At 38.1% G+C, this 63,613-nt stretch overlaps 6 protein-coding genes across 14 annotated transcripts; 2 read left to right on the forward strand and 4 right to left on the reverse strand.

The window, feature by feature from the left end:
* The first annotated feature begins 5,889 nt into the window (after positions 1-5,889).
* On the forward strand, positions 5,890-6,931 carry LOC113334868 (mitochondrial pyruvate carrier 1-like). Of its 2 annotated transcripts, none has more exons than XM_026581096.1 (5): positions 5,890-6,006; positions 6,087-6,210; positions 6,295-6,349; positions 6,430-6,565; positions 6,675-6,929. In XM_026581096.1, exons 2-5 carry the CDS (start codon positions 6,112-6,114, stop codon positions 6,742-6,744), a joined length of 360 nt encoding a protein of 119 aa, XP_026436881.1. In that variant the 5' UTR covers positions 5,890-6,006; positions 6,087-6,111; the 3' UTR covers positions 6,745-6,929. The 2 variants fall into 2 exon arrangements, with proteins under 2 accessions (XP_026436881.1, XP_026436884.1); XM_026581099.1 differs by having other exon boundaries at positions 5,947-6,006; positions 6,092-6,210; positions 6,675-6,931.
* A 174-nt stretch (positions 6,932-7,105) lies between these two features.
* LOC113311280 (serine/threonine-protein kinase PEPKR2-like) lies at positions 7,106-11,036 on the reverse strand. The gene is made up of 4 exons (XM_026560122.1): positions 10,823-11,036; positions 9,718-10,676; positions 7,942-8,238; positions 7,106-7,844 (listed from the first exon to the last, which is right to left on the reverse strand). Exons 2-4 carry the CDS (start codon positions 10,502-10,504, stop codon positions 7,462-7,464), a joined length of 1,467 nt encoding a protein of 488 aa, XP_026415907.1. The 5' UTR covers positions 10,505-10,676; positions 10,823-11,036; the 3' UTR covers positions 7,106-7,461.
* A 7,332-nt stretch (positions 11,037-18,368) lies between these two features.
* On the forward strand, positions 18,369-20,143 carry LOC113357109 (protein NRT1/ PTR FAMILY 5.10-like). Its single transcript, XM_026600394.1, has 2 exons — positions 18,369-18,752; positions 18,927-20,143. The coding sequence occupies exons 1-2, from the start codon at positions 18,369-18,371 to the stop codon at positions 20,118-20,120; spliced, it is 1,578 nt and encodes a 525-aa protein (XP_026456179.1). The 3' UTR covers positions 20,121-20,143.
* Positions 20,144-20,211: 68 nt separating this feature from the next.
* On the reverse strand, positions 20,212-23,837 carry LOC113311289 (probable serine/threonine-protein kinase PBL7). 7 transcript variants are annotated; one of them, XM_026560146.1, is made up of 7 exons: positions 22,768-23,837; positions 22,588-22,621; positions 22,359-22,463; positions 21,558-21,656; positions 21,226-21,448; positions 20,752-21,128; positions 20,212-20,633 (listed from the first exon to the last, which is right to left on the reverse strand). In XM_026560146.1, the coding sequence occupies exons 5-7, from the start codon at positions 21,365-21,367 to the stop codon at positions 20,337-20,339; spliced, it is 816 nt and encodes a 271-aa protein (XP_026415931.1). In that variant the 5' UTR covers positions 21,368-21,448; positions 21,558-21,656; positions 22,359-22,463; positions 22,588-22,621; positions 22,768-23,837; the 3' UTR covers positions 20,212-20,336. The 7 variants fall into 7 exon arrangements, with proteins under 7 accessions (XP_026415931.1, XP_026415949.1, XP_026415937.1 ...); XM_026560164.1 differs by lacking the exon at positions 22,588-22,621; XM_026560152.1 differs by having other exon boundaries at positions 21,558-21,637; positions 22,359-22,621.
* Positions 22,350-25,602, reverse strand: LOC113357113 (receptor-like cytoplasmic kinase 185). The gene is made up of 5 exons (XM_026600396.1): positions 25,352-25,602; positions 25,191-25,260; positions 24,794-25,077; positions 22,461-22,530; positions 22,350-22,373 (listed from the first exon to the last, which is right to left on the reverse strand). Exons 1-5 carry the CDS (start codon positions 25,600-25,602, stop codon positions 22,350-22,352), a joined length of 699 nt encoding a protein of 232 aa, XP_026456181.1.
* On the reverse strand, positions 24,585-28,191 carry LOC113311331. Of its 2 annotated transcripts, XM_026560175.1 has the most exons (5): positions 27,698-28,191; positions 25,992-26,096; positions 25,672-25,898; positions 25,191-25,580; positions 24,585-25,077 (listed from the first exon to the last, which is right to left on the reverse strand). In XM_026560175.1, the coding sequence occupies exons 1-3, from the start codon at positions 28,145-28,147 to the stop codon at positions 25,737-25,739; spliced, it is 717 nt and encodes a 238-aa protein (XP_026415960.1). In that variant the 5' UTR covers positions 28,148-28,191; the 3' UTR covers positions 24,585-25,077; positions 25,191-25,580; positions 25,672-25,736. The 2 variants fall into 2 exon arrangements, with proteins under 2 accessions (XP_026415960.1, XP_026415955.1); XM_026560170.1 differs by having other exon boundaries at positions 25,992-28,191.
* Between the last annotated feature and the right edge of the window lie 35,422 nt (positions 28,192-63,613).

The following is a 63,613-nucleotide window of genomic DNA, read 5'->3' on the forward strand; positions in this document are numbered from 1 at the left end:
GTATCTTGTTGTCCTTGGGACTTTATGATGCAAACTGGATAGTTGACTCAGAGGAGTCTAAGTCTACGAGTGGATATGGTTTCACTCTAACATGTGGGTTTGTTGTTGGAAGATTTCCAAACAAACATATCGCTCAATTCATTATGGAATCTGAGAGTATTGCGTTAGATAAAGCATGAGAGGGGGCCGAGTGCCTAAGATGATTTTTATAAGACATTCCTCTTTGGCATAGGCCTGTGCCAGCTATATCTATACATTGTGTTAGCCAATCTATAATAGTTAAAGCTAAGAAATAACTAATCTCAATCGGCGTTATTTACATTGATTGGATAAAGTCCAAGGAGAATATCGCGCAATCTTTGACGAAAGGTTTGTACAAAGAGATAGTTAAAAATGCATCGAGGGGGTTGGGGCTTAAGCTCATATATTAAACTTGCCATGAAGGATACTCAACCTTGCTGACTGGAGATCCCATGATCAAGGTTTCGAATGAGACAACTAATTTGTGATGGGTAAAGGTAAACACTATCAGAGATTTTCATTCTCTGTCCCTTCCCTATGGTGTAGACGTGATAGTGTGACTGCATGTGGAGGATGACTTTTTAATAAGTCTTAATGAGTTCTATAGTTTCAATTTAAGATTGAAGTGGGGTGTAGCAGTAACACTCTTTATGGAAACTCACCTATCTGAATGAGGAAGTGGGTCGCTTCCTGTGAGAATATGAGCTGATTCTCTAGAGCATTCTGAGAAACAGGATACGTCCAGGGCCAAAACGGACAAAACGGCACGAGCATTCTGAGAAACGGAAAAACGATTAATAAAAAAATAATTTTTTAAAGTTTTAATAAAAAATTATAATTTATTGTTTTATTTTGTGAATGAGACTTTTTAGTCCCACATCGTGGAGTTTCCAATTTTTAGTAGTTTTAAGAAACTATATAAACCTTTTAGTCCCACATCGGGGAGTTTTTCTTCTTAAGTTGTATTTGTCAATTATATAAAGAAATTCACTACTTTTGTAAAATCTATGGGAAAGGGGTTGCTCTATATTTTAGAGGGACCCCTAAGGGAAAATATTTTATAGCGGTTTTTAAGCATTCGCGATTTTCCTTAACGGTTTTTTCGGAGTTGCCAAGCTCAAGTTGAGCATCTACTACATATGCTAGTAGTAGGTGTATTAGGGTGTTTTATCCTGGAGATATCCGTCCTGTGAGGGCTATAGCATCACTCTTGAGTGTAGCCGGGCGCTAATGTCTTAAGGACAGCGTGTTGAACACGTGACTCACTCTATTTTCCAAAGTTTTGCCTTGTTGCTGTTGCGGAGATACGGGGAGCTTGTTCGTTTCGTCAAAGCAATCACTTCCGTTATAAAGGAGCTAAGTATCAATAACTTTTGCTTATTTGATTTTTCTTTGTTTTTGATTATTGCACCCAACATATGATATGCTGGCACCTTATACTGGTTGTTGGTAGGCTACAAATTTGCATCCTTGGTGACTGAGAGTTTTAAGTCACGTACCATGTTCAGTCGATTTTCAAGTTTTGACGTGAAATACTAACTTGGAACATATAAATGTCAAGGTTTTGTATTGTTACATATGGAAATATCTTGATTAATTCCCTTGCTGGTCTGTGGTGCACAACTATAAGTGTAGCAATCATCTTACTCAAATTGTTTATTTGAAGTTAGTCTGATTTGCATCGAGTTGGTCATGCCCTGGGTATGGCATCCAAGTCTTTTGTCCTACGTGACCCAAGGGTGGTTAGAAAGTTGTCAAAATCTGGAGCATTGATCATGGGCAAGGCCAGCCATAGCGAGTGGTCCAATTCCTATGGTACGGGTGTTCCTTTGGGATGGCGTGGAAAAGGTGAACATGGCACGGTAAGTTAATTTGAAGTCCTTTCTCATCTAATTTTATTAATTATGAGTTTATGGTTATGTAAACTAAGTGTTCTTGGTAGATCATTTAGTCCTAACACCTTTGTGCCGCAGTTCATGAAGATGGTTCACACTAGAGTAACCGTTCTTCGTGAATCACTCTTTCATTTACTGACTGTTTTAGATTGTAACTTTAAGTACCTTCCATATTCTATCTACATATTTATCTCCATACATAGAAGGAATTTTGGTGTGCAGATGTAGTACCTGTTGGCTTTGAATTTCAAGATCAAACAGTATCCAACCTGTATGATGGAGAGGTAAAAAATGTTGACACGCATCTTCGGTATATCTATTTATTATGATTCTTGAACTTATTATGAAGCTGTCGAAGCAAGAACAATTATGTATTTTTTCTTTTTACTAATAGTTTGTATATGCCAACCATCAACTTGGTTTTTTGTACTACCAACCTATTTGTTGCCCCTGAATCCCTGATTTCAGCTCTTTTTGTACACTGATGATTCTCTTTTTGTACACAGGTGATACTGTCATTCGAGGTAAGGATACATGAATGGCATAAAGGAGAAGAAGAGGAGTGTTAGTTATGGTCCCACAACCGTGAAACTAAACAACAAAGTAAATTGTTGTCAACAAAAGGAAAAAAGACACCAGTTATCCAGGAAGGACGAAAGACGACGATGTAACTAAGTTTCTGTTTTATGGCATTCAACAATTTCATGAGTGCCAACGACAATACCATAGATGCTCATAATGCCAAATTATTTGGTAACGCAGTAACTGAATTTTTTGTTGTTGGTGATGAATGTGATCCTTTTATTTGTTGTCAGTTAATTTTTGAACTTCTTAGAGCCTTTTTGTTTTTGTTAAAATTGTTTTTTCTTTCTCTTTCTGTGTAATTGACTAAAAATACGACATACGTAGAAACATATCTTTTGCATTCAGTGAAATTATTTCTTTTGCTTATGTTTTCTGCATTTTAAAGAATGAGTCTGCTTAAAGTTACTTTTGATTCTATAGTAAAAAAAAATGCATCGGGGCGAGGCGTAGCCGAGCCACACCAAATCAAAAATCCTAAGCATGCATAGGACGGGTCGAGGCGAAGCCAAGTCATACCAAATCAAAACCTAAGCATGCATTGGGATGCGTCAAATCAAAAATACTAAGCATGCATCAAGACGGATCGAGGCGAAGCCGAGCCACACCAAATAAAAGATGCATTGCGACGGGGAGATCCTATCAAATCAAAAATGCATGACGGGACGAGGCGAAACCGCGTCACACCAAACCAAAAATATGATTAAAAGAAGAAAAAAAATGATGGTGCATGGTTTTCGAGTCCGCCCGATGCGTAGTACGGACAAAAAATCTAGTACGTAAGAGAATTTGAATCAAAAGATCACTGTAATTAACTACTAAAGATGTGGATGATGAGGTGTCAATATTATTACCCGAAACCGCTTCTTTGTTTGTGGTTTAGATTTAGGGTTTGAGAAGATGAAACTTTCATTATTTGTAGAGATGTTAAAACGGCCTGAGCTAGGGCCTGGTATACTTTACTATGGTTCGGGCCAGGCTTTAACCTTCTTATACATACCGGGCTGGATCAGGCCCCGGCCAGCCTGGCCTATTTGACACCTTTAGTAACTTTTTTTTTTATTTGAAGCACATACCTCTAGTAATTTACTACTTGTTCAAACACTCCACTTTGAAACAGTAGATGTCTGTTTATTTCTTCATACATGGCTAGAAAGTACATTAAGCAAAATTGCAATGGAGTTAATTCATTATTGTATAAGTAGTGTTACATTTTGGCACCTCTAGATAAAGCTCACCACAAAATGAAGCAGCGCAAGATTAGTAACTAAGGCCTAGTTGAAGACCAAGTGCAGCGTGTATAAAAAATAGGGCCATGATCCCTCTTCCTAATTTCGCATGAACATTCCTTAATTCTGAAATGGCACCCTGCAAAAAAAATAAAATAAAATAAAAGTGCAAGTATTTAATTAATGCCAGCATTTCATCATTCAAATTACTCGTTTTAAATTCAAAGACACATACATAGTTTGAGATCGCATGAATCGTGACTTTATCAGTTAATTACCTCATCAAATTCATTTCCCTTGGTAGTTTCAGACCCTGGATCGAGTGTGCCAGTTCTTCACTGGGCATGCATGCAGTTGGGGTCCAATTGTGCTAATACTTTCAATAGATTAGCAAATTAATTTCGTTGCTCAATTACTCAATGGGAGGTGTAATTGTTGGCAGGTAAAGGTTAGGTTCAATGAGGTAGGTTTATGTGTCAGGTAGGATACATGATTCCACATCCCTTTATAGGGTTCAGTTATGCTGTTTCAGCAGCGTACATAGAGAAAGTAAGTGCCCTAGAAATATACTATATTACTATTTAAGGTTTATGCAGAAATTTCTTGGAAGTATCATCAGTCTCGGTCTCAACACCAAAGTAGCATGATACAAGTAGTGCCCATGCGAACTACACCATTTCTAGTAACATTAAGAACCGAAGTAAACCTATTCTGAGAAGGTGGTAGTCAATATCATGTAATCCTCAACATTAACAGCGATGAAACTTTAATTGAAATTCGGGTTAAATGCGAAATGAGACTGAAATGAAATTTGTTATGCTTTCTCTCTATAGCTCTCGTAAAAAAAGTTCAAGAACAAAGATGATGAATAACAACGCCAATTATCTTCTCAACAATTACAACACATATATCAGCGGCATTAGCAAAGTCGGCATGTTGTTAGGATTTCTCGGCTTGTTCCACTTGTGTCTCTCGTATGGTTTTGATCTTCTCCGGCCAAATCCTTTAGGCATAATTTCAGATTCATCTTGTGTTCCAGGTTCAGAAGCTGTTGTTGAATTGAAATATTTCCATTTTATCTCGATCTGTGGATCATTCTTAGCAGGATTATTAGCCAAAGCAGCAAGATTCAACTTCCAAAGTCATCATGACATTGTTCTCCGTTTTTGGGTGTTGCTTTGTGAAGCTATTCTGGCAATCAGTTACCTGTTCTTCTATAAAGCAATTGTTGGTAGTCTGCAGTTGATATTAGGTTCTGTTTATTGTGCAACAGACTCACACAGCTCTGATCTTGCTGTAATGCTTGGAGTCATCTTTTCTGTGGTATTCATGATCGTCTTCATCATTCGTTTTTTTTCTCCTCCCCTCCGTTAGAATTCCTTGCAGGAGCATACAGTTACGCCGTGTTTATTCCATATTTGGCTCTACTTTATAGTTCACACTTTGTTTAGAATCTGTTCTACATTCTCTGGTTTACTGGATCGATTTTTGTTTTAAGAACTTCTAGCTACTAGCTTGGTAATTATGTATGGGATGGTGATTGATGATGTGCTTCTTGTTTTAATAGAATGTGAATGAAGATATCGTTGTTTCATCGCAAAACCTTCTTCTTTTTTGTTCATACAAATTCCTATCTGCTGTAATTTATGGGTATGAACTTGCAATATTAGATATGGCAAACTAGTTTCGGTTCACAGAGAGATGAACGTGATTTCTCCCATGACTCCACCGGACTGTTAAGAATCGGGTCCGATTTTAATAACTAGTTTCAGTTCTGATGCAGTTTTTGGACTTGTTCCGTTCCAATCTGATCCGAAACGAAGACACTACCAAGTGTTTCATCGACTTGTGCAAGTGAGATTCCAACCCATGACCTTTTTGTACAACAAAAACTACCAAGTGTTTCCTCGACTCAATTGTTGCACTCTTACAACTGGCACCATGACAAGTTTAATAGGCTCAATTGGTTTGTCTTGTTAGGTCAACTCTAGTCAAAGGATAGAGATGTTGACTGTAAGACACATATGATATGACAACATGGGATATGATAAAGGATGAATAGTCGCCAAAATATGTCTCTATCTCTACAGCAGCCTTAGATTAAAAATGTGTCTATAAAGTTTTTTTGGTCTCTATCCCTCCCTCTTCCGTAAATCAACCAAACTCCTCCAAGTATCCACTATCTTCACTCTTTCTTTTGTCAATATAATCTCTTCTCCTCTGCAACTAAAACATAAATATAGAGCATTTCTACTTCATACATCTCAACTTTGCAAGAGGTATGAATTTGCTAACTCTCTTCACTTATTTTGAAGTTTCAGGATTTCTCATTCAAATTTGTCTTCTTTTTTGAGTCCAGTACAGTGGTGAACTTGAACGATTCAATGGCAGCAGCAAAGTTTCGAGCATTCGTGAACAGTCCAATGGGACCTAAAACAACTCACTTTTGGGGTCCTGTTTCAAACATCGGTTTGCTTGCTTCTGTATGTACTTGAAACTATTCTTTCTATGGTTTCATAATGATTTTGTTTGTTGAATTTTCTATTTTAACTACTTGGTGTCTACAGGCAGTGGCTGATATACAGAAGACCCCAGACATGATATCTGGGAACATGACCGTTGGTAAGATTCAACCGTCCATTTGGAGGAGTTGGATTAATCCTACAATATGCTTACTGCATTTATTTGTACTCGATGTGCAGCATTGTTTGGGTATTCCTGTTCGTTCATGAGATTCGCGTGGATGGTACGACCACGCAACTATATGCTCTTAGCATGTCATACCTGTAATGCACCAATACAGTTTTATCAGCTCTCTCGTTGGGCTAAACATCACGGGTAAGTTTCAAGGTTTCATAATTTCATATGCATCTATAACTGATTTAACGAGTTAGTTTTTGTCTATATGGTATCCTAATTCCTGAAGTACTTAAATTCAATATTGCAGGTACTTAGAGCTCAAAAAGGAAGAAAAAGAAGAAGATCAAGTTGCATTGAAAACCTTGAAAGTTGTATAACATGTTTTTTTTTTTTTGTTTCCTTTTCTTTGAGGTCAGGCCCAGCCCCCCTCTTTTCTGTTTTCTCTTCAAATTCTCCCGGTGAGTTTCGCCGGATATTTAATAAATTCTCCCGGTGAGTTCTGCCGTAATAAGAAAGAAAGCATAATATGATGAACTAACTGGTAATGTGTAAACATCGTGTCTTGGGACCATGGATACTTTTAGTTAAGTATTTCCACCTTGTTTTTAAATCATTCTAATTTAGTCATAATGTCACTTGTTGACGACATTTCCAATCAATTTTTGTTTTGTTAAACGACATTTATAGTAAGGATGACTCTATTCTATAAATTAATATGAAGTTTCTCTGAAATATGTATTGGCTCAACCAAATTTTCCCTCCATACGAATCACTGCTCAAGAGCTTTACAGTTTTTAAGTTTGGTAAAATAAAATCAACTTACAAAAACAGGACTAGAAAATCAGCAGTATCCTTTATTCTCTATTTTTAATTAAACTGTTCTATTTACACATGTACATCTATCAAAATAAGCTTAGGTTGAAACCAAAAACACTGCGTAAAGAAGAACTAAGAGTTCCTAAGAAAAACAGAACCTGATCAAGCTAACCACTTTCTTCAAGTCATTTTGCTGTCAGTGTTATGTTGAAGGCTGTCTGAGAGGTTATGAATAATATTAACAGGAGTTGGTTGGTGAAGAAATCAGCTGCTACATATCAGAATGCTTTACAGAGATTGTTAGACTGCATGTTAGAAGAGCACTCCTGCTTCATTATAGGATGATTAGGTCCACAGAGTCTGCTTCGTTTTGGTTCAGATAAACTCACACGTGAGATTGCCACTGCAAGTGCATCGACCAAACCACACTCATCCTGTTCTTCTGACTTCTGGTCTGAACTACTATCTACTGATGCTGATGAAACATGATGACGGGTATTTGAGTCACTGTTGAGACACACTGCATTGATTGTAAGCCTAGCTCTCTCTAATGAATCTTGTGGTTCAATGACTCCATTAGAGGGTTTACCAGCTCTCAATTTTGATTTGATTGATAGTGTCTTCAAAGTCCGCTCTGTATAGAATAGAATCCATGGATGTCCTAAAACAACGAACAATGGACGGTTAACTCAACTAAAGCAGAAAAATAATAGAATTATGAGACGGAAAGAGACTGCAAAAGAATATCGAGGGCTTACTTAAAACTTGGTCTGCAGTTAACCTAGCTTCGACATCCCTTGTGAGCATTCGTCCAATTAAATCGCGAGCTGGTCGAGATATAGACTCCCATACTCCGGTTTCAAAATCGAGTTCCACTTTCTTGATTGCCTCAAACACTTTTTCCAGTGACTCACCCTTGAACGGAAGAACGCCAATCAAAAGGGCGTGAAGAAGTACACCAGCACTCCAGATATCCACCTTTTCAGAATAATTCCCAACCAAAACTTCAGGAGCAACATAGGCTGGACTACCTACCACACCAGACAATGTCTGGCCTGCAAAAAGAATAACCAGAAAATCATACTTATGATCCAAGTTCCAACAGAAAATGTCAAGTAATAGCCAATACTGGAAACAAGTAAACAAAACATAACCCTGTTCTGTATATGCTAAAAAAGCATCTTATCTTCCATACTGGACAGACCATAAATAAAGCAATTAAAACAAGGGTATAAGGTCGTCAGCATTAAAATTTGTTTCAGTAAAGACACGTAGAAATGCTACATAAACTACTTTGTGCATGATCTAGCGAACATAGAGACAGTTAGGTATAAATAGATAAGAATCTTAAAGATGGTTTAGTAGAGAAATTATACATCTAAGTTCATCTGTTACTCAAAAAATTCAGGTCCAGTCAAAAAATTTCAGGTCCACACAGGATCGGAGTGCATGGGATAGAAGGCTATAGGAAAGAATCAGATCAGTGTGCTTGCTCTTGAAAGAAGTTAATAAACACATCCTTGATAGGAGAGAAATCAGCAAACTCATACATGTTCTTGAGTGGAAGACCACAGAAACATCCAAAATAACAGAACCTCTATAGACGCTAACAATGTAAAAAACCTCATTTTTCTGCCGATGAAGCAAATGAGCTATAAACAACCAAACATGACTCTTACTGCACACGACTCAATCTCAGTTAAAGAATGGTACGTTAATTGGACAAACCATCACAACAAGAATCAACCTTTTCTGACAGAATAATACCAGTTAGATACACATACAGACATACATACCGACATCTGACTCGACCAGCGTCTACATTGCGAGGAACTCATGCTGATAACTTCCTCTTACACAGTTAAGACTGGTTAGTATCGACTCCTCATGCGAATTAATGTGCCAAATGCTGATGATCCCAATACAAATGCGAGATGCATTTTATTCCTAAATGACAACAGGGAGAAAAAATCTTAATGACACAGAAACTCAAAAGAGAATATCTCACAACCACAAATGGCTGACAAGACAATTAAAATGATTGAGTAGAGGTACATTGCTAATTGGAACTGTAGACATCCATAGCACATGCTGGTTACATGCAATTCCCCTGGATCTTTAAGACAAAGAAAAACACAACGTTTCAGCATGCTTAGTGGCATATTTAAGGACTTTCCGGACTAGCCAGCGGCTAAATTCATGGCCAAATATTGGAACACAAAAGCAGCAAGTATCTTTTTTGAAATAATGACCACTGCTTCCTTTTTAGTTGGTCCGTCAGTCCTAGGATATTGATCTGGTAGTATAGTGTCAAAAATGCAGGGGGGGAGTACTTATATTAACATTGGTCATAATATCGGCAGCGAGTTTTCTTTTCTATTTTGTTACAGGGATCAAGTTTTCAACACACAAATGTTAACATATTAGATGGTTTTGGTCATTCAATCCCAAATGGAGCGATGTTCAATGTTCTAGCTATAGTCATGGTACTAATATGATAAAGTGACCTGCATAGCAGAAGTTTGAGTCATTACCATGTGAAACCCTCATGGCTAATCCAAAATCCGCAAGCTTCATCTTCCCTGCTGCCGTGAGGAGTATATTCTCAGGCTTTATATCTCGATGAACCACACCCATTTCATGACAATACTTGATCACCAACATCAACTCTTTCAGCACATTAGCAACCCGCTGCTCCGAATACTGCCTTTCTCTGACCATCTGATCGAGCAACCTCCCACCAGAACACAATTCCATCAAAAGATGAAACGACTCGGTATCCTCGTACACAGCTGTCAATGCCACAACACCAGGATGCCCTGACAGATGCTGCATTATCTCAACCTCTCTATGTACAGTCTCCTCCCCTTTTTTCAAAGTCTTACAAGCAAAATCCCCTCCGTCAATCTTGCTCTTACACAATCTCACACACCCATATTTACCTAACCCAATCTCCTTCCCCAATACATACTCCTGCTCAATCTTCTTCTTCCTCCTCAACTTCATCCCACTCTCTATACACCCAATCTTCCTCTTATGCCCCCTCCCATGCGAATCCGAAATCGAACTCCCACTCGCAGGTGCAGTAGCCACCCCAGGCAATCTACTCTTCTTACCTTCCCCACCGACATCCGCCCTTGTCGTCTCCAATCCTTCCTTATACTTCTTCTTACTCCTAGAACAATCTTCCAACGAAAAATGAGATCCAGCAATTGACAACGAAGCCGGCGATTTACGGGTCCTACTCAAAATCTCGGGTATATCAAATGAGGATTCATCACGCGGTTCTATCCCTTTCCTCTTCTTCGTTAACATCTCCATCCAGCACTCAATCCAATCCAATCCAATACAACACACAATCAAAAACAAATATCCCTCCCACAACCTAGATCCCTCTTTATTAACTCAATCCCCTATCTAATCAAATCAAATCAAATCAACAGTTTACAATCTCCAAAAAAAAAAAAACCTAATTTCCTCCTCAGATTAAACCCTGAAATTCAAAAAAAAAAACAAAACAAAAAAAACAAAACAAAAAAGATTCAACAAATAAATCAATTGAAAAGATCTAATCAATATATACATTCAGATTCAAACAGCAGGAACAAAAGATTGAAGAATAGTGGTTTCCCAAATTACCTTTTTCGCCCTTGTTCTTCTTCTTCTTCTTCTGAAATTGGAGATCTGAGAAAAGCTTGTCAGAGATATTTATAGGTTTAGAAATCAGTGTTAGAGTGGGATTGGGAAATCTGGAAGAGAAGAGAAAAAAAAAAGGGATTATTAGGGTTAGAGAATTTTAGGTTAGAAACGTAGAAAAGAGGGGATTCTTATGATGATATCTCTTCTGGTTATCTGTGTTTTGTTGTCCCGTCAAGTGAAATTATATATGTTGGGAGGAGGACTCGTGTGGAGAGAGAAAACGAGAGGTTTTGTTTTGTTTTGTTTTGTTGTGGTGGTGTGTGATATGTTATCTGATGTTTGGATAGGTGACGTGCTGACGTGTGGGTGGTGGGTTCTTATTTAGCGTTGGATATTGCGGGAAGATGCGGCGTGATGAATGGTAGTTGTGTTGGGTCTCTGTGTAGTCAACCAAAGGGACTACTAGCCGACCAGCCACGTCTAAAGTCTCAGTGCGCCTGCCTACTTTGTATTCAAGTATAGGGTTCGAAGAAAGGAATCGTCTGACTGGGATAGGTGTCAGTCAGATAACTGACTGCAGATCTGATTCGGTTCATACATGATTAGACTTACATAATTATTTATTTTTTTTTGATGCAAAAAAAACATAATTTAGACTTACATAATTATTATTTTTTTTGATGCAAAAGAAAAATTATTATTGATTAAGCATCAAATTATCTGACAGCAAATGATCTTCAATGACACTCGGTGGACTTTGTAACCAAATACTAGTAACTCTAGACCTCTTGCTGAATTTAGCAAGTTTATCATCAACTTTATTACATTTCCTTGGGACAAAACAACACTCCCAGGTTTGAATACTTTGTAAACTCTCAAGAGCATCAAGCAAAATGGTTTCATTCTCTCATGCTATTGTTGGCGTCTTGTTGTTGATGTTGCTTTCAATCCCTTGAAGGTCTGTTTCCAAGATGACTTTTGCTAGTTGCAACTCCAAACTCCAAGTAACAACATCTCTGAATGTTATACATTCTGCTTGCTCTGAGTTTGCTATTCTCCATTTTCCTGCATGATCACGTAAAACAAGAGCAATCCCAGTTAGACCAGTATTTGGATCATAAGAGGCATCACAATTTAATTTTAGAAATGGAAAAACTGGTGGTATCCATTGTGTATTATAATGAGTTGTAATAGTTTTCGCAGCTCTACATTCTAGCTACTTAGTATTAAGATTTTCCCAGTAGCTGGTAAAACTTAACACTTTTCTTGCAACCCCTTCTGGAGCTGCTTTGATATTCTGACACTGAACCTCACATCTTGTATTCCATAAAGTCCAACAAACTGCCATTGCAGTATGAAGCCAACTTGTATGGCCTATTTGTTGTTGATGCATTTGCCACCAACTTTCAAACATAGTCTCTATAGTGATGTAATTTCCTATAAGAACTGTAGAACCCCCTGGCACAAGTAGCCACACTGTTCTTGAGAAAGGGCACGTGAATAAGACATGCATCAAATCCTCATCAAACTGGTTACATAAAGGGCACTGCTGATTGATGTAACTGCAGACCCATGCAGATCTTTCCTTGGTAGGTAGAATATCCAAAAAAACATTTCTAGAAAAAATGTTTTATTCTTGGTCAAACTTGAATATTCCAAAACTCTTTCCAACTTATCTTAGTGCCAGCGATAAGATTTGAAGTCTGTAGATTAACTCTGCTGATATCAAACAACCTGTTGTAGGAAGATTTCAAAGAGAAATTGCCATTTTTTGTGAGTTTCCAGATAAGTTTATCTTCAGCTGATGCAGGGATGTTCATTTTCAATATCAGATTTGTAGTTGAAGTATCAAACAGATGCTGTACTAAGGGAATATTCCACTGTCTGGTACTATGAATTATGAGTTCCTTTGCCCATATGAAGTTCTCAGAATCTGTCACATCTTCTCTTGGTACTGGAGGGTTTTCCAACCCCATAACCCATACATCCAGCCAAATTTTTATGTTATTCCCTTTACCAACTCTTCAACAGCTGTGTTGCTTGATAAAAGTAATTTGGTTTTGTATACCATTCCAAGACCATGAACAATTACTCTTAATAGTAGCATGAATTAAACTGGTGCCTGAGAAATACTTTGCCTGCATTGCCTTTACCCATTGAGCATCTTCATTTGTACATATCCTCCATGTTGCTCTGACTAAGAGAGCTTGGTTTAAAACCTTCAAATCTCTGAAACCTTGACCACCTTGAGTTTTATGCAGACTCAAGTTTTTCCATGAAGTATAGTACGTACCTCTTTTTTCTTCATAGACCCACCAAAAATCCCTTTGTACTGCATCAATTTTCTTAATGATGTCAACTGGGATTTGAAGAAAACTCATAAAATAGGAAGGAATCGTATTTATGGATGTCTTTATCATTAAAGATTTACTACATTGAGACATAGTCTTACCATTCCAGGCTGAGAGCCTATTCTTAACTCTGTCATACAGATGAGTGAAGCATGAGATTTTATTTTTTCCAATAATAAAAGGTATACCTAAATACCTCTCATTGGAGTTCATTCTAGGCACCTTCAATCTTCTCGTTAACAATCTGCAGAAACGCTGTGGTACATTTGAACTGAAGTGCACACTTGACTTAGTGAAATTCACCATATGCCCTGAAGCACTTCCAAAATCTTAAATTATTTTTAGTGCATTGTTAACATTATGAAGATCTGCATTGAAAAAGAGTAAGCAATCGGCGGCGAAAAACAAATGTGATATAGAAAGAGCACAGTTTCCAATTTTAATACCCTCAATCTGCTTCAGCTGTTCTGCATGGTAAAGTTGGCGTGAGAATGCTTCCATAACAGTAATGAATAGATAGGGTGAAATTGGATCACCCTGTCACACTCCCCTTGTAGGCTGATATGATTCACATGGAGCTCCATTTAGAACAATCGATATTCTTGTGGTGTTGATGCACTGCAATATTAGGTTGCGGAAAGCTGCACAGAAGCCCATCTGTTCCATGACATCCATGAGAAAAGACCACTCAAGTCGATCGAAGGCCTTTGACATGTCCAACTTTAGGGCTAGATGCTTAGAATCTTCTTTTTCATTTTTCATAGAATGAACTATCTTCTGAGCCAGCTGGATGTTGTCTGAAATTTGACGTCCTGGTACGTATGCTGCTTGAAGAGGTGATATAATTTTCCCCATTAAATTTTTTCATCCTGATGGATAAAATTTTAGAAATGAGTTTATAACTTGTATTGCATAAGGCAATGGGCCGCAGATCAAAGGGAGATTGCTTATTCTTCGTTTTTGGGACAAGAGTAATGTTTGTAGCATTCAAACATTTTAGAATGAACCTTTGTACGAAAGAGTTGTTGGACTATGTTAGCTAAATCTTGGCCAACTACATCCCAATGATTTTTGAAAAAAACCTTGTGGAAATCCGTCAGGACCAAGTGCCTTCCATGACTTCATTCCTTTTAATGCTTTATGAATTTCAACTTCATCTGGTATCCTCAACAGTTCTTCATTATCTAGATCCGATATAACACTGGGTATACATTGAAGTATTTGTTCATTTCTTACTGGAAACTGGTAGTATGAAGCAATTTATAATGATTTGTGAGCAGTTTCTCCAAATCAGTTCTTGTTGTGCACCAATTCCCATTTCCGTCCTTTAGAGCAACAATATTATTTTTTGATCTTCTTTTATTTGCATTAGCATAATGGTATTTGGTGTTGCCATCCATTTCTAAGTAATACTCATCTCTTGATTTTTGAACCCAAAAATCATTTTGTATTTGATGCCAATTCTCAATCTGATTCTCCAACTGTTGTACCTGGCTTGTAGTATCATTACCATGAACTCCTCCTTGCAGTGCTTCCATCTGTTGGTGAAGAAGAAAAATGTTACTTTGGATATTTCCAAATTTTTCTTTATTCCATTTTGAAACTAATTTCCTTGCTTCAATGAGTCTTCTTGAAAATTTGTAAGCATCTGATCCATTGAATTGATGGTTCCAGGCTGAGATGGTTTCATTTTTTAGTGTCTCATCTTTTTCATAGCATTGAAAGTACTTCCAGTTACGTCTTCTATCTCCATTTAAGGCAGTATTATCCAACATGATTGGACAATGATCAGATCCCATTTGTGGTGGATGTAATAATTTTGAATCTGGGAAATGAATGATGAAGTCTTCATTTTTTATGGCTCTATCAAGTCTCGACCTTCTAACACCAGTATCGTGTACATTTGAAGACCAAGTAAAAGATCTTCCTGTGTAGCCCAAATCTTCTAGTCCAGCTTCATGCATTAGCTCGGTGATGTAAGAATACCTTGAAGAAGTATTAGAATAAGAACTATGAGAAGAAGTACTGCTACTCGAATATCTGCTTTCATTTGGGAATACCATATTCAAATCCCCAATAATAACCCATGGTTGTTTAATATTTTGACTTAAATCCTTGATATAAGTCCATTGCCTCTCCTTTTGATTCGGATATGGGGACCCATACATACATGTGAGGATCCATTCAGGTTTGCTTGGGTCATCCTGCACGCTATACAATTTATTATCCATGATCCTGAATTGACAATGTTAAAATGAAAGCCATCCTTACACATAAGTATTAAACCTCCAACAATACCTCTAGAAGGTATGAGTTTATGATTTGGGAACTTCTAGGTTCTAATAAACCTAGTCATTTTATCTATCCCTACTTTGGCTTCAGAGATAAATATAATGTCAGGGTCATATCTGTGCATTAGGTGATGATCTCTAGTTTTTTTCTTAGCAAAACCTTGGCAGTTCCATGCTAAAACTCTCATGGTTATACAGGGATAATAAGGATGCAGAATTGTAAACAAATGGATATATCTTAAACCTATCAAAGGAGAAAATTGAAATGTAAAACTAAAGTGATGATGATAATAAAGAGAGATTATAAAAGTTATTACCGTAATAGCATGGTCCTCCTGTTCTTGCATGACATTTGGCTATGTGTTTGAGTTATTGGACTTGTGTGTGCCACTATCCATAGCATCCATGTGATCAGCTTTGGTGCTTGAAGAAGCACCATTGTTGTTATTCCCTCCATGAGTAACCAGAATAGGGCCAACTATAGATGGGTTTGAACCATTAGTATGAACAGGTTGGTTTCTAGCTCTTTGGTATGCCTAGAATTTTCAGCTTCCATTTCTTGCTCATTTTCAACATGGGCATAATAATTATCCAAATCATCTGCTTCAGTTTTAGTTGCCTTCCCCTTAGTTTTATTCTTTGCAGCATAATGTTCCTCATATTCTTCTTGGGTCATAGCTCGTTCTTGTAAATACTCAGCAACTGCTTCACAAGTGGTATCATCATGATCAATTACATAACACTGATCACAGATATTATGGGGTTGTTTAACCCAATGATATCTAATCCATTTTGGCTCTCCTGAATTGGTGTTCCACCATTCACCTCTTTTTAATGGCTTTTTGAGGTCCATCTCGATACGAGCAGTGATCATGTTACTACCTCTAGGTCTGCAGTTTTTCGGTTCAGTCGAGATTTTCTTCCCCAGATCTGCAATTGCTTCATCTACCACTGCAACATGATGATGTTCAAAGAGTAAACTTTTTGAATTGAACGTTCCAGGCTTGGGTTCAGAACTCATAGTCCTTATACGCAACAACAGTTGAGTATTCTTACAAGGATAACAAGCTTTTCATAACATTCTAAGGAGATTTCTTAATGACCTCTTTCATTTCCCTTTCCGTGTTAAACTTGAAGAAATATAGGTATTTTCCCACAACATTCATTTCTCTTTTTCTGTACTTCTTCCAAAGTATATCAAGTTCATCTTTGATCTGTGAAGTTTCAATCTCGTCATCCTTAACATCTTCCTTCTTCACCAGTAGCTTCCCTATTAAACTATTAGACCAGGCTTCAGTAGCTTCATTCAGGGTTTTCATCGACCCAATAGCACCCTTCTCTCTTCTTATGGACGTAGCCTCCATTCTTTCAGTGAGTTGATTAGCTGTTTTTGCATTGAATAGCTTTTGATTATTGTTATTGTTTGCGCTATTGGTATTATTAGTCTCCAGTGAATAGCTGCACCTCACAAGGATCTTTGGGTTTAGGGTTTCAGAGGTATGAAGATGATTAAAGAAGATTTTTGTTTTATCTCCAAGGTGTTTTAGGGTTTTTATTCTGTAGTTTTTGATATCCAGAATATTTTGTTTCCTAAAGAAATGCCGAGAATAATTTAGAATTAACCGCAACATTATTTTGCTTAGCTGTTTTTGCATGGGATCATATTGATTTGCTGACTAAGTAAATCACGGTGCTTTCTAGGGGGAAAGTTTGAATGTTTTGAATTTTCTGAATTTGGATCGGAAGGGAAACTAGGGAACTCACCTGGTTACTCATGGTAATCAATATTTGATGGGAATAACGATTGTAGATCTCATACTGAGAGAACTTAATAGCTGATACTTTTGCCTTTGCAATACTGCTGGATTAGGATAATCTGTTTCAGATAATACCACCACAGTTGGTAAAATTATCAAAACACTAATACAAGACCAAATCACAAAGATCCAATATAGGATATGATCCATGACTGAACAGGAGAGACCTGCACAAAATTAACAACCCATTAAACTGAAGACAAGAAGAATAAGAGGGGAATTAAAACATAGAGAAACGGAGAATAATATGAACAAATTTACGGATCACAAAACCTAAAAAACAAAATTAATAGAAATCGAGAAAAGAGAAAATCTGATGCATAAAACAGGAACAATAAAGCAATCATAAAGCTAAAGTTAAGAAAATAATCATGGATAGTACTATGATGAATCAACAAATCGATGAAATGGGGATAAAATCAAATTTAAGATTTTTACTGAGTCGACTCATAATATTCGCCCGATTTGCAGAGCTCTTGTTGTATGACTTACATAATTATTTTGATTCCAGTCAAATCTTTGCCAACAAGGTAGATACAAAATGGTGTCCGATTCTAATAGTTCCCAACAAGATGTACGAGCCGAGTCAGACTTCAAGTCAGACATATATTTATTTATTTTTTAAAGGCACTCGTACATTAAAAAACAAAACAAAAAAACAAAGTATGATAAATGTCAAATTCAGATTTCGAGTCAGACCCAAACAAATACGGCGCTAGTCAGTCGTTAATTCAAAAATACAACCCAAGCAACACACTTAAGGAGGAATTAATCAATGTGTTTTGAGGTGAATTTGATCACAAGGAGTTGTTTCCGTAGGATTCACATTTCTCATTAGGAAGAGATAATCTCTAAATTATGTTGATCCCTTAATAAACAAACTATATTTTTTAATGTACTCTTTGGTATTCAATAATGCCCGCGCCACCAACTAGGCAACTATGCATTATTTAGAGAATATGTCTTAATCATGGTCCTGCACTATCTGCAGAATTGATATTTAAAAACCTTATAATGCATCATAATATTTTTTTTCTGCTAGCTACTTCTCATTCTAAACTCTATAGAGAGAAAGAAATAGACATTAATGGAGGTTACAGGAGGAGTTGATGGTGTCTATAGCCATGAAGAACCTTTGTTGCAAAACATTATAACTGATAAATATATTCAAGGTATGGTGAATTACAAAGGAGAGAAATTTACAATGAATAATGGTGAATTTGGTGGATGGAAATCAGCTTCTCGAGTGCTAGTAATCGATTGTGTCGACGCGTTTGTATTTTTCGGAATTCTATCCAACTTGATTAGTTATCTCACTAATCAGTTTGGTCAATCTACAGCCACAGCTGCTCAAAATGTTAATATCTGGGTTGGTGTCGTGTTTATGCTTCCGTTACTTATTGGTTTCGTAGCTGATTCTTATCTTGGACGATTTCGTATCGTTTTAGTCTCTTCTTGCTTCTGCATATTGGTAATTTTATTATTTCCCTCAACTCTCTGTAAGCTTTTGTTCATGTTTCCGATTTACTTTGCTGATTGTTGATTTTAACTGTGTGTAGGGGCTTGGGTTGTTAACTTTATCGACTTTGAATGGTTCTGTGAAGTCGACAGATTGTGTTAATAACGCAAAGGATGATATCTCCTGCGCTTCGCCTTCTTCTTCTTTTCGTTGTATTTGGTGGCAATTGGTGCTGCTGGATTTGCAACATGTGCACCAGCTTTTGGTGCAGACCAGTTTGATGGACAAAACCCGAACGAAATCAAATCCAAGAGTTCATTTTTCAACTGGTGGCAAATTGGAATATCTGTTGGAGGCACTGCTGCTAACACAATATTGAACTACATTCAAGATAATTTGGGTTGGGGTCTCGGATTTGGTATTTTGTGCATTTCAACAGCAGTGGCACTAATTGTTTTCTTATCTGGAATCAAAACGTATCGTTATAGCGTCATAGATGAAGCAAGGGAAAACCCATTATTAGGAGTAACCGAGGTGTTAGTTGCAGATGCAAAGAATTGGAGGATCACTTCATCATCAAACACTAGCAAAGATGAGGCAGTGGAAGCTTTTGCCGGCAACTCAAATGCCAAGGTTGAAGAAGCAAACTCTTTACTACGGTTATTTCCATTATGGATCATATGTTTGATATATCCGGTGGTGATTGCTCAAAACATGACTTTGTTTACAAAGCAAAGCAGCACAATGGACAGATCAATTGGTCTAAAGTTTCAGATACCTGCTGCATCACTTCAGCTTTTCATTGGTTTATCTATCATTCTCTTTGCTGCAGTATACGACCGTCTATTTGTTCCTCTTGCGCGAGTTTTTACTGGCAGACCAAATGGCATAACGATGCTTCAGAGAATTGGTACTGGCATATTTTTTACAGCAATATCCATGGTGATTGCAGCTGTAGTGGAGGATAAAAGACTTAAAACTGCAATAGATTTCGGATTACTCGATCCACCAAATAAAACGGTGCCAATGAGTGTATGGTGGTTGATTCCGCAATACGTAGTGTCTGGTCTTGCTATTGCATTCACCAGTATTGGTTTACAAGAATTTTTCTACGATCAGGTACCAAATGGATTGAAAAGCATGGGTCTCGCCTTGAACACTAGTGTGTTCGGTGTAGGGAATTTCGCCAGTGGCTTTCTTATATCCACTGTTCAGAAGGTAACTAGCGCGGATGGGCAATATGGTTGGTTCGCGGATAATCTCAACCGCGCACATCTGGATTACTTCTATTGGCTTCTTGCAGGACTTAGCACATTAGAGCTGTTTGCTTTCTTGTGTTATTCAAAAACATATTTGTACAGAAGAGAAGCTTCAATATAAGATAAGGGCATATGCTAAAAAAATACAAGGGGTGGTTTTTTGCCACCCCTTTGTAGTCGAAAATTACATTTATAAACAAAATAGAGTTGGCTATCAAACTACTTCATTATCCCATTCTAAATTGTGTTCTTACTACAGCTGAAAAAAAAAACACAATAAAATTTCTAGAATTCGATAATGTAGGCTGTCAGTTTCTAAGATCTGGCACTATAAATATCATACAAGTGACCAGACGTGTCGCCATTGCTCTATTAGTATTTCTTTCTCAATGTTGCCAACTGCCAATGAGCCTGCTCGATTAATTTGGACAGCATTTGGGTCGTAAATTTCAGCAGCCAAATTTGATAGAACTTTAGCAACATATCCTATACGAGGCCGACTGACATCTTTACGCTGTAAACACTGAGCTGCAAGATAAAGAACTTGGTACAAGCCTTGCTCTGGATAAAGGCCTTCCAGTAGTGGATCTGCAACCGTAGTGAATTCCTTACCGCCTGCCAGTATATGTTTTGCCTGCACACTCACCAAAAAAAGAAATTCAGTCAGCTGATGGTATTTTCTCCATCTGCATCTGTTTAGTTTCCCTGTTTCTCTTAAAAATGCATGTAAAATAAACAACTAAACAGTTTACCCATCCAATGAGACTAGGCTCAATCTCTGCCAGGCGCCCTGAAACCAGTTCAAGCAAGACTAAGCTGAAACTGTAGATGTCAGACTGTTGAGTGAGCTTACAATCTCCAACAAATTCAGGTGCATGGCGATGACACTGACGGCTGAAATACCTTGTATGACTAGACTCATCATGTTCTGGAATGCGCTCCTTGAACCCCAGGAAATCTGACAGTTTTGGGAGATATTCTGCGCATAGGAGAATGTTGGAGGGTTTAATGTTTCCAAGGATAACAGGAGGAGTTGATTTATCGTGCAAGTATTTTATTCCTTTAGCTGCACCAGCTGCAATTTTCATTCTCGTATTCCAGTCCAGAGGCTTCTTATTGCGCGGAAGATCTAAAACAGAAACAATGATATCATTTTCGAATCATCTTAGTCCCCCACAGATTGAGGTCAATGCAAGAAAGAAACAGAGTTAGTAGGTGCATCTTACCATGCAAATAATCCTTTAAGGATCCCAATGGCATGAAGTTATAAACAAGAAACAACTGGTCTTTGTCAGCGATGCTGTAACCTATCAGATCGACTATGTTAGGATGGTGCAAAAGGCTACGCATATGAATTGACGAAAACATTGACGGGTCATGGTATCCGTGAATGGTACAGATGGTTTCATCGTCAACTTGTCTAATTGCTACATCCAGTGAAGATGATTTCTGTACATTACTCACCACAAGTAATTCAAGAGAAAATTTTGGAGTCAGTGCAAAGACTATGATAGCTAATGTAAAGATAATTGTTCAAAATTTAACAAATTTAACTAACCTGTCCACTGCTCTTTAAGCAACCTCTGAACGTACGCCCATATTCTCCTTCCCCCAAAAGGGATTCTTGTGCAAAATTCTCTGTGGCCGCAGCAAGTTCCTGAAACTTAAACTTAGTAATGACGGCATAATCTTCAACGTTGTTACTAGGGCTTCCACCAAATCTAAAAATAGATTTTTTTGCCATTTCCTTATATTTTCTCTAGTCTTTTGGAGATTGATATCAGTTAGGGAGAAAGAGAGATTGGAAACAAAAAACTGAAGGAAAAACATATACTTGTTGAGGGACAATGGGTCACATTGAATGGGAGTGAGAGCAGGCTGTGGAATAGATAAAGGTTCTCGGACAGGAAGAAGATGACAGATAGTTAGACTAAAAGGAAAGGGGAAATGCAATATCCCATTACTAGCAGCTACTTTAATGCCAAAATATTTTGTTTCAGATGACTTTTTTTCTCTATGTAGTTGAAAATTTCCATTTTCAGCAATGCATTTAAGCCTTGAAAGACCATGGGCGTTGGTCTAACCCGGTAGTTTCTAGCTAGGGTATGTCTTCCAAGCTACACAAACTCTCTTTTTTTGACTATAATAAACAGGAATTTCCTTTTAAAGCCATTTCAAACAAAGTAAAAACATTGTAGTGGAAGTCCTCAACACTTTACTGTTGGAATTTATTGATTTTGGTATAAAGCTACCAGATGACACATGAGGGATATTACTGCTACTATGTTGTTTGAATTACACTGAATTTGACTCTTCTATACATATGATTTTGAGAAATATAAGAAAGCAATCAACTCACCCGACACGCTAAGTCCTGCCAGAATCCAATAAAATCAATCAATAGATTTGCTCCATTGAGGTTGTCAGTAAACCATCCATGTCAACCACCTGCACTAGTTACCTTCTGAATGCCAAACATGCAATTCCTATCAGGAATTTGATCATGCAAAAATTCTTGTAAACCAAACAAACTACAGAGAGTAGAATAGCAAGAGTAAACTGCACTAAAATGCTAATTTTCCGGTTACCAGTAATTCCAAAGGTAATTGGTGCAGGAGTAACCTGGACAAAATGGATGGTTGAGAGCAACATAAATCAAACAAATTTTAGTTTTAATTTTGCTACCATTAAGACTAAATCAAATCAACAAATCAATTAAAAGGAAGAAAAACAAAACACCAAAATCAACAAGACTAAATAAATAATACCGAGATTGATGATCCTGCAGGAAACTGAGACAAATAATTGGAGAGATTTGGTTGAACTTGGTCCAGCTCTTCCAATGCAGAGCTTTAAAATGGAAAAAGAAATCCAAGATTTGCAATTGAAGACAAGGACCAGCTTCAGCAATTCTACTAACAAAACCAACCCAGTGATAGTTTTCAGTCATTTATGATCCTTACTAAACCGATCTTCCAATTAATCAAAGTGATATTACTGAATCGCCAAACTAACCAATTGCAAACAGGAAAGAAATGAAAATTAGGGTTTAATTAGATAAGATTTCCTAAATACAGAAAACAAAACAACAAATAAAAAATGGGAAGTGATATTTCAACCCCACCACAAAGGGGTTGGTTTATTTTATTGGCATATCAGAGCTTTGACATGTCTTTGTTTATTTTAAAAAATGGGAAGATGCAGTTGATGCATTAGGGTTAGAAAGATGTGAGTTGACATATTTTATTTTACGAAAAGCCTTGACATTTGCCTGACCAACGTTGACTTTTTGAATATTGTGAAAATATGTATTTCTCTCGTCTGTTCCCATTTCTATGACTTCACTTCTTCTACTCGACTACTCCATTGAAATTCCGTCATCTTATGCATCATCTTCGGTGCTAATAAGTAAATTATCATCGATGGAACTCCTTTGAATTCTTTTCTTCCCAGCACAACAAATTCCTTCCATCAAATATCTAACTCGATTCGGTTCAACTAATTCAACACAGAGCTGCCGAAATCAAATTTAAAAAAAAAAGGAAAACAAACCCATAAATTAGATTCTTTCGCCAGAAAGATGGATGGAAAAAATGGTTCTAAAAATGTTCATTATTAGCCCTCAACTTAAACATTCTTCTCCATCCCCACCAACTCAAAAAAGAACTTAATCTTCGTTCTCTGTATACGTTTTTCCAAAAGAAATCCTAACCTACCATCAATTGATCTATTGTTGCCACAGAGAAGATCAGAAGAATGAATTGAAATAATGGACCTGATCTAGTGCATAACTACAGTGGAGACCGTGGACAATTTTCTTTTGAATCTGGTGAAAGAAGTTGCTTTTGTGAATGCAGTAAATATGTTCGATGAAATGTCAGTGAACAGGCCGTAGGTTGGTTTAGTATTATGTGGGTTTGGTCCGTTAGGATATGATGTGATTTAGTTATTTCATAAGGGTATTATTGGAAATCAATCAAACGGTCAAAGTTAGTCGACAACCCTAACACATCAACCGCATGTTTTACGACCCTGACCCTAATTACATACTAAACTTAAGACATAAATATATCGGTCCGCGAGTTATAACCTCAAAGGTGTCACTATCCATCCATAAAAAACTCATCAAAACAAAAGTAACACAAAAACCCCGTCAAAATAAAAGTAACACAAAAACCCCAAAGAATTTTGATGAAACCAATTTTGAAATTTGGGATTTTTCTATCACCTTTTTAAAAATTTGGGGGTTTTTGTATCAATTTTGTTTAAGATGGAGTTTTAATTGATCCCAACATTTGAATGGGGTTTTTGTACCACAAATTTGGTCACCTTGGTTTTTTATGACTAGTTCTGTAAATATATTACAAAATAACTCTAAAAATAAGGCCCTGTGTAGCCCCACTTTAGGGCTATCTACAGCAACAGCCAACTGCACAGACTTAAATGGGGTGTATATAACTTGCAAGAATCATTTCAGGTCAGGACTAAACTTCCCTCCACTCCAAATCCTGGAAGCCAGTGAGAACATTATGGAAACTACATGTACAAACAAAATGCAGCTTGATACCAAACTATCCCATGAATCTGTTCTAAATCAAATTTTTACTTCAACGAAAAAAAAAATAAAAAATCACAGTAACATTTTTTTTTTTGATTGGTTGACGAGTTTTCAATCATGTCAATGGTATCAGCATTGCGGTAACATTTTTAGAATTCAATAATGTGATCTATCAGTTTAAAAGAAGACCATAAAAGAGCTTTCATTTTGTAAGTCATGGCAACAGTTATACAAACCAGACATGCTGCCATAGCTCTCCTAGTTTTTCCTTCTCATCGCTGCCAATTGCCAATGTGCCTGCTCGGTTAATTTGGATAGCATTTGGGTCGTATATTTCTGAAGCTAAATTTGATAGAACATTAACAACATGTCCTATACGAGGCCGACTGGCATCTTCAAGTTGTAAACACTCAGCTGCAAGAGAAAGAGCTTGGTACAAGCCTTGCTCTGGATAATGGCAATTCAGTAGCGGATCAGCCACTGCGGTGAATTCCTTACCGAACACCAATTTATGTTTTCCCTGCACCCTCACCAAATGATAAATTCAATCAGCTGACGGTATTTTCTCAATCTTCATCTATTGAATTTTTCTTGTCTTCAAAATGTTTGTAAATAATCAACTAAACTGTTTACCCATTCAACGAGACTAGGCTCCATCTCGGCTATGCGCCCTGAAATCAGTTCAAGCAAGACTAAGCCGAAACTGTAGATGTCGGATTGTTGAGTGAGTTTAAACAATATACAATATTCAGGTGCGCTCCGCTGCCTGACGATGGCAATGACGGCTGAAAAACCTTGCATAGCTAGACTCATCATGTTCTGGAATGCATTCTTTGAGCACGAGGAAATCTGACAGCTTGGGTTCATATCCTTCGCCTATGAGAATGTTGGAGGGTTTGATATTCCCATGAACTGCAAGAGGATTTGATATTTCGTGCAAGTACTTTAGTCCTTTAGCTGCACCAGCTGCAATTTTCATCCTTGTATTCCAGTCCAGAGGCTTCTTCTTATTGCGCGGAAGATCTGAAAAAACATTTTGATACATTTGAATCGTATTAGTCCCGGCTGAACAAGATCAATGCAAGAAAGAGATGGAGTTAGTAAGTCATGTTACCATGTAAATGATTTTTCAAGGATCCCAATGGCATGAATTCATAAACCAAAAACATCTGGTTTTTTTCATTCATGCTGTAACCTATCAGATCGCGCGACTATGTTAGGATGGTGCAAGAGGCTGCACGTGCGAATTTTCGAAAACATTGTCTGTTCATGGCCTCTGTAAATTCTACCTATGCTGTCCTCGTCAACTTGTCTAATTGCAACATCCTGTGAAGATGATTTCTGTACATTACTCACCACAAGAATTTTTTGAGTCAGTGCAAAGACTATGATGATTAAAACAGCTTTTCAAAATTTGCTAACTAATACACTTACCTGTCCACTACGCTTTAAGCATCCTTTGACTGTACGCCCGTATTCTCCTTCACCCAAAAGGGATTCTGCTGAAAAATTCTTTGTAGCCACAGCAAGTTCCTGAAACTTAATTTTTTTTTTTTTTTGACTTTAAAGGTTAAAATTTTATTAAAAAGTAAAAAAGAGATACAAGAAAAGAATGCACCAAACAGTGCAGCAACAAGAGCAACAAGAGAGGTTACGAAATACCAAGTTCAAAGCAAAAGAATGAAAAACTAAGTAAGCAAAGCCTACGCCATTGGCTGCCATGAAAACATTCACAAACACACTAGAAGAACACCCTAGTACTTCTTCTTGACATGGGTTCTTTTTTCACGTCCCAATTTATCATTGCTAGTAACTCCATTCCAAGCAAGCTTGGCAATTTCCTTTTCAGATTTTGTAGATCTGTGCCTATCTACGATACCTTCAAGAATGTTCTCCACTGCACTTTCTTCTCCTCCTTGAGAAACGCCGAGAAGGTTGCTAAAATTCTTAAGCTTTTTTAAATGTTGTTCTCTATTCATTGGCTTAAAATGAGAAACATCCTCTAGAAGCTTCAATTTCTCCACCCCCGTCTCCTCCGCATCTGTTTCATATTCCAATACCAATTCCCACTCTAGAATCTTCATCCAAATTCTCTGGTAACTCATCATTGGAGTCATCAAACCCACTTTCTGGTTCTGATTCCAAAAGGGTAAAGGGATTCAAATAGGCGTTATGCCCATTCCTTTTTCTTCCGGAATTCTTGGTTCTTTTATAACATGACCATTCCTTGTTTGACTTGGGAGGTAGCATTTCTGGTACCCCCACCAACACTCATGCCATTACCATTAAAAATCTGTAAACTTGAGTCGACAGGTAGCACATTGACACTATCCACATTCTCAATGACTGTCACTGAAATAACCTTACCAATCATATCCCTTACCTCTACTACTTCCTCAGGTTGTGAAGTCGAGTCTTGTTCCACCACCTCCGTCACGTTTCCATCAGTAGTCTCAATTCTGGACTGAGGACCTACCCCAGTTGTCTCATCCCTCTGATGCGGATCTGTCTCTTCCTTATCTTCTGTTACTGGCAATAAAATGTTCTTTGACTTGCTCTCTATTCTCCGTATCTGTACTCCCAGTTTCCCATTCTTTTGAAAGAGGTTTAAACCTTTCCACCAAGTTAGGCCTCTTCTTAGAAGTCCAATGAGCTTTGCCAACACTAGCTTTCTTCAGATAGCATTTGTTGTTGGGGTGCCCAAAAGAATGACATACCATACACTTTTGTGGTTTCCACTGATATTCCACAGGGAGATTCATCACATATTTTCCATCAATCCACAAAGGGATAAAGCCAGGAAATTGACTTTCAAAGCTTATTTCAACAAGAACCCTTGCATATGAAAGTCTAGTTTTGTTGATAGTGCAATCATCCATCATCAATGGTTTCCCCACAAAACTGGCAATAGGGCTAAGTCCTATGTTATTCCAGAGATGCAGAGGGACATTGTAAATCAACACCCACACCGGAATGGATTTCATCTCTGCAATTGAGTTCTCAATCAAGGGACTCCAGGGTCTAACCACAAACAAGCTACTGGAAATGTAAAAAGCCCCATGGTCTAGAGCTAAGTTCCTATCCTCAGAATTCAAAAACTTGAAAACAAAAGAATTACTGCTGTGTAGAGTAATGGATACCTCGGATTTTGTCTTCCATACTTTCGTTGTTGCCTCTTTCGCCATTGAGTAAGAATGCTTGCGACCTACAAAATACCCAATTGCTAGTTCTTCACATTCTTTAATCTTCTGATGAAGAATCTCTGAAGAGATAGAAACTGCTTCTTCGCCCTCCATCATCACCGGAGATTGATAGATCAAAGTATTATCCTCAGTACACCCTATTATTTGGGAACAACCATTTGCTTGATTTCCCCTAAAATTATTCTGCAGAACACATCTAGGGTTATCTTCCTTTCCACCATTTGAATTCAATAAAGGAAAATCAACTAAGCCCAAGCTTAAACCAGAATCAGAAGAAGAAGATTGCTGTTTGTTGCCTTGAAAACCCCTCGAAACCAGAACAGATCTCTCCTCCATGGACGAGAGATTTCTTTTTTGAAAATCTATACGAAATCGCTGCCACGTCATCGGACAACAAAAGTTGAACACTTGTTATTTGATGACTCCTACAAGCTCGAGGAGTTAATGTTCCTAACAATTTATGTATGTTTTGTTTGTCAGAAGCGGAGTTACTGAGCACATTTTTTGTATATTGTTGTTTTGCTTAAGCAATATGACCCTGTTTCATTAGTTCTTTCAATGTGAAGTTTCGTTTTCTATGCTGACTTGGGTGCGGCAATTTCTTTTTTATCCCCCCTATTTTGAAATGCTGGTTCCGCCATTGGATATAAGTTCGGGAGAAAGAAATAGATTGGAAATGAGATTTTAAAAGAAGAATATATACTTGTTGACATTCCTAATTCCTGAGAATAAAGGTTCTCTGGCAGAGGAAGAAGAGGAGAGGGCTAAAAGTGAAAAGGAAATGTACTTGCTTGTTTCCTGAGGCTTTCGTAGTACTTACTTTAATACCAAAATAACTTGTTTCCAATGGCTTCTTCTTTTCTTTACCAAGTTGAAATTTTCGATTTTCAGCAATGCATTAAAGCCATGACTATAAAGAAAAATTTCAAGCTAGGGTCTAACGCGGTACATCTAAACTAGGGTATGCCAGCCAAGTTACACTCTTGTACGTTGACTATAATAAAAAGTTTACCATTTTAAGCCATTTTAAAGTATTGTAGTGGGAAAATGGTGGAATCTGTTATGTCCTAGTTATAATCAATACAAGAAATGTGATGATAAACTCTCAAACCTCACGATCTGAGCCTTCTAGTTTGTGGAAAACTAGCCGATTTTGGACAGCATTAAACAGATTTCTATTCATTAAAACTTAGCCGCAAATGGAGATAGTTCTTACACATTTAAAGCAACAGAAAACAGAATAAACCCTATCTGAGTAAGAGCCATTCTCTGCTCGACACATGTAAGGATTTTAGTGATCAAAAGAAAAGAACTAATTATCTGATCCGGGCCACCAGGTGGCTTATTGGAGTAAGGGGCACCCACTGCTATTTGTACTTAGGTACATGACAATACCATCCCCTCAACCAAATCCTTTTCCTCAAGGATTAAAATTTGGGAAATGAGCAGAGACATTCGTAGCATCTTCCCAAGTAGCACCCTCAGCTATAGAATTAGTCCACTGGATAAGCAGTTGGTCCACAAATTTGCCATGTCTTGTGATGCTTCTAGTGTCAAGGATAGCAGCTGGATGAAGGACAATCTGTCCAGCATCATCCACTACTGGTAACTGAGTAGAAGGAATGTGTGACTTGCCAATGCACTTCTTCAACTGGGAGACATGAAAAACAGGATGTATCCTGGAGCTAAGAGGAAGTTGAAGCTTGTAGGCTACTGAGCCTATCTTCTGGAGGACCAAAAATGGGCCATAGTATTTGGCAGAGAGCTTCAAGTTCTTCCTAAGTGTAATAGAAGATTGTCTATAGGGCTAGAGTTTGAGATAGACTGCATCACCTACTTGAAAGGACATGTAAACTCTCTTCTCATTAGCATAGTGCACCATCCTTTCTTGTGCTATGTGGAGTGACTCCTTCAGAATATCCAAGGATGCATCTCTATGCTTCAAGTAATCCTCAACTGCTTTGACAGAAGTGGTGGTTGTGGAGGGGAAGGCAAGATGAGGTGGTTCACAGCCATACAAAGCCTTGAATGGGCTCATCTTGATGTTTGTGTGAAAGTTAGTGTTATACCACCTAGTGGGAGCCATTTGAACCAGTGTTTAGGCCTGTGGCCAGTCATACATCTTAAGTAATTCTCCAAGAAAGTATTGACTCTTTCTGTCTGGATATCATATTGAAGATGATATGTTGTGCTAAGGTTTAGACTTGTGCTGAGAGCTCTGAAAAGGTCCTGCCGAAATAAGCTTGTGAAGACCTTGTCTCTATCAGATACAATTGAAGCAGGTAGGACATGTAATCTGAAAATCTGGTTGATGAATTCCTTGGCCATTGTGATGGCAGTGTATGGGTGAACCAAAGCTATGAAGTGAGCATATTTGGTGAGTCTTTCAACAACTACCAGAATCACAATTCTTTTCTCACTTGCAGGTAGGCCTTCAATGAAGTCCATTGAGATGTGCTTCCAGGATGTGCCAGGGATTGGGAGAGGCTGCAGCAAGCCAGCAGGGTGTGTGTGCTCTCCTTTGTTTCTTTGGCAGATATCACAAGAGGAAACAAAAAGCATAATATCTTTTTCATGTTGGGCTAAAAGAAATAAGTTTTTGCTCTAACATAAGTACCTTGTATACCAGAGTGGCCACCCACTGAAGAGGAATGTACAGAAGCCAAGATGGTGTTTCTAGTATCTGCTCCACTTCCAATGTACAATCTGTTCTTGTATCTTAAGATACCTTCAGCATATGTAAAGTGTGGGATTGCAGAAGGATACACCATAAGTTGAGGAATAAGTAGTTGAACTTTGGGATCAGCTGCATAGCTGGAAATAATGTCCAAGGCCCAAAGTGGGGTAGAAGTTACTAACAGATTGCACTCAGCATGCATATGGGTTTTGTTGGATAAGGTATCAACCACCTTGTTTTTAGCGCCTTTTTTATATCTAATCTCATAGTTAAAACCTAGTAATTTGATCACCCATTTTTGTTGAAGCATTGTAATGATTTTTTGTTCAAGAATGTACTTAATACTCTGATGGTCAGTAGAATTGATAAAGTGATGGCCTTGTAAGTAATGTCTCCATTTAGTTACATCTTGAGCAATGACAATCATCTCCTTCTCATATGTGGATAGAGCACTAGCCTTTGGACCCAGAGGTTGGCTGAAAAAGGCTATGGGCTTGCCTTCTTGTAATAAGACAGCACCAATGCCATTATCACATGCATCAGCCTTAAGAATGAATTCCTTTGTGAAATCAGGTAGAGCTAAAACTGGACTAGTAGACATGGCTGTCTTGAGATGTTGAAAAGAAATGGTAGCAGCTGGTGTCCACTGAAATGCATTTTTCTTGAGTAAGTCATTCATTGGTCTACTGATAATGCCATAGTCTTTGACAAATTTCCTGTAATATCCTGTCAGTCCAAGAAACCCTCTTAACTCTTTAATAGTTGAAGGAGTAGGCCATGTAGTCATTGCTGAAACTTTTGTAGGGTCAGCTCTGACACCCTCAGAAGAGATTATATGACCCAAATATTCTAATTCTTGTTGAGCAAAGCAGCATTTGGAGAAGTTGGCAAACAACTGATGTTTCCTCAGAATGCTCAAGGTTAACTCTAAATGTTTGATATGATCCTCCAAGCTGGGGCTAAATACCAATATATCATCAAAGAACAAAAGGATGAACTGTCTTAAGTGATCTTTAAAAATGTCATTCATAAGAGCCCGGAAAGTGGCTGGTGCATTGGTGAGGCCAAAAGGCATTATTTTAAACTCATATTGACCCTGATGTGTTCTGAAAGATGTCTTGTAAATTTCTTAAAAGTAGACCCTGATTTGATGGTACCCAAACCTTAAATCAATTTTTGTAAAACAGACAACACCCTTGAGTTCATCTAGAAGTTCATCTATAACAGAGTAGGAAAATTGTCTTTGATTGTAATGTTGTTGAGTCTTATATAATCCACACAAAACCTCCAAGTATTGTCTTTCTTCTTGACTAAGAGGATGGGAGCAGCAAAAGGACTGTGACTAGGCTGTATAATGCCAGAATGTAACATTTCTTTGATCAAATCCTCCACCACATATTTCTGAACATAAGGACATTTATAAGATCTGAGATTGAGTGGTTCAGATGGTTTAAGGGTAATAGTATGGTCTAAACTCCTCTGAGGTGGGAGCTTAGTGGGTTCTGAGAAAACATCTTGAAATTGGTCCAAAAGTGAGGATATATGAGGTGGTATTGGTTTAAGAGACAAAGTGGTGGAAATAGAGAATAAGTGGCCAAAAAGACCATGAGAATGTTTATTGAAAAAGATTTGAGTGCAGTACCACTCATCATAGACAAGGAAGATTTCCCATGAGAGCCAGTGAGTGTAATATTCTTTCCATTGTGCTTAAAAGAAATTATGAGTTTAGAAAAATTGAAAACAATATCACCTAGTTGTTTGAGACAGTCTGCTCCTAGCACCATGTCACATCCACCAAGTGGTAATAGTCTCAGTGGAGCACCAAATTTGTAACCTTGCATACTCCATTCCAGTTTTGAACAAACTCCAGAACTTATGGTTTTCTCACCATTTGCTACAATCACCAACATATATATGAGTTGTGGGATCAACTGTACATTGCAATTTCTTGGCTAGATCGCTATTAAAGAGATTGTGTGTGCTTCCAGTATCAATGAGGACTCAAATATGATGCTTATTAAGAAGTCCTGGAATTCTGATAGTTTCCCCATTAACTTGACCAATGAGAGCATTCATTGAAATTTCCATATCTGACTCCACTGGAGAAGTGATATCCTCAGAAGGATGGTCTTCAATAATCTCTTCATGTTCTGGTTGTGGTGCAGTATCAACCATAAAGAGTTGTTGTTTGGCATAAATGTGTCCTGGCCTATAAACTACATCACAGTTATAGCAAAGACCCTGTTCTCTCCTCTTTCTGACTTGATCAGGGGTAAGTATAATGATAGGTGGGAGGGAAGAGGTATTTGGTTTGAGTGGTGGTTGGACTGGAGGTGGTTTGAATTGAGAAGATGTAGTGGGGTTGGGTCTGGGAGGGGGTTGTGTAGAACTAAAGGATTTAAGATGAATAAGTGTTGGTGTAAGGTTTAGGTGGTAATTTATAAAGTTTTTGTTGGTCCAACACAGTTTGTTCTTGCATTTTAGCTAGGGAGAAAGCTCTCATCAGTGTAGTTGGGTGGAATATTAAAACAGAATATTGAATATCCTTCTTAAGAGCACCAATAAAACTTTTGAAAAAATAAATCTCAAGAATATTAGGATGTATACTCAGTAATAGAGCTTTAGCAGACTCAAATTCTTCAAAAAATTCATCAACAGTTGTTCTGTGAAGCAACTTATTAAAATTCCCAACAATATTCTCATTAGAAGGATTTTCAAATATAATGCAAGCCTGTTCAGTAAGTTCAAACCAAGTAATAACAATACGAAAATATTGAAGGTTATAAATCCATTTTTCAGCCTTACCCTCTAGATGCATAGATGCCATCTTGATTTTCTGTGTCTCATCCCTGATGTCATGAAGTTGAAAGTAATGGTTGCACTTCTGAATCCATCATCTTGGATTTTCTCCAATCAAATCTGGGGAAGTCAATCTTAGGCATACGTGGTGTATGATGAACTTCACGACCTCCTGAGAATAATCCAAACACAGATCTATCGTCTTCATGGTTGTGTCTGGTATTAGAAGATTCTGCTCTTCCATGATCTTCATTTAGTCTTTGAGAAAAAAAAAAATTCCACAAAAGACTCCATCTGAGCTTTTAGATCGTTTTTAGTAATCATTGCGTCTTTGATTGAGTGTATATTAGATTGAATCGAAACAATTTGTTGTTGTTGTGCATCGTATTTATCCTGCAGATCTTTACAAGTTGGATTACTACTTCCTCCCATTGTAGAATCAGGAAAAGAAACAGCTCGTGATACCAATTTTTATGTCCTAGTTATAATCAATACAAGAAATGTGATGATAAACTCTCAAACCTCACAATCTGAGCCTTCTAGTTTGTGGAAAACTAGCCGATTTTGGACAACATTAAACAGATTTCTATTCATTAAAACTTAGCCGCAAATGGAGATAGTTCTTACACATTTAAAGCAACAGAAAACAGAATAAACCCTATCTGAGTAAGAGCCATTCTCTGTTCGACATATGTAAGGATCCTAGTGATCAAAAGAAAAAAACTAACTAACACTAACTATCTGATCCGAGCCACCAGGTGGATTATTAGAGTAAGGGGCACCCACTGTTATTTGTACTTAGGCACATGATAGAATCTAGTTTGGTAGGGTCCCGGGAGAGTCCAAAGGCCTGTGCAAATCTAAATTACGCTCGTATAAAAGCTTAGGCATATTCCTATGCACATGGTATTTCAATTGGTTCTGCCACTTTTGCACCCATTATGGATCTAACAAAGTGGCAAATATAAGTGGGTAAGTGGAAAATATACCACTTAGGCATACACAACAAATTCTCTAATGAGCGATAGAATGTCCATCGCTTGATGGTCATACCAACTCTCGCTGGTCATCACAACGCTGGTTTGTCAAGCTATCGCTAGATGATTAGAGCATTGCTCAGCAATTTCTCATCCAACGGCTATAATTTCCCCTATATAAATATCCACGTTAAAACTTATTTCAACTCACATTAGAATTTCTAAATCTCTCTATATTTTCTAAGTCTCCAATTCTTTTTATCACTCTTCCAATTCTTCAAAGAGCATGGCTGATAATATGAATATGGTTGAGTTCATGCAAACCAACATGCTGCCGAAAATCAAATAGTTGCTAATCGAGCCAATGTGCAAAGTCGAATTATGAGACGATAAGCAAAATTTACTACTGCGGAAGATGAATGTATTTCCAAGAATTATGTTTTTTTTACTGAGACTATATTCGCAAATGCATTCCATCCCCAAACATTTTGGCAAAGGTTATTTGGAAATTTTCAAGAAGAAACAATGAACCCAAACAATCTTGATGCAGGGTTGTCTCATCGCTTTACTGTAATGAATAAGGAAATTAATATGTACCTTGTTTTACTTCAGCAAGAAGGTCCAAATACGAGGGATAATGAAATCATGATGGAACTTGAAAAAAGGTGACGTGCGTAATATCGTCGCATGAACGGAAAAGACTTCAATTCGGAGGTTGTTTCAAAATTTTAAGAGGGTTACCCACATATAATCCAATATCTATGTTTTAATTTATTAATTGTCAACTTACGTCTAAGTATTAAGTTTTAATATTTGTCTTACTTTAATTTAAACTAAAATGTAACTCTAATTAAAATGTAAGATTGAATTAAGAGTAGAATTAAGTTTAATTTTGTCAAATTTTCAAATTCATTAAACTGTGAATTAATCGTTAATAGTCATTTTACAAGATAGAAAACTAGACAATAATAATTTGAAATATAGACTTTAAAAATAAAAATTTGGGACAATGTTCTTCATCTTGTTTATCTTCTTTATTTCACAAAACTTCCAATCAATGCGTTCATGAACTGAGTTTCCTTTGTTTATCTTCTTCTTTGTCTTCAAATTTGTTTTTCCTTGAACTTTCTTTGCCTTTTCTTAGTTGCAGTTATGACTTGGTTAATACCAAAACTTGAAGACTTCTTTGATTTTAACCTATTTCTTTCTAAGTATAACATGTCTTCTTAACGGTACCTTCAAGCACTACACCAGAAAAATTAAGTTGCGTTGCCGAATCAAGTTGGGTTTAAAATTGTGCCATGGGGAAAAATTGAAAAAATAAATTAGATTGAAAAAGAGAGAAATAGAGAAATTAGATTGAGAAAGAGCTAAATACAGAAAAATTTTGTGTAAAAATTTTGGTGTAATTTTTTAGTTTGAAAATTACCTATTTGTAGGAGACAAAGAACTAGCCCTTGACGCTAGACTTTACATCGAGTGATATTCATGGTAGCGCTGGTGATATTATCTATATCGTTCGCTAGAAACTTTGTCGCTCAGTGGTTTTCCCATAGTGGTGCAAGTCATTTGCCATGCCATCTGGTATGTCAAACAGGTTTTTTTAACCTTGTGCGTACGAAGCCTTATGAAAACATTAAAAGGTCTTGCCATATAAGATAAAATCTTGTCACAAGTTAGTAAAATTAGAAGCCCGTATGGATATATCCAATATATTTTTACAATGGATAAAGTATCATCGTTGAATTAGTGTTATTCGTCAAGAAGAAGTGAAACAAAAATCGTAAAAAATAGATTATTTAAAAAACACCAAAAAGATTGATTATTCAAGTTTTTCAGACCTGTTTATGGTTGACTTTTTATTTTTATTTTTCCAAAAACCTAAAAGGAAGTTTTATGGCTAGTAAACTATGAGCTCCTAACCGCGCACGATTGGGTGAAATTTTTGAAAACCAAATCGTAATCGTCACCCCATTTGACGGTTAGGTTTTGGTATTTCAAACCTGGTACTAACTCATTATTACACCAGTTAGAACTAGGGAGAAAAGAAAAAAAATGTATTGCGGTTATATAAACTAATTATATTCCCAGCCGTAAATGTTTCCATATGTTGGTTTCTGTTTCTATGGTTGGGAATATGAAATTATGGTTGAGAAACTTAACTTACGCTTGGATTCAAAGTTCTTTAACCTAGACGTAACAGAATAAAAAAATGAGTCTACTGTTAAGAAATGAAGAACACTCAACCATAACTATCTCGACAATCCTAATTTTTCGAATAATTAGACTGAATCTAACCCATTAAACAAAAAAAACAACAAATAAAAAGTGGATTTGTCGAATCAATTAATCAAAAATGATGAGTTTCGAAGGAAAAAAATGAAAAAGTAGAGAAATGGGTTAAGGTTAGAGAGGAGATGAAGAGGATGAAGTGGTGACGAATTGAATTAGAATTATTTTTATTTTTATTTTTTATTAGGAGGGGAAGAATTGGTGATATTAGAGCCGAAGACAGATCACATGCCGAGCGTGAGAGAGTATCCTGGATGGGTTGGGCCAAGAAATGGTTTCATGAGTGTCAGGGAACGTCGAAGATTTAGGATTGTATATTTTGAAACGGGGGACGTCTTTAATAATTGGGGTTAGATTATGACACCCAATATTTAGCATTGGTTGGGCGAATATATATAATTAATGATATACCGTAAATAAACACTCCAGAGTCGGCAGAAAGCTCAGCAGTTAAACATGTTCGAATGGAAATAATCCAAAGATGGCTCTACTGGATGACCACAATGGTGACTGTTAAAAATTCAACAATTTATTTTTTGTACAGGCATAATCGATCTAGCAATGGTTTCGACAATTTATACATACCAATAGAGAAATTATTGTTGGAAGGTTATAACTACACATTATTGTTTATTTTTATTTACGGTGTAGTTTTTTTTTCGATATACCTGAATTCAATCATGGTTAATACTTTTTTCTTGAGTATTCCGTATAAGATAATATTGTCGATGGTAACAAATTGTTTTTGATATGATGAAGAGTTGATACTTTCATATAACTCATATATAAAAATTAATTTGGTCAAGAAATTTAACCGAGATATTAGACATCATGGAGATTGTTCCCGTAAAGTTTTAAAATCCTTGGAAACCAAAAAGTATTTTACAAAATTGCATAATGTAGCTAAAAATTTTGACGATAATTTGATTGAATTTGTGCATAATGTGAAACTCGTAGATCATGAACTAATTATCCTCGAAACTCTTTCAGAAATTCTTAATTTGGAAATTTACTTTGAGAGGTATGGTACTTTAAAATCGTTATGCGTGTTTGTCGAAAATGTTAGATGTGATTAGAGATTAAAGAGGTAAAAGTATATACATTACAAAGAGATGATATGAAATATCGTTCAAACTAGTGCACTTCACATGTATCTAAGACGACGGAATTTAATTATTTGATTTAAGGGTGTCAATGGATGTCCGAAAACTCCAATATTAGTCTGAATTCGCATTCAAAATATCAAATATAATTCGAAAATAATTTTGATTCAAGTTTTCAAATTTTAGACACCCCTCATCTTATCCTTCTCAGAGTGCAAATTTGTGCACCCCACTTAAATCGGGGTGCACATTCCTCCCCTTCTGACTGAAAGAAATTAATTAGGAGAAACTGGATGGTGGTTTTGTTCTTTCCGTTTAAATTTTATTTTTTGTTTTAAGAACTCTAAAAATATTAATTACTTATTATCCTTTCTCTTTCGTCTTCCTGATTCGTCTTTTTCTTCCACAAATCATGAACTATTTTTTCTTCTAAATGAAAGGAAGATACAAACTTTTTCTATCACCATTCACCAATCTGCTAGATGAAAAGAAGTGTAGATTTTAAAATAGATATGTATGGAAAAAAAACAAAAGATATGAAGATATATTTTGTTACTAAACTCGGCAACATTTTTATTCATTGATAAAAGCTTTAAATAGGCAGTACATGTACAGTTGCACACGTTTACATTAACCCACGACTAACATAGTTTCCTACCTTTTAGGATCCATATCCCACGACTAGATTACTTATTCAAAACTCGCTAAAATTCCTAAATACTATGACTAATATCAACTAAATCAGGAGACCAAATCTTAAGCAAACTAACACAAAATCCAAACGTGTTGGACACATTCAAATTCCAACACCCTCCCTGAATGTGTCAACCATAAATTTTCTTCCATCATCATGATAATACTATCATCATTCAACACCATCATCATCATACCATCATAATCATCATTCATCAATATCATCATCATCATCATCATAATCATTACAATAAAATTATCTCTTCATCATCAATGGCTCCCGTGCAGAAATTTACATTCTCCTCCTTTGGTTTATCACGACAATATTTTTCGATGTGGCCGAATCTCTTACAGTGGTAACATTGCACTGCTTTTTTCTTGTTATCTTTGAAGTAACGCTTTTCAGTAGTATGGTTAATTCTTTTACAAATTGAACAAAACTCACCTTTCTTTGCCCAAAGTGCCTTTTCTTCATATCCTTCATCTTCCGACCTGTTTAATCTTTGTTCATGTGCTTGAAGAGAACCCATAAGATCATTAAAAGTATATTTTGACAAATCTTTGACTCTTCAATGACAGCAACTATATGATCATATTTGTGAGGGAGAGAACGTAATACCTTTTCCACGATTTTTTTTTATCAAAAATTACTTCGCCATAATCCCTCATTGCATTAACAGTTTTGATAACATTATCAAGAAAACTTTGAACCGGATCAATATTTCCCATAGAGAAAGTTTCTAATTGGCGAAGAAGAGTTTGTAGCTTTACCATAATTGTTTTATCAGTACCTTCGAATTGTTCTTTCAAAAGATCTCATGCCTCTTTTGCCGTTTTGCATAAAGAAATCTTGGAAAAATTGCATCATCTACACCTTCTTGTATAACAGTCAGTGATTTAGCATCCTTTCTCACCTTCTCTTTGTACTCTTTTTTCTGCTCTGGAGTTGCCATCTCTGGATCGATTTTATCATAACCATATTCTACCAAATCCCACCAATCAAATGCAATAAAAATTGTTTTTAATTCAATTGACCAGAAATTGAAACTATCACCTTTGAATATAGGGGCATTTATTTACAGCGAAGCTCCTTTAGTTGCCGTTAATTACACGAGGATCTACTAGCTCTGATACCAAATGTAGATTTTAAAACAGATATGTATGGAAACAAAACAAAATATATGAGAAGATATTTTGTTACTAAACTCGGAAAGATTTTCATTCATTGATAAAATCCTTAAATAGGCAGTACATGCAAAGTTGCACACGTTTACATTAACCCACGACTAACATAGTTTCCTATCTTTTAGGATCCATATCCCACGACTAGATTACTTATTCAAAACTCGTTAAAATTCCTAAATACTAGGACTAATACCAACTAAATTAGGAGACCAAATCTTAAGCAAACTAACACAAAAATTCAAACGTGTTGGACACATTCAAATTCCAACAAGAAGATATGAATATTTTCTATCACCAATTCTTTTTTTGATAGATGAATTCTTTTTTCTTTTTTTTTGATCAGATGAATTCTTGTTTTACATTTGATTAACCCATGATTTTATTATATCAAATCAAATCAAATCAAATCAATGTTGATTGATGAGCATATATCAAATACACTTTAATATTCTCAAATTTTGATACATACGTAGCAAAGTTCAGGGAAGGCATGACACCAATTGTTCAAAACTTTTTTTCAATTGTCTAAAAAATCAACCTGAGAATCTTCCTTTCTGGCGTGAGATATATACTGAGTGTGGTAGAGGGAATGAAGGGCTCAGGTTTATAAGTGAAGAGTGAATATATAATTTAATTAGCAAGCAACTAGAGATTTTTTTGAGAAAGAACAATCCACTACCTCTCTCTTTTTTTTTTTAGTTGTCTTCCTTTTCTGGGTCAAAGGTATATACACAGACGGTACACTGATGATTCACCGGGGAAACTAAAAAGACGTCTTAGCTTTTTTTTGTTCGGGTAGAGGAAGAAAAGATTAGACAACAACAAATGACCTTAAAATGCGTGTGAAAATTATATTTATTAACAAAAAAAATATTTATATATAAAAAAAGCAAAACCTGATCTGGTATCTATAATTAATCTCTTACGATCAGAAAGGGAGAATGTGCATCCCGGTTTAAGTGGTGTTTAGATGTTGTTGAACTGCGAGTAGAGTGGTGTTTTAGAGTGGTGAATAGCACCACCCGATAAATATTGCTATACATTTTAAGATGAATAAGTAGACGTCCCTGGTAGTGTGACTGAATCAGTGAAGAAAAGATAAACTATTCTGCAGTGGAAGATGGTAGTCATTATTATCTTATTACTCATTTTATCCTCTACCTGCTGCATTCAGGTAACTACTGTCTTTTTTGCTATTTAGTTCGTTATTTAGTTTGTAGTGTGATATTTACTAGGATTGATAAACAATGTATAAAAAATGGATGTAATGTTCCTCATCGATTTACACTGTTATTTAAAGTTTTTAGTTTGGGCTTGTCAAGACGTTTGTTTTTAGTTTTATTATATTTTCATTTACTTATATATATCCACTGATCATATGAGGCTTATGGTAAAACTATATTTATTGTGTTGTGTAGGGCGATTATGTACCTCCTCTTTCTTCAGAAGCGTCGTGCGATGGTTGCATCGGCGGATACATACCTAATATACCGCGATCACCATCAACATCTGCTGGTGATGTTTCATATCCATTAATGTAATAAAACCTCTGTATAAGAATATCTTAGAGATCACATAAAATATTCTTATATGAAGGTCTGACGTGAACAGACCAAAAAAGAAAAAAAAATCATACGTGTATTTGGGCATATGCATAGGAAACACAAAAATGTATTTAAGTATAAACAAAAACTATTTAAATGAACATTTTATTATATTATATTATACAAAATTTGTAATAAAACAATTAACATAAATCATAATTATCACATTGAATATTGACAAACTAGATCAAATGAGTATGAAAATATTCGTACTAAGTTGTGCACAAAAAATCAGAAAATCTAATTTGAAGCAAAACGAACTTGTAATATGATTACAATTCTTCATCTTAAACTTTGATGTATGACAAGTGCTATATATTTATATTATGATGTCAATTTTTCTTATATGGAGGTAGGTTGCTGGTTGTACCGTCTATAAAATAGACCGGAAACCCGTTAATCAAGCCCGCTTAGCCCGTGAAGGAAGATTCTAGAAGTTCCCAGAAGTCTTGTTGCCCAAGTTGCTTGCATATGAAGTTTGTATAAGAATTAGGGTTACATAACTACATAAATACATGTTTCCTAAACCCAAAGAGGATATGGAAACCTAGGTTAGCTAACCACAATTACTGTAAACCTCATAACAATACAATATCTCCCTTACGGGATTCCTCCGTGGATGTAGGTAACACTTGCCGAACCACGTTAATTCTTTGTCTCATTTATTTATCGTTTTCTAACCCTAATTTATCATAATAATCATCAAATCATCGTGTTTAGTGCCTAAAAGTAATTTTGGATACAAATATTGGCGCCGACTAACGGCATTCGAGTGAAAGAATCCGTGTTCTTTCCATTGAGAAAAGTGTGGTACAAAAACCTCATAATTCGTGCATGAATTTCCATGCAAAAATCAGCGGAGAAGAATAGAAAAATAGTTAGGGTTTCAGAAAAACCGTTACAAAGTTGAAGAAACCGTTACAAGGTTCAAGAAACCGTTACGAAGGTTGAAGATACTGTTGCGGAACTGTTGAAGAAACCGTTACAATGGTGAAGAAACTGTTGCGAAACAGTTGAAGAAAGCGTGGCGATAATGATTGCAGCAACCTTTGCCAAAGGTTTTGTTTCATCCTACACCTTCAGATCGTCAGGTCTAGGATCCGGTTTAACCAGGTCCAGCTAATCAACAAGCGACACTTGTAGTTCCGATGGCCACATCAGACCCTGTAACCAATCAGCGTCCGCCACGTCATCCAAACGGTGCAGTCAACATCTATCTTGTCAGCAACCCTATTGCCACGTCAGCAAGAACGGGTCAAGTCAGTACGCCACATCAGCAAATCGGACCTAGACAGTGGCGACACGTTAGCATCCACTCGTCTGCTACATCAGCAACGACATCCTAGTCAGCAGTGCCACTTCAGTCCATTGATTCAGTCAGCACTGCCACGTATGCAACAACACGCGATTCTTTCAAATCTTATTTCGCCAATGGCGTATTCGTTTTAAGTCCGAATTGAGTGATTTTTGGCTCGTTCAAATCGCCTTTCAATTCCCTACAACTTGAAAGCAAAAATTCCAGTGTTCGAGAAACTTTGATGCGCACTTGGAGCAGCAACATGATCGAGTCAAAGGTTCGTGGATAGCGACATGATCGAGTTCGAGGTTCGTGTATAGCGACATGATCGAGTTCGAGATAAGGATTGCTTAGACCCTTCAATATTTATCCTTGCATCACATCGCAAGAACCTAAAGCCTCACCTTGCACGTGAGCACATAAGTCTTTCTCTTATCGCAAGCATAAAATCTACCCTTGCACGCGAGTATGAAAGACTTGCACCTTGGCAAGCATAAAGTATCGTATCAACCACGAGCCCAACGCATGATGTTGGTCCAAAGTCTCCCAATGCCCGATATTGTTCCAAAGACTTGTACTCAACACAAGCGATACAGCCAGCCTGCCCGAGCAGCGAGCGCTACAGCCTTGTTACGTTGCGAGCAAAAAGTCTTGTCCCGTCCTCCAGAGCACTACATCCCACTCAAGTCTCGACTAGTTCTCGAGCATCACGAGACCACCACGTGGAAAAAAGTCTCGCCTAGCACGTGAGCAAATTTTATTGCAGGTTATCACAGTTGGGGGCGTCTTTACAATATCTCTACAGACGCTTGGGGGCGAGTTACGTCGTCAACGATCGACGCGAAGGAAAAACAAACTTCCTAACCCCCAACAAGTTGGAGGTTAAGAGGGGGCGATGTTTGAACCGTCTATAAAATAGACCGGAAACCCGTTAATCAAGACCGCTTAGCCCGTGAAGGAAGATTCTACAAGTTCCCAGAAGGCTTGTTGCCCAAGTTGCTTGCATATGAAGTTTATATAAGAATTAGGGTTATATAACTATATAAATATATGTTTCCTAAACCCAAAGAGGATATGGAATCTTAGGTTAGCTAAACACAATTATTGTAAACCTCATATCAATACAATATCTCCCTTACGGGATTCCTCCATGGATGTAGGTAACACTTGCCGAACCACGTTAATTCTTTGTCTCCTTTATTTATCGTTTTCTAGCCCTAATTTATCATAATCATCATCGAATCATCGTGTTTAGTGCCTAAAAGTAATTTTGGGTACAAACATTGGCGTCGACTAAGGGATTCGAGTGAAAGAATCCGTGTTTTTTCCATTGAGAAAAGTTTGGTACAAAAACCTCAAAATTCGTGCACGAATTTTCATGCAAAAATCAGCGGAGGAGAAAAGAAAAAAGTTAGGGTTTTAGAAAAACCGTTACAAGGTTGAAGAAACCGTTAAAAGGTTGAAGAAACCATTACGAAGGTTGAAGATACTGTGGCGGAATTGTTGAAGAAACCGTTACAAAGATGATGAAACTGTTGCGAAACAGTTGAAGAAAGCGTGGCGATAATGATTTCAGCAACCTTTGCCAAAGGTTTTGTTTCATCCTACACCTTCAGATCGTCAGGTCTAGGATCCGGTTTAACCAGGTCCAGCTAATCAACAAGCGACACTTGTAGTTCCGATGGACACATCAGACCCTGTAACCAATCAGCGTCTGCCATGTCATCCAAACGGTGCAGTCAACATCTATCTTGTCAGCAACCCTATTGCTACGTCAGCAAGAACAGGTCAAGTCAGTACGCCACGTCAGCGAATCAGACTGAGACAGTGGCGGCACGTTAGCATCCACTCGTCTGCCATGTCAGCAACGACATCCTAGTCGGCAGTGCCACTTCAGTCCATTGATCCAGTCAGCAATGCCACGTATGCAACAACACGCGCGATTCTTTCAAATCTTGATTCGTCCATAACGTTTTCGTTTTAAGTCCGAATTGAGTGATTTTTGGCTCGTTCAAATCCTTTTAGATTCCCTACAACTTGAAAGCAAAAATTCCAGTGTTCGAGAAAATTTGATGGGCACTTGGGGCAGCAACATGATCGAGTTCAAGGTTCGTGGATAGCGACATGATCGAGTTCGAGGTTCGTGTATAGCGACATGATCGAGTTCGAGATGAGGATTGCTTAGACCCTTCAATATTTATCCTTGCATTACATCGCAAGAACCTAAGACCTCCCTTGCACGTGATCACATAAGTCTTGCTCTTATCGCAAGCATAAAATCTCGCCTTGCACGCGAGTATGAAAGACTTGCACCTTGGCAAGCATAAAGTCTCGTATCAACCACGAGCCCAACGCCTGATGTTGGTCCAAAGTCTCCCAATGCCCGATATTGTTCCAAAGACTGGCACTCAACACAAGCGATACATCCAGCCTGCCCGAGCAGCGAGCGCTACAACCTTGTTACGTTGCGAGCAAAAAGTCTTGTCCCAGCCGCAAGAACACTACATCCCACTCAAGTATCGACTAGATATCGAGCATCACGAGTCCACCACGTGGAAAAAAGTCTCGCCTAGCACATGAGCAAATTTTATTGCAGGTTATCACAGGTTGGGGTGTCTTTACAATATCTCTACAGACGCTTGGGGGCGAGTTACGTCGTCAATGATCGACGCGAAGGAAAAACAAACTTCTTAACCCCCAACAAGTTGGAGGTTAAGAGGGGGCGATGTTTGAACCGTCTATAAAATAGACCGGAAACCCGTTAATCAATCACGCTTAGCCCGTGAAGGAAGATTCTAGAACTTCCCAGAAGTATTTTCGCCCAAGTTACTTGGATATGAAGTTTATATAAGAATTAGGGTTAGATAACTATATAAATATATGTTTCCTAAACCCAAAGAGGATATGGAATCTTAGGTTAACTAACCACAATTATTGTAAACCTCATATCAATACAATATCTCCCTTACGAGATTCCTCCGTGGATGTAGGTAACACTTGCCGAACCACGTTAATTCTTTGTCTCCTTTATTTATCGTTTTCTATCCCTAATTTATCATAATCATCATTAAATCATCGTGTTTAGTGCCTAAAAGTAATTTTGGGTACAAACATTAGCGCCGACTAACGGGATTCGAGTGAAAGAACCCGTGTTCTATCCATTGAGAAAAGCGTGGTACAAAAACCTCAAAATTCGTGCTCGAGTTTCCATGCAAAAATCAGCGGAGGAGAAAAGAAAAAAGTTAGGGTTTTAGAAAAACCGTTACAAGGTTGAAGAAACCGTTACAAGGTTGAATAAATCGTTACGAAGGTTTAAGATATTATGGCGGAATTGTTGAAGAAACCGTTACAAAAATGAAGAAACTGTTGTGAAACAGTTGAAGAAAGCGTGGCGATAAAGATTGCAGCAACCTTTGCCAAAGGTTTTGTTTCATCATACACCTTCAGATCGTCAGGTCTAGGATCTGGTTTAACCAGGTCCAGCTAATCAACAAGCGACACTTGTAGTTCCGATGGCCACATCATACCCAGTAACCAATCAGCGTCCGCCACGTCATCCAAACGATGCAGTCAGCATCTATCTTGTCAACAACCCTGTTGCCACGTCAGCAAGAACGGGTCAAGTCAGTACGCCACGTCATCAAATCAGACCAGACAGTGGAGACACGTTAGCATCCACTTGTCTTCCACGTCAGCAATGACATCCTAGTCAGCAGTGCCACTTCAGTCCATTGATCCAGTCAGCACTGCCGCGTATGCAACAACACGCGATTCTTTCAAATCTTATTTCGCCAATAACATTTTCGTTTTAAGTCCGAATTGAGTGATTTTTGGCTCGTTCAAATCGTCTTTGAATTCCCTACAACTTGAAAGCAAAAATTCCGGTGTTCGTGATACTTTGATGCGCACTTGGAGCAGCAACATGATCGAGTTCAAGGTTCGTGGATAGCGACATGATCGAGTTTGAAGTTCGTGTATAGCGACATGATGGAGTTCGAGATGAGGATTTCTTAGACCCTTTAATATTTAGCCTTGCATCACATCGCAAGATCCTAAAGCCTCACCTTGCACGTGAGAACATAAGTCTTGCTCTTATCGCAAGCATAAAACCTCGCTTTGCATGCGAGTATGAAAGACTTGCACCTTGGCAAGCATAAAGTCTCGTCTCAACCACGATCCCAACGCCTGATGTTGGTCCAAATCTCATCGAACCACGAGCCAAATGCCCGATATTGGTCCAAAGTCTCGTTCTCAACACAAGCAATACAACCATCCTGCCCGAGCAGCGAGCGCTACAGCCTTTCTACGTTGCGAGCAAAAAGTCTTGCCCCAGGCACAAGCACACTACATCCCACTCAAGTATCGACTAGCTCTCGAGCATCACAAGTCCACCACGTGGAAAAAAGTCTCGCCTACCACGTTAGCAAATTTTATTGCAGGTTATCACAGTTGGGGGCGTCTTTACAATATCTCTACAGACGCTTGGGGGCGAGTTACGTCGTCAACGATCGACGCGAAGGAAAAACAAACTTCTTAACCCCCAACAAGTTGGAGGTTAAGAGGGGGCGATGTTTGAACCGTCTATAAAATAGACCGAAAACCCGTTAATCAATCACGCTTAGCCCGTGAAGGAAGATTCTAGAAGTTCCCAGAAGTCTTTTCGCCCAAGTTGCTTGCATATGAAGTTTATATAAGAATTAGGGTTATATAACAATATAAATATATGTTTCCTAAACCCAAAGAGGATATGGAATCATAGGTTAACTAACCAAAATTATTGTAAACCTCATATCAATATAATATCTCCCTTACGGGATTCCTCCGTGGATGTAGGTAACACTTGCTGAACCACGTTAATTCTTTGTCTCCTTTATTTATCGTTTTCTAACCCTAATTTATCAAATCATCATCAAATCATCGTGTTTAGTGCCTAAAAGTAAGTTTGGGTACAAACATTGGCGCCGACTAACGGGATTCGAGTGAAAGAACCCGTGTTCTTTCAATTGAGAAAAGCGTGGTACAAAAACCTCAAAATTCGTGCACGAATTTCCATGCAAAAATCAGCGGAGGAGAAAAGAAAAATGTTAGGGTTTTAGAAAAACCGTTACAAGGTTGAAGAAATCGTTACAAGGTTAAAGAAATCGTTACGAAGGTTGAAGATACTGTGGCGGAATTGTTGAAAAAACCGTTACAAAGATGAAGAAACTGTTGTGAAACAGTTGAAGAAAGCGTGGCGATAAAGATTGCAGCAACCTTTGCCAAAGGTTTTGTTTCATCATACACCTTCAGATCTTCAGGTCTAGGATCTGGTTTAACCAGTTCCAGCTAATCAACAAGCGACACTTGTAGTTCCGATGGCCACATCAGACCCTGTAACCAATCAGCGTCCCCCACGTCATCCAAACGGTGCAGTCAGCATCTATCTTGTCAGCAACCCTATTGCCACGTCAGCAAGAACGGGTCAAGTCAGTACGCCACGTCATCAAATCGGACCGAGACAGTGGCGACACGTTAGTATCCACTCGTCTGCCACGTTAGCAACGACATCCTAGTCAGCAGTGCCACTTTAGTCCATTGATCCAGTCAGCACTTCCACGTATGCAACAACACGCGATTCTTTCAAATCTTATTTTTCCAATAACATTTTCGTTTTAAGTCCGAATTGAGTGATTTTTGGCTCGTTCAAATCGCCTTTCAATTCCCTACAACTTGAAAGCAAAAATTCCAGTGTTCGAGAAACTTTGATGCGCACTTGGAGCAGCAACATGATCGAGTTCAAGGTTCGTGGATAGCGACATGATCGAGTTTGATGTTCGTGTATAGCGACATGATCGAGTTCGAGATAAGGATTGCTTAGACCCTTCAATATTTATCCTTGCATCACATCGCAAGATCCTAAAGCCTCACCTTGCACGTGAGAACATAAGTCTTGCTCTTATCGCAAGCATAAAATCTCGCCTTGCACGCGAGTATGAAAGACTTGCACCTTGGCAAGCATAAAGTATCGTCTCAACCACGATCCCAACGCCTGATGTTGGTCCAAAGTCTCATCGAACCACGAGCCCAATGCCCGATATTGGTCCAAAGACTCGTTCTCAACACAAGCAATACAACCAGCCTGCCCGAGCAGCGAGCGCTACAGCCTTTCTACGTTGCGAGCAAAAAGTCTTCCCCCAGGCACAAGCACACTACATCCCACTCAAGTCTCGACTATCTCTCGAGCATCACAAGTCCACCACGTGGAAAAAAGTCTCGCCTAGCACGTGAGCAAATTTTATTGCAGGTTATCACAGTTGGGGGCGTCTTTACAATATCTCTACAGACGCTTGGGGCGAGTTACGTCGTCAACGATCGACGCGAAGGAAAAACAAACTTCTTAACCCCCAACAAGTTGGAGGTTAAGAGGGGGCGATTTGTTGAACGGTCTATAAAATAGACCGGAAACCCGTTAATCAAGCCCGCTTAGCCCGTGAAGGAAGATTCTAGAAGTTCCCAGAAGACTTGTTTCCCAAGTTGCTTGCATATGAAGTTTGTATAAGTATTAGGGTTATATAACTATATAAATATATGTTTCCTAAACCAAAAGAGGATATGGAATCCTAGGTTAGCTAACCAGAATTATTGTAAACCTCATATCAATACAATATCTCCCTTACGGGATTCCTCCGTGAATGTAGTTAACACTTGCCGAACCACGTTAATTCTTTGTCTCCTTTATTTATCGTTTTCTAGCCCTAATTTATCATAATCATCCTTAAATCATCGTGTTTAGTTCCTAAAAGTAATTTTGGCTTATTCTAATATTGAGTTTATTCTTAAATGTAACTGGCCCAAATTGACTTATTCTAATATTGAGTTTATTCTAAGACGGGACTAGAAAAAATTGACTTAAGACGGGACTAGAAAAAATTGAGTTTATTCTAATATTGAGTTTATTCTAACTGGCCCAAATTGACTTAAGACGGGACTAGAAAAAATTTGACTTATTCTAATATTGAGTTTATTCTTAAATGTAACTGGCCCAAATTGGGACCGTAAAGATTTATCCTTATATGGAGTATTCCTCCGGAGAGGTTAAACTGTAGTGTGTATCATTGTTTTTTTTTTCCTTGCTAGCTGTTGTCATTGCTGTGGTATCCACTTCTAGATTTCTTGGTGCACGAGCATTTGATCCAACACCACCAACATCTCCCTCCCCTCAGATCTCTTCCACACAATTTTCAACGAGATCAGAAATTACGATAGACGTCGACTCATCCTCTCCTCCGTTGGATCAATCTGATTAATGGATAGTTGTGCTATCCCGCACGGTAACGCGGGAAAGCATTATAAGCTAGCAACCTACTAGCCGTCGATATGATCATATCCTATAATTTTGATTTTTTAATTAAAATTAAACCAAATAAACAGCTCTTCACAACCATCAAAGTAATAAATATTTTTTTTTCTAATAGATCCATAATTAAATTTTTATTTACCAATTGCCCCACTTATGGAATATCAGACGAATTTGAGCTATTAATTCCTTCACCTTCTTCTTTCACGTAGCAACATTTTCACCGGTTTCTATATTTTGAGCTGATTAAAAATAAAGAAATCTAATGGATTTAAGTTCCAGATCTATCTAGCTCAGTGGTGATTTCTTATTTAATCTTTGAATGAGGTATATGATGGGATTTTAATTGTACCGCAAGTTAAGGGCTATCGATGAGATAGTATGTAAAATACTGGATCGTTCCACAAGGACTAAAGTGTTGTTATCTTCAATTCCTAATTAAATTACAAAAAAGAATTGGATTTAGAAAAAATATTAAATTAATAAAAAAAATAAACAATGAAATCAAAGAGAACCAGGATTTTCGGATTCCATCAATTGAATTATGCAGACTATTCAATTAATCTCTAATAAATATTTGTTTTATAACTCAAGACAATTTTGAACCCAATCTCATGTCTCGGAAAATATTGAAGTAAAATAAACAAGAACTTTCATTGTATCAAAATGATATAATCTCGTTCGTTATTAAAGATCAATAGCCGAAGACTATCCAATATGTTTTAAAGACCAAAGCTAAATATGAAGAGAAATTATTAAACAATGAAGCTCAAAAGAATATTTATTAAATACTACAAAAATTTCTTACACGATTTATTGGCTTCCTCCTTATCCCTGGTAGATAAAGCTAGCTTTCCATTACAAAAGAATTAAAATGAAGAAAAGAAAAATAAATTCTAAAAACTATTGTCGGTTCTTGGCCATCTCCCCAAAAATTTAGCTCCCTTTCCATTTGCTTCCACCACTTTATATAGCTTTCAAAGGAAACCAATTTCCTTTTCTATTTTCACTACCACATCATCATCCAATGAAAATATGCCACGTGTTAATATAAATTAAAATTTCCAATCAAAATGTGTCATGTGTCAGATATTGAAATCAATATTTTCTTTATTATTTTCAACCATAAAGAATAATATTCTTTCCCAAATCTTCATATGTTCCATTACTCCATATTCATAAAGAAATATTTTCTTCATTAAACAATATCTTCAAATATCATTTATCATAATTAATATTTTGCACATGGTCTCCACACTTCTACACACGCCGTGGCACTCTTCTACGCCCGCAGTGACATGCTTACCACACTCCCATATCCAAATAATTGGGACAATAATTCTTCATGTTTCTTTTGGGCCTAGCTCACTAAATCACTTCATTTCCTCCGACAGAATTCAACATTTTAACCCATTAAGCTTTATTTCCTAAAAACTGCAAAACTAACCAAACTTTATCAAATATGTACAAACTGGAGAACTAATAAATATAAATTTGAGTAGTAAATATGTACTCCCTCCGTTTCCAAAAGACAGTCCGCTTTGACTTTGTCAAAATATTAAGGAGACCGTAGTAGTTTACATGCATACCCTTAGTTACTTGCCTAATTTATTTGGATAAACATGTTAGTAATAAAACTACCAAAAATTGTTATGTGATTGTAAATAGAAAATAAAAAAAGAAAGCTAAAAGGAATGAAGGATATATTTGTTTCCTTAATTATACAAATCTCATTAATATTTTAGATTGGGCCATTAAGAAAGAATTTATGAATATAAAACTTTAAGGGTATATTAGAGAGTTCATTGGAAAAATATGACTATAAATAGAAGCTGGACACAATTTTGAAACATACCAAAATGGAATAGAGGACGGTCTTTCAGAAACAGAGGGAGTAAGAATTAAGCACTTATCACATCCCCAAACCTACGTTTTTCTAGTCCTCGAGCAAAACTAAATAAAAATACTAACTCACTGTCGCAGGCGTCGCGATTGCACTTAGGGTGTGCAACAAGCCTTTAAACCCCTAGGTGGACCTAGTAACCGAGTGTTGTCTCGGAAGGGTTTACAAGAGGTGTACCCACAAAACCTAACTAGTCATAAGTATCCAAAGAGCTATAAGGACATAAAATTTCTCAACCTATCGCCAAGTAATTAGAGTGCAAGAGAAGAAACATCTACCACAATATCCGCTAAACAGCGAGAGAGATCCATCAAACAACTGGAACAGCCTCGAGAGATATTTTTACCGCTCAATAACGGAGAGATGTCCACTTTACTGCTTGCTAGAGGGATTAAGAGTATTACATCAGGTGTAGTCAAATTATCCGAGGTAATGAGATACGAACATTCTTTGTGAAGGGTTGATGTCTCCATGTTGACTCATAATGAGGTTCTAGTATGGATCTCCCAAAATGAAGGTATCTCGGAGGTCGCATAAACTATTTACCAATATGAATGTTTTTCTCTTAGGACTGTGATTGGGAAACATGTTGGCGCTACACACATTATGTATGAGTGGGAGGTGTTAGAAATTGGGCACCATTGTGTGTGTGCGTGCCCAAAGTCCATCTTGGGTGGTTATCGGAAGTCATGTGCTTGAATTTGTCAAAAGAAAAATCTTTCTCCAACCAACTAAGCCATGGTGAAACAAGTGTCTTGTTTCTTGCTTCCATGTGGTTTCTTAATGCTAACAAGTGTTTAGTCACTTACTCCATGTGTTTACTCCATGCTAAAAAGTGTTAGAACTTGCTCCAAGTGTTTGGTTGTTCCTTGACACTTGCCAAGAGAGGATACTTGAATTTTAAGTATAAATAGGCTTCTAATTTCATTTGTAGAAGAAGAAGAAGAAGAAGAAGAAAGAAAACACAACAACTCAATAGTAGTGAGTTTAGCAAGAGATAAACCAAGTATGAAGATTTAGCTAGAGAGTTCATAGTGAGCATTCAAGTTAGTGAGCAAGTCTTCTAGTATACAACTTGGTTGTGAAGAATTACCCATATCCCTTAGTGTCCTTTGGAGAGAAAGTTAAGGTTCTATACGGTACTTAGTTTGTGGAAATATAATTTGTGCTCATTTTTGTGGCACCTACTCGCCGCCGAGTTTGAAGGTTCAAGAACGTGAAACGCAAGTGATCCACCGGTTCGACGTCATCCTCATTTGGAACGATTACAAAGTCCAAACTAATAACCTACTTCCGCATTTGATTTGTTCAACCTACATATGTATATATATCCGTTATATGTAACTAACACTCTCGATCAAGGTAATACAGAGGGCTAGTTACCCTTAATTTAGGATAGATATGAACGTCTTGATTAACGAGATATGCGTGTTTCGGCGTGCTCCATTACGAATCATATGGTAGAGTTGTTTGCAATTTCGAAAACAGATGACACATTAGATTTTAGCTTTTTATTTGGTATTCTTACTTTCTACTATACTATAACGGAGTTGTTTTTTGTTTTGCTTATGGTCAATTTGTCACCATCTCGGTGATGAACTGAATTTTAAAAAATCTTGCCCTCTGTGGATCCAAAAAAATAAATAAAAATCTAACTGGCCACAGGCTTCAAGGTTTGGTATACTTATGAGTTATGAGCCTATGGTCTATGGGTTCCAACTTAGAAGCCCAATAGAAGCAAAGTTAGCCTGTAGGTGTTTTGACGCGATTGCGGTGGTGTTTTTTAATAATACGTTAGTGTTGCCAACTGCCAATGTGTGTGCCTGCTCGGTTTATTTGGACATCAATTGGGACGTAAATTTCAGAAGCCAAATTTGATAGAACTTTAGCAACATATCCAATACGACGCCGACTGACATCTTTACGCTGTAAACACTGAGATGCAAGGGAAAGATCTTCATACAGGCCTTGCTCTGGATAATGGCCTTCTAGAGTAGTGGATCTGCAACCGCAGTGAATTCCTCCTTACCGTACACCAATTTGCTCATCTCCTGCACAATAACCAAACAAGAAATTCAATCAGCTGGTAGGTTTTTTTTTTTAAATTCAGAAATTCATCTTAAAGTGTACAAAAAAAATCTTTAAATGATTTATTAGTTTTTCTACTTTGTCCTTTCTCATTCTATCTTCGTCCATATTAACCATTTCATTATATGTATCATTTTCACTAGTTTAACTTTTAAAGAATGTGCCTGATCACAATAAAGAAACGAAAGTGATGAATATACAAGAATGATCAATAATCTAATAAATGAAACAAGCTCGACTAAATGGTAGAAGTATAAATATTCGATACAAATTCTTACGTAAAATTCTTAAACCCTTTATGAAAGCTACGGGGCGGGTATGGGGGGACCTTGAATCCCATCCCCATCCCCGTAGTTTAGGTTTCGGGTATTACCCATATCCGATTCCATCCCCATTTGTGCGGATAAAACCCTATCCAAACGGGACGGGTAAAGATGATTCATGTTCATTACTCACCAAAAGTAGTTTAAGAGCAAATTTTTGAGCAAGTGACAGATATTCGAAACATCACTTCAATATTTCTTAACTAGTAAACTAACCTGTCCACTGCGCTTTAAGCAACCTTTGAATGTACGCCCGTATTCTCCATCACCCAAAAGGGATTCTGGTGCAAAATTCTTTGTGGCAGCAGCAATTTCCAACAAATCTAAAATCGACTTTTTCGCCATGTTCTTCTGTGTTTTCGTCTTCTGGAGATTGATATCAGTTATGCAACAGAGATTCAGAGATATTCGTAATTACTGAGAATAAAGGTAAGGTTCTCGGGAAGAGGAAGATGAGAGGTGGTCAAGGCTAAAAGTGATAGGGGAATGTACTTGGTTGCTTCCTGATGCTGCTGTCAAAATCCCATTACTTCAATGCAAATTTTATTTACCAAGTTGAAATTTTCCATTTTGATTAATATGCATTTAACCCTCCTTGACGCGGTAATTCTAGCTAGGGGTATGTCATCCAAGCTACACGTATACTCTTTTTTTTTTACTATAAAGAAAATTTACCATTTTAAGCGATTTCAAAGTATTCTAGTGGAAGATTGTTTGGAATCTAGTTTGGTGTAAAGTAAAAAAAAAAAAAAAAAAAAAAAATCTGGTTTTGACCCATATAATACTAGTGTAAATATTAAGGCAGCGTGTTAGGATATGAGTTGCTTATTTGGAATATTTACATGCACCCAGGATTCGCTAGCGGGGTGACAGGTCTCAAGACGATCACGAAGGTATTTACCTTCGATGTCGCACCCAAACACTCTCAATTTTTTACAAAGCAAGTTATTTCTAATTTAACGCTTCACAATACTTAAAATAAAAATGAATTGATGACGCAGGTATGCCAAAAAGATGATCCATTTCATAAAGAGTTGATTACAAGTTCAGCAAATAAGATAAAGCAAGAAACACATCAAAAAATGATCTGAAATTATATAATCAGCAAGGATCAACTTTCTATGACTAATAAAAGAAATCTACTTGGACGATACAGCTCCATCAACAGGGTTGTCTTTGCGAGATGAAGGTACGCTACCACCTGAAGAAGGCCCAGAAGAACCAGGCAAGGGCGCGGGAAGGGGATGACGCGAATAATTCTTGGCAAGACCATGTTCGACTTTAATATCAAGTTCAATCTTGTCTAGGACTTTGTTGGTCTCTTCAGCCAACTGACATCGAGCTTTATAAGTGATAACATCGTTCCGCTGGTTGGCCTGAGACAACAATGTAGATAGGCGTTCCGCCTCTTTGGAGGCAATCTCTGCTGCTTCCTCACGAGACGCGGCCAACCCTTTGAAATAGTTGGCTTGTCCTTCCTGCTGCACTAAGGCAGATTGAGCTTTTTTAAGCTCATCATTTGCTGCGCGAAGCTGTCCCTCGAGTGCTGAAAACAAGAAATACCAAGGGGTTAAAACAAAGAAATAACAGAATCACACTCGATAAAACGAGGTTATACCTTCGACATTAGCCGAAGCCTCTTCATACTCATTAACAACTGCGTCCCACGCCTCATCAAGAAAGTCATATTCATCGGATAGTTTCTTATAATCCGTTTGAAGGTTCGTAAGAGCAAATTGACTCGCGTCTAAGTCTACCTGCTTCATTGAATCCAAGTGACGAAGATGGTTGACTTCATCATTCATCTCCCTCATCCTTTTATGGAGTCTATACACATTCACTTCAAGATCTCTTTCAGACTCCACTTGGAGAGCAACATCAGCTCGAGACGCTACTAGGGCTTTACTAAGAGCACCAACCTCATCCCTAGCAGTATCTCTTTCCTCGGTAAGATGCAGCATACTATCCCTAACCCCGGGGCCTAAGAAAGAACGATCCTGTTGTAACTCTCCTTCAAAAAAGCGCACTCTAGCCTCTAAGTCCGAAGCATGTCCTCGAGCTTCACGCAGGTTGTCACGCGTCCATAGCAGCGTACCATTAAATAGACGACGGTCATGATTGTACTTATTTTGCATATCAACCATCAGTGTTCGCTTTTCACGCCACTCAGCTGCTAAGGCGTTGTGCTCATCAGCACGAGCGTTCCACTTTACGGCTTCGCTTTTCAACTTACCCACCAACTCTGCAATGCGGGATTTCTATCGTTCCCTTTCTTTCCGAATCCATATGAGCTCGGGGAATCCACCCACTGAAGATAGGGTGGTGAGACTCAGACAGAACACGAAAGTACAAATAAGGAATCACGAGGAGTGAAAGATCAATAAAAAATACGAACCTGTGAGGGACGATACATTTCTACGAGCCTGCTCCAATTCGTTGCGGACTATAGAAATTTCCGAACGGAGACTCTCCTTAGCATTACCCATCCGTTCCTTTTCCTTCAGGCGACCCCTCAGTTCACTTATTTCCATTTCGGCCGCAGATAGTTCTTCTTCTCTATGACGAAGCTTAGCCTCCAACTTTAAAGACTTTTCTTTAAAGAATTGGTATAGAACATGGTTACAATGTTCGCTCCTCATCATCTATGTCACAAACAACAAACATTATTATACCCAAGGGTTCGGATATCGCGAAGAATACATTGTTCGGATATCATGAGGGAATCAGTACAAGGATTTACCTCTAAGACACGATGTTCGGAAAAACCGTATTGGTACCCATCAGCTATGGCCATCATATCAGCAACAGAGGAGGGAGGGTCAACCACTAGGTTAGCTTCCGATGCTCTCAGATTCTTCTCCCACATCTCAGCAACGCGTGCTTCAGAAGACACTTGCATCATCTGACGAGTATAAGCGTCAGAATTCTTCTCACTAGGGACCACTGGGGCAGGGTTGGGGACGAACATCAGATTTGTCTTCTTAAGCCAAGCCAAAATGGCATCATCGCCTTCAGGCATTAGAGAGTAAGGGAAATCCTCTGAAGGATATTCAACCGCAGACTTCCCTTTTGTTGTTCTCCCCTCACTCGTGCAAGTCTCGACATCACCAGCCTCAGTATGACCACCTGCGTTTTCATCCTGCTGACCAGTAGCACCTTCTTTACCAATATCCCCAAGCACATCCAATCATCATTTTGGGAAAGCAATGAGAAGTCTTCGGCAAGACCCATGGAAGCGTTCACATCAAAGGATTCCCCCGCGGAATATATCATACTAAAAGAAAATTCAGGGGAAATAACGGGCAGAGTACCCACACCACCAATATTATCGCCAACAGGGGCAGATCCACCCCCGCCAGTACCACCTACGGTAATATTACCCTCAGACTCACCATCACCACCCGCAACAATTTCTTCTTCACCATCACCACCCGCGACAATTTCTTCTTCACCATCACCACCCGCGACAACTTCTTCTTCACCATTACCACCTTCGTCATTAGGATGAGAAGTATCGGTACGCTCTTCTCCATCGGACATTTCTTCATCCTCGGCATACCCTTCGTTTATAGGACTCGTAACCTCCTCATAAACCTCAGCCTGACCGGTCACCACAGTAGAAGATTGTTTGGGTCCAAGTTTCTTCTTCTTCGACACCTACAAACCAGTACACATCCCCACAAAGGGTCATTTTTTCCCTCACTTCAAAAATGAAAATTATTTCAAGCAAGGAAAAAGGGGAAAATAGAATAGAGAATATAAGAAGAAGTTATACCTTGGCAGCAGCAGCACTCTTCGGTGGATGGGTAGCACCAGAACCCTCCTCCTCATCTCCATCAACGACATCAAGGGCATAAGGAAAATTCATGCCCGCGAAATTCGGACGCCAAGGACAGAAATCTCCATAACGAGCAGGAGGAGTTTCACGAGGCTTGCTGTTTTCAGAAGAACGCCAACCGCGCAGACCAGGAATCCAACCATAAGCCCAAGGACCAACTATCTCAATAACAGTAGCATGCCATTCATAATCATGATCACGCTTAATCCTTTCACGAGCAGGAAAGAGTTTCCGTTTAGCAGATCCCTCAGTACCAGGAACATACTTCAGCTTGGCATCACTCACCTCACTCAAAAGACGAATTTCACCACGAGGAGCAGCAATGTTACGAAGACTAACACTCCACGGCTTACGGTTTATACTGTTGACATAATCCCCACAGGAACTGTTAAAATTCTGAGGAGTGTACCACTCTCTCTCAACAGGATTTGGAACATAGAAGGTCATCATAGTTTCTCCCTTGCTCCGCAGGTAACATTCCTTCAGTGCACGAAGATAGTTTCCAGACAGTTGTGACACGGAACGATTATGAGTATTTGTGGAAGATCCTTAGCGACTAGCCAGCACGTCATAGTAAAAGGAGTCACCCGACTTATATAGGGGCAACATGAGACCCGCCTCGAAGGCTCCAACCGTGGTCAATAGGTGAAACTCATCAAACTGATACTTAGCAAGGAGCTCGTAAGTGATATCATCGTCAGGGTCATAGAAGTGAACCTCAAAAGCTTGAAGCTCATGTTTTTCCTTGAACATCTCAAGATCAATATGCTTGAAAGTGACCTTCTTCTTACCAACTGAAACGTTGCGTATCACGAGGGGAGTTTCTTCTTCTCCTGTGGAATTTGAAGTGGGACTCAATTCCGAAACTTTCCTTTTAGAAGGAAGATTTTTAGATGGATCAGATCTCGACATAGTACCCTTGGAGTACTTCCCTTTGAAAGAAACCGTTAGAGGAGGCGGCAAAGATTTCTGCGGAAGCACTGAAGGAGGAGCCATTGAACGAAGGGGCGGAACATCCAATGTTTCATTACGAGGAGGAGGAGCCCGCGTACTCCTAGAGTCATCCCGAGGAGGAGCCTGCGTACTCCTAGAATCGTCACGAGGACGAGAAGGGGCGCGATTAACAACATACCTAGACCCAGAAGGACCCTTCGGCAGATCCCCTTTCTTAGTAGGAAAAACCTTCGCACCAGAAGAAGATGAAACCCTATGACCCCGAGGATCTGATTGCGAAGACTTATAAGAACCTTCCCCAAGTGGAGATCTGTCCGAATCTCGACGCGGAGGGGATCTTGGCGGACTAGACGGCATGGTTTGGTAAGGAGCCCGCGGACGATCAGACATATCTACAAGGAAATACAGAAAGAAACATTTTAGAGAAGAATACGAGGAGATCACTAAAGATCAAAAAACCCATAATTGATGGTTCATCCGGATAAATTTTAAAAACCCTAAGAACTAAAAATAACCAGAAATACCCCATCAAACTCCAGGGATAATACTTAGATACAGACTCACAGACTTTGTAACAAAGAACAGGGGAAAGCATATATGCTTCGACATGTGTGTTCTTCATCACAAAGCCAAGAATACAGCAGCAGGAAACAAACGGGTAAATACATAGATAAATCAATGATGAGCAGCTAATGAAAAACCCCATACCTGTATAGAAGAGGACGACAAGCACCAACCACAGTCGAAGATAGAAGGATCGGAGATATCAAAAGCTAGTTATCTGTGATACAGGGGCAACAGCAGTCGAGAGCGAAAGAGACAGAAAATTGAATGTTGTTATCTTCCTCATAAGAACGACGATAATAAATGACTAAAGAACAAGAATAGAAAACAAAGAAAGGATGAACAATGGCAAAGAAAGGATGAACACTGACAAGAAGAGGATGAACACTGACAAGAAGAGGATAAAAGTTTTTTTCACATTCTCTTTCCTATTTATAAAGCTAGAAAAGACAATAAATGTCCCTCGTACCAAGGAGCAGTTATGGGGAAAGTTAATGCAAAGTGGGAAACGTGCCCGTATTTATAGGGGAAGTTATTTCAGGAGAGAGATAAAACGTGTATGACGACCTTTCTTCTTCTAAATTGCAAAATACACCCAAGTCAGAAGAAGAGGGGCAAATTGTATGTACACCTTTCATCATCCACCACGTGTACAGGAAGAGACACGTGGAAGGCATGCAAAACAAGATATCAAAACATGATAACAAGCATCTCATCAGAAGATACCATCGGTCAGAAGATCTGACGGTCAGGGACAGAGGATCACAGAGGTATGATGGCTTAGATGAGCACCAGATAATACCCCTTGGGTGTTAGTACATCCAATCCCGAGGAAGATCCCAGATCAACGGCTGAGATAGAGTTTGACTGACACAGATGTGACCAGACTAAGAGACACTTGTCTAACACGAGCAGACATCCATCTACCCGCATTAAATACCAAAAAGATATACACGTGTCAATCAGCTCGTGGAAGAAGCGAGGATAACCCTTCGTATTCAAGCTTAGGCCGCAGCATATGCCGAAGACCTCTGCGTAATGGGCACAAAGCACAAGAAGATAAGGTTACAACGACACCTCAGAAGTAGGACCCACGTTCCAACCCTATAAATACCCCTCTCCACTAAGAAAGAAGGGGTCGACCAATCCAGAGAAAAGATAGGAGAATATAGGAGAGAGAAATAGGAAGAGTAAGTGATCCCTCTACTTCCGCAGACCTATATGTACTCTAAAGTCATTTGACTATCTTTGTAATCATTCAATACATAGTGAAACACCAGCCCCGTGGATGTAGGCCTTAGTGCCGAACCACGTAAATCTTTGTCTCATTTATATTTCAGCACTTTACATTTAGCATTGAACGTCATGTGCTTTACATTTATGTTTGATTCTCTGTTTTCCCCTTTATGCAAACATTATTTATGATAATATTCGACTAGACAATGACAAGTCCGAAGGCTTAGAGTCGATGAATCGATACAATCATCCCCTTTACATATACGACGTACAATTTCAGAATTAGAATGTATGCGATTATTGTTTGTAGACACGTTGATGGCTTCGAGATTTATGTGTTCACGTTAGCATTTTTACTTAGCAGAAGAAATTACTCTTAGTCACTGATTACACCACTGGTCTTTGCTTATATACATATGATTTTGAGAAACATATTCTAAATATGCAACCAGCTAGATATCAAACTACCCCATGAATCCTGTTCTAAATCAATTTTTACTACAACGGAAAAAATACAAAAATAAATAAAAACTTACAGTAACCCATTTAGAATTCAATCAAGTGAGCTATCAGTTTAAAAGAAGGCCATAGAAGAGCTTTCATTTTTGAAGTCATGGCAACAGTTACTAAATGTCAAACGAGGCATGCTGCCATAACTCTCTTAGTTTTTCCTTCTCATTGTTGCCAATTGCCAATGTGCCTGCTCGATTAATTTGGATAGCATTTGGGTCGTAAGTTTCTGAAGCTAAATTTGATAGAACAGTCACAACATATCCGATGCGAGGCCGACTGACATCTTCACGCCGTAAACACTCAGCTGCAAGAGAAAAAGCTTGGTACAACCCTTGCTCTGGATAATGTCCATTCAGTAGCGGATCAGCCAACGCGGTGAATTCCTTACCGTAAACCAATTTACGTTTTGCCTGCACACTCACCGAACATTAAATTCAATCAGCAGTTACTACTTAATCTGCATCTGGTGAGTTTTTCTTTCTCTTAAAAATGTTTGTAAATAAACAACTAAGCAGTTTTACCCATTCAACGAGTCTAGGCTTAATCTCGGCTATGCGTCCTGAAATCAGTTCAAGCAAGACTAAGCCGAAACTGTAGATGTCGGATTGTTGAGTGAGTATAAAATATTCAAGAAATTCAGGTGCCTGACGATAGCTCTGACGGCTGAAAAGCCTTGCATAGCCAGACTCGTCATTTTCTGGAATGCGTTCTTTGAGCAAGAGGAAATCTGTGTTAAGTTTGGTAATTGCTTGGTTTCATTCATTCATCACGTATCAATTTATACAAGACTCAACTTGGGTTCCAAGACACAAACCCTAAACCTACCGACTTGAGACCGATTACTTGGGTCTCAAGATTGCTACGTACGGAAACGGACTCTTTACATAAACTGTTCAAGTCAGTCCATCTAGATGGACTGTCCAGGTTGGTCTCAAAGCATGGTCTGTCCAAGTTGGTCTCAAAACATGGTCTCAAGACATAGTCTTGAGCCCACCACTACGTATCTCTACGTATCTCTTAATACCCCCCCGCAAGACGGAGCATGTAGGTCACAAATGCCCATCTTGGACAAAAGACCTTGAAATTGAGCTTTCCCTAATGGTTTGGTGAAGATATCTGCCAATTGCACCGCCGTAGGAGTGTAAGAAGGGGATATAATCTTCTGTACAATAGCATCTCGAACAACATGACAGTCTACCTCGATATGTTTGGTGCGTTCATGGAAAACTGGATTCTGAGCAATATATAATGCTGATTGACTATCACACAGGAGCTGCATTCCATGTGGATGACTAACTCCCAAATCACCAAGTAATTGTTTCAACCACTTCAACTCACATGTTGCTGCTGCCATGGAGCGATACTCTGCTTCAGCGGAGCTTCGCGAAACAGTTGGTTGCTTCTTTGTTTTCCAAGACACCGGAGAATGCCCAAGACGAACAAACCACCCTGTCAATGAACGTCTAGTCAAAGGGCAACTTGCCCAATCTGAGTCACACCACCCTTGCAAACTCAGGTTACTATCAGAGCGCAACAAAATGCCTTGCCCAGGATTCTTTTTTAAGTATCTAACTACTCGAAGAGCAGCCTCCCAATGTTCGATTCTCGGTTGTTGCATAAACTGAGAGAGTGTATGCACCGAGTATGTAAGATCAGGTCTGGTCACGGCCAAATAAATCAGTCTACCAATCAGTCTTCTATATTTTTCAACATCAACAAACAAATCTCCATGCGCCAAGGCTAGACGATGATTAGTCTCCATTGGAAACTCAGCAGGTCTAGCTCCTAATAAACCCGTTTCCATGATAATATCCAATGCATATTTCCTCTGGCATATATAAATACCCTTTTTACTACGAGCTATCTCCAAGCCAAGAAAATACTTCAATTTTCCCAAATCTTTCATCTTGAAACATTGTCCCAAGTATGATTTAAATGTATGAATCTCCACTAGATTATTCCCCGCAATAATCAAATCATCTACATAGACCAAGACATTAAGCTGTATGTCTCCCTTGGTCATAGTAAAAAGAGAATAGTCCGAGTATGCTTGCCGAAAGCCGTATTTCTTCAAGGCTGTTGATAGTTTGGCAAACCAACAACGAGGAGCCTGTCGTAAACCATATAATGATTTCTTCATTTTACACACCATATTTGTCTGACCCTTAGCAAATCCAGGTGGTATCTTCATATACACCTCATCCTCCAAGTCTCCATGAAGAAATGCATTATGTACATCCATCTGATGTACTTCCCAGTGTTTAACTGCTGCGACAGCTAAAAAGGTACGTACCGTTGTCATTTTTGCAACCGGTGCAAAAGTCTCTTTATAATCCAATCCTTCAACCTGATGATTCCCAAAGATTACTAAGCGTGCTTTTAATCGGACCAACTGCCCATTTTCATCGTACTTCTCCGTGTAAATCCATTTACTTCCTAGTGCTCTCTTGCCCGGCGGTAATTCTTGCAAT

Source organism: Papaver somniferum, chromosome 1, assembly GCF_003573695.1.
Source record: "Papaver somniferum cultivar HN1 chromosome 1, ASM357369v1, whole genome shotgun sequence".
NCBI classification, from domain to species: Eukaryota; Viridiplantae; Streptophyta; class Magnoliopsida; order Ranunculales; family Papaveraceae; genus Papaver; species Papaver somniferum.

Excerpts from the sequence above, each read along its gene's own strand:
- LOC113334868 (XM_026581096.1), top strand. The coding sequence starts at position 6,112 with ATGGCAGCAGCAAAGTTTCGAGCATTCGTGAACAGTCCAATGGGACCT. Across the intron at positions 6,350-6,429 it reads ATCTGGGAACATGACCGTTG|CATTGTTTGGGTATTCCTGT; the intron begins GTAAGATTCAAC and ends CTCGATGTGCAG. Across the intron at positions 6,566-6,674 it reads CGTTGGGCTAAACATCACGG|GTACTTAGAGCTCAAAAAGG; the intron begins GTAAGTTTCAAG and ends TCAATATTGCAG.
- LOC113357113 (XM_026600396.1), bottom strand. The coding sequence starts at position 25,602 with ATGTATCAAAATGTTTTTTCAGATCTTCCGCGCAATAAGAAGAAGCCT. Across the intron at positions 22,531-24,793 it reads GAGCTATGGCAGCATGTCTG|TTTGTTTGGTTTACAAGAAT; the intron begins GTTTGTATAACT and ends TACTCTCTGTAG. Across the intron at positions 22,374-22,460 it reads GCATGTTTGGCATTCAGAAG|GACTTAGCGTGTCGGGTGAG; the intron begins GTAACTAGTGCA and ends GGATTCTGGCAG.
- LOC113311280 (XM_026560122.1), bottom strand. The coding sequence starts at position 10,504 with ATGGAGATGTTAACGAAGAAGAGGAAAGGGATAGAACCGCGTGATGAA. Across the intron at positions 8,239-9,717 it reads AGCCATGAGGGTTTCACATG|GCCAGACATTGTCTGGTGTG; the intron begins GTAATGACTCAA and ends TTCTTTTTGCAG. Across the intron at positions 7,845-7,941 it reads AACTGCAGACCAAGTTTTAA|GACATCCATGGATTCTATTC; the intron begins GTAAGCCCTCGA and ends TCGTTGTTTTAG.
- LOC113311289 (XM_026560130.1), bottom strand. The coding sequence starts at position 21,743 with ATGGCAAAAAAATCTATTTTTAGATTTGGTGGAAGCCCTAGTAACAAC. Across the intron at positions 21,129-21,225 it reads CTTAAAGGATTATTTGCATG|ATCTTCCGCGCAATAAGAAG; the intron begins GTAAGATGCACC and ends TTTCTGTTTTAG. Across the intron at positions 20,634-20,751 it reads AGCCTAGTCTCATTGGATGG|GCAAAACATATACTGGCAGG; the intron begins GTAAACTGTTTA and ends GTGAGTGTGCAG.
- LOC113357109 (XM_026600394.1), top strand. The coding sequence starts at position 18,369 with ATGGAGGTTACAGGAGGAGTTGATGGTGTCTATAGCCATGAAGAACCT. Across the intron at positions 18,753-18,926 it reads CTTCTTGCTTCTGCATATTG|CGCTTCGCCTTCTTCTTCTT; the intron begins GTAATTTTATTA and ends TGATATCTCCTG.
- LOC113311331 (XM_026560170.1), bottom strand. The coding sequence starts at position 28,147 with ATGACGTGGCAGCGATTTCGTATAGATTTTCAAAAAAGAAATCTCTCG.